The sequence below is a fragment of the Lathyrus oleraceus genome, chromosome 7 (genome assembly GCF_024323335.1).
Source record: "Lathyrus oleraceus cultivar Zhongwan6 chromosome 7, CAAS_Psat_ZW6_1.0, whole genome shotgun sequence".
In the NCBI taxonomy this organism is placed as follows: Eukaryota; Viridiplantae; Streptophyta; class Magnoliopsida; order Fabales; family Fabaceae; genus Lathyrus; species Lathyrus oleraceus.
Genome location: NC_066585.1, coordinates 247179960 through 247252048, shown reverse-complemented (window position 1 = coordinate 247252048; position 72089 = coordinate 247179960). Strand labels below are relative to the sequence as shown.

Genomic DNA, 72089 nt, shown 5'->3' with positions numbered 1-72089 from the left:
TAATGGTTTTTTTGGTAGCATGTTGTCTTTATAGATAGATACCAGTGTAAGTTGAGTATACGCCTATTAGGGGGTGAATTAGGTTCTTTGAAAACTTTTTTCGGTTTTATGAAAACTTTTTCTTCTTTTTTTCTGGTTTGGTTATGCAATGAACGGTAAAGTGAAGAAAGTAGAGAACACATAGAGATATCTCGGTTCCCCTCATAGATCGAGAGTACTCCAGTCCACTTTCAACGTGAAAGAGATTTTACTATTGTAGGACTTTTACAAGACACTTCCTAGTCTTTCTATATAGACACTAACAATCACACCAAGAATAATCCTCTTGAATTTTTCACTAAGTTCAAAAAGAGAATAATCCTCCCTTTTAATGAACCTCTTGTTTCCAACAATCCTGGACAACAAGGAAAATAACAACAGTATAAGTTTTTACAAGTTTTTGATAAATGGAATAATCTATCAATCTATTGATTAATCTTCTCCTTTAAAGTAATCAATCTTCTTTATGACATACAAGTGCTCTAATGATGATAGGGATGAAACTATATGAATGTGTATGAAAATTCTGTGTAAAAAGTTTCACCAGAAAATTTAATTAAGAACACTTGAAAGAATTTGAAAAAATGAAGAAGAAGATTGTTTGAAAATGTTTGTTAAAAGGAGGTGTCTTCAAATTCTGCAGAAATGTGTTATATATAACCCTTAGACACCTCTCTAAATGGTTATGATACATAAAAGGATGCCATGCTTCAAGAACACATGTCAGAAAGAGTTTCCCTGAAAGAATGCAATGTTTTCTGCCACTGGTTCAGTGGTAATCGATTGCCAAATATGGTGTAATCGGTTACACCTGGGCCAACGTTTAAAAATTTGAAGAAAAAAAAGAATTGTGTAATCGATTACCCAAAAGATGTAATCGATTACAAGTTGTAAAATTTATGACACATGGTAGCATGCGTAGCTGGTAATTGATTACCTTAAGACTGGTAACTGATTACCACACAAACAGAATGGCAGAATGCATTTGAAAGTGGAGTGTAAGGCCCAAAGAAAAAGTTTAAGAGGCCTAAACAACCAAGATATGTATGGATGAAAAACTAGAGCACTTGACTGACCATAGAGAGATTGAGAACTTAGTACCTTGATAATTTGATCAAATTAATAGCAATCTTCAAGACTTTGAAATGCTTTTAAAATTGAAGCTTGTGTTTGAGCTTTAATCTTGATCCATTCTTTTTGCAATGCATATTTTCTTGTAGAGCATGTCTTCATCAAAACACTTTAAGAAGCTTGTCTTCACATTCTCCCCCTTTTTGATGATGACAACTCTTTATTGAAAGTTTAATCCAGTATTTCTTTCTCTAACAATTGAAAACTCCCCCTTGATCCATGATTGAGGGAGTTTTAAAGTGATTTGCTAGTTGCATTGTTAGAGATACATACAACATACAGCAACCAAAAATATATCTTCTCCCCATTTCTCATTAGCAAAAAGGATGGGAAAGACGAAAATAATATAACACATATATGTTGTATGATGATAAGGCAAATAATATGAACACATACACAGAAGAAAAAAAAACAACACAATACACATAACTTAATACACAACCAAATTGTTCATACATAATAATTAAAACATAATTCTAAAGAGAAAAATTCAGCATAACAAAAGAAACACGAAACAAAACATAATAATTGTTTTTAAAACACTTTAGTCACTTTCTAACATTCTCATGTCCTCTTCATCTTCTCCTTGATCTTCGTCATTTTCTTCTTCATCACTCATCTCCAGGTTTTAGGATTTTGTAAGGTTTTCCAAAAGTCTTTTGATAGAAGCCATTTCAAATTTTTGCTCACGATATTTTCTCATCATAGTAGTCTCAACTGAGCAGATTTTGTTGTAGAGGACTTCATTTGAGTATCCGCCTTCCGGAGCCGGTGGAGGAGCAATTGAAGAGGTTGAGGATTCATCTTTGTATTTATACATGCCATCCATGTCCAAAATGATACCGATATTCCTAACCGATGTTAAAACGTTGATCTCACATTATTTTGCAGTCATCTTCTTCTTTAGTTCCCTTTTCAGATTAATACCACATCCTTCCAAGATTTTGGTGATTATCCTAGCATAGGGTAATCCACCAGTTAGGGATTGTTGATGCTTCATGTGGTATATGATGGTATATGCCCAATTAACCTGAATCTTGTTTTTGATAGCATACATAAGTTATAATTCCAGATCACTCATTTGAGAGTGATTTGAGTGTTTAGGAATCAAAACATAAGAAATCAAGTAATGAAGCATCCTATCACGTACGGTCAAATTCTTTGAAAACAAAAGTAGCCAGGAAGAAGCTGGATTCTTCTTACCAAGAATAGCTTGCTGAGAGACACGACAGCTATGAAAGGAATAATCCATCTTACTATAACCTTCCCATTCCGGGACTAACCCATGATGAAAAGCTTGACCCTTATACGGAATTCCAAAACAGTTCCCAAAAGCTTCTAAATCCAAGATAATTTCAGTATTCTTAACCTTAGAAGTTAGGCCATCGTTATCACCAGGAATAATAACCAGATTTGCATAAAAATCTTTAACCAAATCCGGGTAAAAATTTCCAAAGTCGAAAACCATAGAGTATACTCCTTGTCGTCTCAAAAGTTTAAGAAATTCAAAACTATGAGAAGGGAAAGAGGAGAGGTTACCATATTTCACCAGCATAAGGGACCGATTCCGGAAATCGAACGTAAGTCTCCTGGTTTTGAGGGATGGTGCATGTTGAGCATCTTCTTGATGTTCTGAGCTACCTTCATCAATTTGGGTTTCTCCCTTATCTTTCCTTGATGGAGCCATGGGAGATGGAAGAGTTAGGGTTTTTAGGAAAGATTTTCGAATTGGGGTTTGGATGGAGTTTGGGTAAGAGAGAGTGGAAATATATAGAGGTTTGTAAGTGGGGTTTTAATGTAGTTTAATGGAGTTTAAGTTTTAGGTTATGGAGATAAATGAGAGAGGAGAAGTTTGAAGGTTTAGGGTAGATGAAGAGTGAAGGGGTTTAGAGCAATAGAATATTGGAAAGTGATAAATGAAAGTTGAGTAAATGAATAAGCACTTATCCAAATGACACATATTTAATTTTAAAAAATCTGAAACGATCAAGTGTAATCGATTACCGTAGGAGGTGTAATCGGTTACTCCATAAATAGAAACAGAAGAGAATCACGTAAACAGGGATGTAATCGATTACACCCAAAATGGTAACCGATTACCTTAAGAGAAAAAACAGTGACTTCACCAAGATCAGCATGCAATGAAATTTAAAATGTCAACAATTACACATGATCTAACATATCCTTGGGCAACTTTATGTGAAGCAAACAAGTTATACAAACATTGTAAGGACACACAAAATTGACTTTTCCTCAAACTCCTGTAAGAAAACACATACATACATTTTAAAAATAAATATATTGGGTAATAATATAGTGTACCTTTGTATTTGAATTGACTAAGTTTTTTGAAGAATCAAATGTCACAATTATCTAAAATCCCAAGTTCCCTTCGAATTTTGTAAAATGGTTCTTGTGCCAATGGTTTTGTGAAAATGTCGGCAAGTTGATTATGAGTATCCACAAATGTGACTTCGACATCTCCTTGAAGCACGTGATCACAAAGAAAATGGTGTCGAATGTCAATATGTTTGGTTCTTAAGTGCATGACCGGATTCTTTGTAATATTTATCGCACTTGTGTTGTCACAACGTAGAGGAATGCATCCAAGATCGAGTCTGTAGTCACGAAATTGTTGCTTAAGCCAAAGTATTTGAGCACAACAGCTACCTGCTGTTATGTATTCCTCTTCGGTGGTGCTAAGGGAAATACATGCTTGTTTATTGAAAGCCCACGATACTAATACATTTCCAAGAATATGACATGTACCACTGGTGATCTTTCTATCAGTTTTACTTCATGCATAATCAGCGTCAGAATAATCAACTAAATTGCAAATACTACCTCTAGGATACCATATGCCGACATTTGTTGCTCCTTTGAGATACTTCATGATCCTTTTAACAGCGGTGAGATGTGATTCCTTTGGATTGGCTTGAAAACGCGCACAAAGACACACACTAAACATTATATCATGACAGTTTATCAGGATAATTAGTGATATCAATAGAAGCACCTGATTCATCTTGATCAACATAAGATTCGGATCCCATTGTAGTAGGCATTACCTTGCAACTATCCATGTCAAATCTTTTCAACAAATCTTTGCAGTGCTTTGATTGGTTGATGAAGATTTCATCCTTTAGTTGCTTAAATTGGAGTCCAAGAAAATATTTCATCTTACCCATCATGGACATCTCGAATTCTTCTTGCATCATTAATGAAAAGTCTTCACACATTTCTTTATTTGTTTAGTCGAATATGATGTCGTCAACGTAGACTTGAACCAATAAAGTGTTGCCTTTTATTTTCTTAATAAACAAGGTCTTGTCAACTTTACCTTTTTCAAATCCCTTTTCACAAAGAAATTTGCTGAGACGATCATACCATGCTCTTGGTGTTTTCTTTAGGCCATAAAGAGCTTTTCTCAACTTGAAAACATGTGAAGGATTCTTGAAGTCTTCAAAGCCTGGGGGTTGTTTGACATAGACTTCTTCATTGATGTAGCCATTCAAGAATGTGCTCTTGACATCCATTTAGAATAACTAAAAATTTAATGAACATGCATAAGCAAGTAATAAACAGATAGCTTCTAACCTTGCAACCGGGGCGAACATTTCTTCAAAATCAATGCCTTTCTCTTTATTATATCCTTGGGCCACCAACCTTGCTTTGTTTCGAACAATTATACAATTCTCTTCAAGATTATTCTTAAGCATCCATCTGGTACCTATGATGTGCTTACCACTTGGCCTAGGGACAAGTTCCCAAACTTGATTCCTTTCGAATTGGTTTAACTCTTATTGCATAGCAACTATCCATTGATCATCTCCTAAGGCTTCATCAAGTTTTGAAGGTTTAATTTGTGAAACAGACACCATATTCAAGCATGCATCTTTGAGATTTAATCTTGTTGCAACGCCTTGACTAATATCACCAATGACTTTATCAATTGGATGATCTCTATGAGTTCTCCATTTTTTAGGTAGATCATTATCATTTGACTTTTGTTAGATTTGTTCTTCATGATGTTCCATTTGATTATCATTTATGTCTTTGAAAGTATCTTCTTTAGGAACATCTACATCATCATCATCACAGTGAATAACATCCTCCTTGGGAGGGTTAGTTTCATCGAAAGAAACATGCATAGATTCTTCGATAGTTAAAGTTCATTTATTATAAATTATATATGCTTTACTAGAGAGAGAATAGCCAATAAAAATACCTTCATCAGACTTTTCATCAAACTTACCAAGGTTGTTTTGTCATTCTTTAAGACAAAGCATTTGCATCCAAATATATGAAAGTAGGAGATTTTTGGTCTCCTTCCTTTGAAGAGTTCATAAGGGGTATTTTTCAAGATAGGTCTAATAATAATTCTATTACTTACATAGCATGTCGTGCTTACCGCATTCGCCCAAAAATACTTTGGAAGATTTAAGTCGCTAAGCATTGTTCTTGCAAGTTCCACAAGTGACTTATTCTTTTTATCCACCACTCCATTTTGTTTAGGAGTCCTTGGTGCCGAGAAATTATGAAATATTCCATGTTCTTCGCAAAACTCTTCGAATGAGGCATTTTGGAATTCTCCATCATGGTCGCTTCTTATGGAGGCAATAGTTAGAGATTTCTCATTGTGGATTTGCTTAGCATACTTCTTGAACTCCTTGAATGGATCACTTTTCTGTACCAAAAAGAATGTCCAAGTATATCTAGAGAAATCATCAACAATAACTAAAGTATATACATTACCTCCAAAGCTTCTTGTTCTTGATGGACCAAATAAGTCTATATGCAATAATTGTAGTGGCCTTGAAATGGACACCACATTCTTTGATATGAAAGTTGATTTGGTTTGTTTTACCTTTTTACATGCATCACATAATCTATCTTTGACAAACTTTATCTTAGGAAATACAATAACAAGATCATGCTTTATTAGTTTATTCAAATGTTCCATATGAATATGAGCGAAACTTTTATGCCAAAGCCATTACTCATTATTGTTTTCCATAAGACATTTTACCTTCAAAGATACATCATCAAGGGAAATCATAAATATATTATTAAATCTCATACCTTTGAGTTTTACCTCATGTGTGACTTCATCTTCAATTAAGCATTCATCCTTGGTGAACTTGATTTTAAAGCCTATGTCACAAAGTTGGCTAATACTTAGAAGATTGTGCTTTAGTCCTTCAACATAAAGGACATCTTCAATGGATGTGAAAGGTGGTGCTCCAACTTTGCCTATGTCAAGAATTATTCCTTTGTTGTTATCACCATAAGTGACATAACCCTTGGCCTTTAATGCTAGATTTGAAAATTTGTTAAGGTCTCCCTCATATGCTTGGAACAACCACTATCAAGATAACAAAGATTTGATGTGGTTTTCAAGCATACCTACAAAATAAATTAAGCTTTTTTAGGTACCCAAATTGCTTTGGGTCCTTCATAATTAGTGTCTTTCTTTACCCACACGTAATTCCCACTTGTTATGCTAAAATCTCTAACATAACACGCATTAGGTGTATGGCCAATTATTCCGCAATAAAAACAAGTAGGTTCAAAATTGCTTTTATATTTAGGAACATAAGATTTCTTTTTAGAAAATATTTTTATTTTAGGATAGTGATGAACATATTTTGGCTTGTTCACTTTCTCTTTGGATGATTGGTCATTAGCTTTAAAAAAGATAGTTTTACTAGAACTTGGTTTGGAAAACTTTGAATAACCAAGTCCACTTTTGTCATTGGAATATCTTTGTTGGCTAAGGACACCTTCCAACCCAACTTGTCATTTCTCATACCTTTCAAGAACCCTTTTTAATTGGACAATTTGAAAAGAAAGTGATTCACAATTTTTACATACAAAATTCTGTTTTTCACTAATCATCTTTTGTTTTTCATCATCGACATCTTTTTCCATTGTCACAACTTTTTCTTCTAGAGATGAAATTAGTTTCTTTTGAGATGATATTGTTTTATACAGAATTTTGTATTCTTTAAGAAGTTCATTTATAGCACCTTGTGCGTCACTATCGTAAAGAGAAAAATCACTACTAACCTCATCTTCTTCATCGTCTGAATCGTGTGAAGCCATTAATGCTAAATTTGCACATTCGTCGCTTTTTGATCCAGATGAAGAATTTATCTCATTATCTTCTCATGCAACATACGCCTTTTTATTCTTGAATTCCTTCTTGCCTTTAAACCCACCTTTCTTGGAGAGTTTCAGACAATCTGCCTTTATATGACCTTGTTTTCCATATTCATAGCATGCGACATCTTGCGTAGATATGGAAGCCTCCCTTTTCCTGAAATGTTTATTTCTTTTTGCATAAAAGGATTTGTCATTTTTACCAAAAACCTTACCAAGCCTTTTAACAAGAAGCATGAAATTTTCATCTTCCTCCGGTGCGCCATCATCTTTATCTTCCTTTGAGTCTACCTTTAAAGCAATTCCTTTGGATTTCTTCTCTTTACTTTCATGCTTTTCAAGTCTTCCAAGTTCAAGTTCATGTTCTTGGAGTTTTCCGAATAATGATGCGGACGTCATAGTAGAAATACTTTTCTTCTCCGATATGGTCGTTACTTTTGGTTTCCATTCTCTAGTCAATGATCTTAGCACTTTAAGATTGAGACCATCATTTGTAAAGGTATTTTCGAGAGCAGTTAAATGATTCGTCAAGTGAACAAATCTTTTTGGCAATGCAACAATGGATTCTCCGGGATGCATTCTGAACATTTCATATTCTTGACTTAATATGTTTAATTTGGATCTTTTAACTTCAGCGGTTCCTTCGTGAGTCTCCACCAAAGTGTCCCATATTTCTTTTGTCGATTTACATTGAGATATGCGGAAGAATTCATCCATACTCAATGCACTTTGAAGAATATTGATAGCTTTCTTTTTATTAAGTATTCTTTTCTTATCGTCTTCATCATAGGAACTTTTAACCTTCGGAGTGCCAACACTATTGATCATACTAGTAGGATCATGCGGACCATTGTTAACGGTTTCCCATATACCATCTCCTTGTGCTTCTAAATGTGCTTTCATACGAATTTTCCAGAAGTCAAAATATTCTCTAAAAAATAGAGGTGGTTTGTTGCTACTACCGCCATCTTTGAAAATCAGGTTTACGCTTGCGGAATCCATCTTCTGGGTCTGAGGAGCAAGTTACCAATAACCCACTCTGAGGCCAAATGTAAGTTAAGTATGCGCCTAAGAGGGGGTGAAATAGGTTCTTTGAAAACTTTTTCCGATTTTATGAAAACTTGTTCTTTCTTTTCTGGTTTGGTTACGCAATGAACGGTAAAGTGCAAAAAGTAAAGAACACAGAGAGATATCCTGGTTCCCTTCACAGATCGAGAGCACTATAGCAGTGGCGGAGCCAGATAAAAGAATTTGGGATGGCCGCTAACATAAAATAAAGATTATAAATAAAATGTAAATAGTATTTTAAATAAAACATTAAAGTTAAAATAAATACAAAGTTAATTACTAAAAATTTAAATTATATGACTTAAAACTACCTTAAAGTAATGCTTTACGCGTTCCGAGTGACTTGAAATTGTCAATAATTGACTCCGAACTAATACTTGCACTAATCTCCCTTTCAATATATATTGTCATGTTATCTCCAAGAAACCCATCATCCATCTTGTTTCTCAACTTAGTCTTAATAATTTTCATTGCTGAAAAAGACCTCTCAGTTGTGGCCGTAGAAACGGGAAGAGTCATGATAAGACGAAGTAGTCTATCAATCAAGAAGTAAGTTTCAGTCTGTCTAGATGCAACCAAACATGAACATAGTTCTTGAATAGTTGATAAATTATTCAAGTTTGATGCTTGACGAGCAACAAATAGAAAATGTTGGAGTTGAAATTGCAAATTATTCTTCTCTTGATCACTAAAATCCATAGGATAATATTTTTCAAATAAAGAACAAATAGTATCAATGCTAAAAGCTTTATATCCATCCTTAGGAGATAAAGAACAAGAAAGAGTTAACAAATCCATTGTCTGCTCACTGAATCTGCTATTCAACTCTTGTAATTATTTGTCAATGATAGTGAAAAAGATTTCAACTTTAAAGTAATGTTGAATTGTGACTTGATTCTCTTCAAGACGGGAGCGTCCAAATCTTGTTGTTGAATGAACATCATTAAGATCAGGAATCTCAATACCATGCTTTTCACAAAAAGATACCACTTTAGTAAACAATATATCCCAACCATTTTCTCTCAAACCTTGAATAAGATGTTTTGTTGAACGAACCAAGTTCATAGCATTAACTACATCTTGATTTTTTTTTGTAAGGCTTGACAAAGCATATCTGTTATTCCCATGATTTCTTTCATCAAGTGCAAAATAAATATAAAATCAAATGCCTTCAAGTAATTATAACAACTATCTGCATCCCCACGTGTAGCATAACTCCCTCTATCTTTTGCAATTTTTTTTAAAACTAAACAAGTTGCTTCATACATGTTTATCAAGCTAGAAATTGAATCGTAATGTGATCCCCAACGAGTATCTCCAGCTCGTTTCAATGTACCAACTTGATTTGCACCTTTACCAGTTACAATCTCATCAATCTCTAACAAATAAGTAATTTCTTCTAAATGCGCAGCTTGTAACTCATCATAACGCTTTGTAGAAGAACAAACAACATTCACAATAAAGATCAGCTTCTCAAAAAATTTATGAACAGGTTTGACTTCTCTTGATGATGTAACTAATGCAAGTTGCAATCGATAAGCAAAACAATGAACATAGTATGCATAAGGACAATCCTTCATAAAGAGGGCTTGTAAACCATTCCATTTTCCTCTCATATTGCTAGCACCATCATACCCTTGGCCACGAATGTTAGAAACATCAAGGTTATGTCGAGAAAGTATATCACATATTGCTTCCTTAAGAGTTAAAGATGTGGTGTCTTTAACATGTGCCACATCAAAAAATCTCTCTTGTATTAAACCAACTTTATCAACAAGTCTTAATACAAGAGCCATTTGTTCCTTTTTTGACTCATCACGAGCTTCATCAACAACGATACAAAATTTGGAATCACCAATTTCCTCACGAATACTCTTTTTCACCCTACTAGAAAGAATTTGCAAGAGCTCTTTTTGAATTTGATGTGAAGTATACTTGCAATTTTGTGGAGCATTTTCCAACACAACTTTTGCAACTTCATCATCGTAGGATGCTAAAAGTTTCATTAACTCAAGAAAGTTACCTTGATTTCTTGATTTTCTACTTTCATCGTGACCCCTAAAAGCACAAGCTTGTAGTGTTAACCAACGAACAGTGTCAATTGAAGTCTTGAGTCGTAACCGATCATTCATTCTTTAACTTTAACTTTGCACTTGAATAACATTTCTAATATGACCCATCTTGATTCAACAAGTCTTGACAAGCTTTCATTGCATTGTTGTGTGGTGAGCAAGGATCCTTCCATATGTGTTTAAGAAAGGAACAATGTTTTCCATTCTTAACTTTCTTCCAATTTCTAAAACCCATAGAAATAAAGACAAGTGATCCGGGATGTCCACTTAGTTTTTTGATAAAAAGGTAACATCGTAAGCAATATGCGGCATCTTCAGATGGTGAATATTCTAACCATGATGGAAATATGCTAAACCAAGTATGTTGAAACCTTCTCGGATGATCCTCGTTACCGGACAAAGGATAGTTTTCTAAATGAATTTGATATGGACCCGATTTTAGATAAGCTCTTCGTATTGCGTCCACTTGATTTGGTGGATATTGTCAAATCGGAGGACGCTTTCCAGGATCGCGTTCCAAAGAATTTTCAAAACCATGATGCTCTTCAATTGTTGGATTCTCAAGAATTGTTTCAGATTCGGATGTCGGGATTATAATTCTTCATCTCTCTCTTCTCTTTCAACTTCACATGCTTTCCTTTTGAAAAAAGAATCAATTTTCCTATTATTCATCTTTACTCTTCCTATAATATCATATCAGATCCAAAAATCAATTTAGAGAACATAAAAATTAAAAGAGAAAAAAATTAATAAACTTAATTAATCAACTTTAATCCGTTTTCAAATACCGGTAACTTCACTATTAGAAATTAGCAGCAACAATGATTAAATAAACCTTATTACAGTGTATAACTATATTTGTAAATTACAGTGTTATGAAATGGCTTAATAAACCTCATATAGATTATTTTAACACATCAAGAAAGAAGAACCCTAAAAATCTCAAAAACACAAATCAAGCAATCACTTTAATTTGTTACTTTTTATAAAAGAAGAATGAATAAAGTTTTTTACCTGTTAGATGCCGATCACTTTAATCTGTTCTGATTCAGGTGCCGGTAGCAAATCCATATGAGAAAGAAAGCAAAGGTATGAGCTTTTTACGTTATCTGTATTTTAACCTAACTTTGAATGAAAAAGAAAAAATAAAAATTAATTTTAATTTAATATATATGAATTAAAAAAAAAAGTTGAGGGGTGGTCGTGGCCTTCCCACGTCCCCCCTCAGTTCCGTCACTGCACTATAGTCTCCTTTCAACATGAAAGAGATTTTACTATTGTTAGGATTTTTACAAGACTTTTCCGAGTCTTTATATATAACACTAACAATCACACCAAGAACAATCCTCTTAGATTTTTCACTAAGTTCAAAAAGAGAACAATCCTCCCTTTTAATGAACCTCTTGTTTCCAACAATTTTGGACAACAAGGAAAATAACAACAGTATGAGTTTTTACAAGTTTTTGACAAATGGAATAATTTATCAATCTATTGATTGATCTTCTCGTTTAAAGTAATCAATATTCTTTATGACATACAAGTGCTCTAATGATGATATGGATGAAACTATATGAATGCGTATGAAAATTCTGTGTAAAAAGTTTCACCAGAAAATTTAATCAATAACACTTGAAAGAATTTGAAAAAATAAAGAAGAAGATTGTTTGAAAATGTTTGTGAAAATGAGGTGTCTTCAAATTCTGCATAAATGTGTTATATATAACCCTTAGACACCTCTCTAAATGGTTATGATACATGAAAGGATGTCATGCTTCAAGAACACATTTCAGAAAGAGTTTCCATGAAAGAATGCAATATTTTCTGCCACTGATTCAGTGATAATCGATTACCCAATATGGTATAATCTGTTACACCTAAGCCAACGTTTAAAAATTTGAAAAAAAAAAGAACTGTGTAATCGATTATCCAAAAGATGTAATCGATTACATGCTGTAAAATTTGTCACACGGGCTAGCACGCTGTCATACGGTGAACTGACTTTAGGGTGTTTTGCTTTTTATCGCAATGTCGCGGATAGCAAGAGTCGCCACCGACTTTTCTTTTATCCAATAAGGAAAGGTGGAAAAGAACAGGAAAGACCTCAATAGATTTTGGGTTCGGGAGGTACATTATACAAAGGGAAGGTGTTAGCACCCTTTGTATCCATGGTTATCCATGGGCTCTTAATTACTGGATCACTTATATTTTTATCTGAAAAGTGTCGGTGAATTGCTTAAAAAATGTTTGAAAGAGAGTTTAACTTTGTAATGATTCTCGTATGAATGTATACAAAGTATTTATCTCATTTAATTTTGAAAATGGTTTAGAAAAATATAACTCGGTAATGATTCTAGTATGAATGTATACCAAGTGGTGATTTTCTAGGACTTGTAAAGTGTAAAGTGTGAGGGGTGAAAAATGTTTTAGGTTATGATCCAGTAATTGAGAGTTATACCTTCCTGAGGTCGTTATGAACGTTTCCTATCCTTATGAGGGTAAAACTATCCTTACTATTGAGAAGTAAGTAATTTTACCCTTTGGATGTTAAAGGGTCATCGTAGGGTCATCGATAGGTCATTGAAGGCAACAGTTGTAAGGATACCTTAGCATTCGAAGGGACGATCATCATTTAACCGTAGGCTACACCGAAGGGTCATCGAGGGACAAAATCGTAATTTCGAAGGCAACATCCGAGGGACCATGATTTATTTTATGATGATTTAACCGAAGGGTCTTTGCTAAGTGTATCCCTACATTCGCGGGACATGACCGTTATACCGTAATATCATAAGGCAAAAGAGGGGTCCAAGATCACATATTTAAAGGCCACATTTTAAAGTTAATTAGGTGATTATGATGAATCTCCACATTAAAATCAATACATTAAAAATAATACATTAAAATTAATACATTAAAATTAATTATTAAAATTAACACATTAAAATTAATTAAGCAATTTAGGGTGAGCCTCCACAAGGGTATCCCACAAATAAAGTGGAAGACCTAACGGCGGTCTTTTTTTCTGGGACATATGAACCTTTGCAAAATTCAACAAACGGGTTAGCATACCAAATCAGGGTGCAATCGAGGATTACACCGCAAAAGAAATCACAACAGTAATAGGATCAAATAAACAATGCCTGGTTATGATAAAACATGAATGAAAAGTCAGAACAGAAAAGCTGGCTACTGTCGAATTCGCGCCTGCCTCGCCTAGCGAAGGCTTAGCGAATACTCGCTGCATGCTCGCTTAGCGATGTGCTAGCGAGCGGCTGCGGATTCCGGTTTTAATAACGATATGATGGCAGCAAGCTTCACACTTTATAGCATTCATTACAGAGATTATGTGGTTAGACATTCAACGGTTCATGCATACTTAAATTCATATGTAAAACTTAAGATAGTTTCATAAATTCAATCATGATACCATGTGCAAATTAAGAACATAGGGTAGTAATAGCAATGCCAACCTGTTTGTAATCGAATTGTAACCTTGAATTGGTTGATCGGATCGAATTGAGCGGAAGTGACCTTGCCGCCGCCGGCTTTTCCCTCAGGGCTTCCTTTAGGGTTTTCCGTCTGTGAGCGCTAGGGTTTGCTTGCTAGAGTTCTCCCCTCTCCTTTTTCGTTCCCTTTTCATTACTGAAGTGCTGGTATTTATAATGCCCTTTTTCATGACCTAATGGGCTCAGAACGAAGCCCGAAATTTTTTGTTGTCTGTCAGCTTCGCTAGGCGAGCTGGTAGCGAACGTTTGCTTCGCTAGGCGAGCGTGTAGCGAACGTTCGCTAGGCGAGCGTGTAGCGAACGTAACGTTTGCTAGGCGAGCGTGTAGCGAACAGGCCAGTTTGGGCCATTTTCTGGATTGGGCCATTCGTGAGCTGGGCCTTCGTTCCTTTGGGATCAGTGTCATAAAAATGAGTCAGAGTGCCCTGACAAATATCTTGAAATATTAATGGGCAAATTTTGGGGTATGACAGCTGCCCCTGTTCAATATTCTTGAACCGAGAGAGTAGAATGGTATGTGCCGTTCATGGTCTGGAGGTGAAAGATTATTGAACACTAGAATGCCCCAAAAATTTGTGCTTGTCAATCAGGAGCTAGTCTTGATGGAGATGGGCTTAGAGATGCCATCCAGGAAGTTTGATGACGAGCTTCCGATTGCGTCGTACGTTAGACGATGTCTGAAGACATGGATGTCATACCGGGTCATACGCTAGACCGTATAGTGGATCCTCCATCATGCTGTTGACTTCGCTGGGGAGTCAGAGTATGCTATATACTGCTGGGGATAAGGGATCAGAATGGATCATACGCTAGATCATATCTGAGTACCAGAGTGAGTTGTTCGTTAGGCGGATGACTTTGATGGGGATGAAAGATCAGAATGGATCGTACGCTAGATCGTCTCTGAGTTGCAGAATGAGTCGTCCGTTAGGCTGAATCTGCTGAAGAGGGAGTAGTCGTATACCAGACTACCATTCAGAAATGTACCTGTCCGAAGGTAGCATCTGAGTAACAGAACGAGCCGTCCGTTAGGTTGAATCTGCTTAAAAGGGAGTAGTCGCATACTAGACTACCATTCAGAAATGTACCTGTCCGAAGGTAGCATCTGAGGGGATGAAGGTCTAACTTGGTCGTACATTAAACCATATCTGAGCAGAATGAACCGTCCATTAGGCTGTGTCTACTTTAAAGGGAGTAGTCGTGTACTAGACTACCATTCAGAAATGTACCTGTCCGAAGGTAGCATCTGAGGAGATGAAGGTTTAACTTGGTGGTACATTAAACCATATCTGAGCCGAACGAGCCGTCCGTTAGGCTGAATCTGCTGAAAAGGGAGTAGTCGTATACTAGACTACCATTCAGAAATGTACCTGTCCGAAGGTAGCATCTGAGTAAGGGAGTAGCCGTATACTAGACTACCATTCAGAAATGTACCTGTCCGAAGGTAGCATCTGAGTAAGGGAGTAGCCGTATACTAGACTACCATTCAGAAATGTACCTGTCCGAAGGTAGCATCTGAGTAAGGGAGTAGCCGTATACTAGACTACCATTCAGAAATGTACCTGTCCGAAGGTAACATCTGAGTAAGGGAGTAGCCGTATACTAAACTACCATTCAGAAATGTACCTGTCCGAAGGTAGCATCTGAGTAAGGGAGTAGCCGTATACTAGACTACCATTCAGAAATGTACCTGTCCGAAGGTAGCATCTGAGTAAGGGAGTAGCCGTATACTAGACTACCATTCAGAAATGTACCTGTCCGAAGGTAGCATCTGAGTAAGGGATGAAGGTTTAACTTGGTCGTACATTAAACCATACTTGAGTTGTTGAAGATCAGAATGGATCGTACGTTAGATCGTATCTGAGCTGAAGATCCAAATGGGTCGTACGTTAGACCGTATTGGAGTTGCAGAATGAGCCGTACGTTAGGCCGTATCTGAGGATTTGAGTATCCAAATGGGTCGTACGTTAGACCGTATTGGAGTTGCAGAATGAACCGTACGTTAGGTTGTATCTGAAGAAGAAAGCAGTCGTACGCTAGACTACACCCCGGAATATACCGTACGCTAGGCAGTATCTGGGGATTTGAAGGTCCAAATGGGTCGTACGTTAGACCGTGTTGGAGTTGGTTGAAAGTCAGAATGGATCGTACGTTAGACCGTATCTGAGCTAAAAGAGTCATATGTTGGGCTGAATCAGAATGAACCGTACGTTAGGCTGTATCTGATAATATTTGTTGTATTTGCAGCGAATATCTGAGGTGGGCTTAGAGATGCCACCATTGGGAGGACGTCAGAATGAATGTTGACATGGGGTATATCTGAAAGCCGTATTTGTAATTGAGAAGGATGTCCGTCTGAATGGATCTTTATTTTGACTGTATCAGGAGGATAATTAACCTGAAACATGAAGTTAGTTTCATGCAATGTCATGATGCATGAGATGCAAATGTTGTATGCATGCGTGTGCTGTGAAACGATGTGACGAGTGAATTATGCGTCTGGAATAAATGCGAGCGTTGTGTGCATGTATATGAAATGATGTAATGTATATGATGCGGAATGAAAATTGTATATAGGTATGTGATGTGAAATGATGTAATGAATGCATTAGGCGTCTGAAACATTCTTCCAGGGGACACTACTGGGGAGATAAATCTCAGTCTGCTGGTCGGAGACATTGGTATTGATGACCCTGTCTCGGCTGGGGGATACTTGATTTCTGTCTGATGGTGGAAACACTCAACAGAGCCTGGCTGGGGATGGAAGAGATGACCTTTCGGTATGGTGGTGCCGACCTCTTCTGGGGAATAATTGGCGTTGCCGGGGAATCGAATTAGCAACGGATTCATTGGAAAGCATGGTTAGACCTTCTCCTTGGTCCTGAAGTCTTGTAGTAATCGCTATTTCTATTTTAGGCATGTATTTTTGTAAACATTGATCATATTCAAATGCATATATCAATTCAAATTAAATCAATGGACGTTTATGCAATCAAAACAGAAAAAGTGAAAACAAAAGCATCTTTTTTGGGGATAAAATTGTATTGATTTTTGAAAGAGGGCCTATAAACAGGCAATTTGTGTACAAGGAGACAGAAATCCTAGTAAGAGGAAATTGTCAAGACAACAAAGAGAAAGCCATGCAGAGAAAGTCCTATTTATTTTAATTCCACTACTGTCATCATGTCTTCAAGCATCTCATCTCCTGCTGTCGGATAGAGGTGATTGGCTTGTTCAGTCCCTTGGAACTTGGTTGAAGCTGACAGAGAACGGGACATAGTCATACGCTTTAATCCCTAATTTTTGCCTGGACCGCCTTTTCAGGTTTTCAGTCCACCGGGATACCCTTTTTTTGCCCAAGCCGCCTTTTCAGGTTTTCGACTTGCCGGGTGTACATTTTTATAGGTTTATCCCTAATTTTTGCCCGAACCCTTTTGGTTCGCCGGGATGCCCTTACTTTTGCCTAGGTACGTCGCCCTAGCGGGTCTCTGTTATGCGTAGTATTTTTTAACTACGTCCGCGTTCACAGGATGCGGGAAGTCTTCGCCATCCATTGTAGCAAGTATCATGGCTCCACCGGAGAATACCTTCTTAACCACAAATGGCCCTTCGTATGTGGGAGTCCACTTGCCTCTGGGATCCCCTTGTGGTAGAATGATACGCTTGATCACTAAGTCGCCAATTTGATACACCTGTCTCTTGACTCTTTTGTTAAACGCCTGGGTCATGCGTTTCTGATATATCTGCCCGTGACAAACAGCCGCAAGTCTCTTCTCATCAATCAAATTTATCTGATCGAGCCGAGTCTGAATCCATTCATCCTCGCCTAAACCCGCCTCTTTCATGATCCTTAGGGAGGGAATCTGAACTTCCACTGGTAAAACGGCTTCCATTCCGTAGACTAAAGAGAAAGGAGTTGCCCCTGTCGAAGTGCGTACTGAAGTGCGATAACCGTGAAGAGCAAACGGTAACATCTCATGCCAGTCTTTGTACGTTACTGTCATCTTTTGTATGATCTTCTTGATGTTCTTATTAGCAGCCTCTACGGCGCCATTCATCTTTGGTCGGTACGGAGAGGAGTTATGGTGCTTAATTTTGAACTGCGTGCAGAGTTCAGTAATCATCTTGTTGTTCAAATTAGTACCATTATCAGTGATAATTCTTTCAGGGATGCCATATCGACAAATAAGACTATTCTTGATGAACCGTGCCACCACATTCTTGGTGACAGAAGCGAATGAGGCTGCCTCTACCCACTTTGTGAAGTAATCAATAGCGACGAGAATGAAGCGATGTCCATTAGAAGCCGCAGGTTTAATCTCTCCGATCATATCGATGCCCCACATTGCAAAGGGCCAAGGAGCTGTCAACACGTTCAATGGAGCAGGAGGCACATGTACTTTGTCCGCATAGATCTGACACTTGTGACAGGTTCTGGAGTGATGGTGGCAATCCGCTTCCATGGTAGACCAATAATACCCTGATCTCAGAATCTTCTTGGCCATTGTATGTCCATTAGAATGAGTCCCAAAAATACCGTCCTGCATGTCTTCCATAATCCTTTCTGCTTCCTTTTTATCCACACAGCGAAGCAGAGTCGAATCATGATTACGTTTGTATAATACTCCGTTACTCAGAAAGAATTTAGCGGAGAACTTCCTCAGGAATTTTCTGTCATTGATGGATGCCCCTTCAGGGTATTCCTGAGCTTCTAAATATCTTCTTACGTCGTGGAACCAAGGTTTCTCCGGTACCTTCTCAGTGTTAAGTTCATAACAGTATGCTGGTTCATCTAACCGTCTAATGGTGATCCTGGGAGCTTCATTGTCCCATCTGACTCTGAACATAGATGACATGGTAGCTAATGCGTCTGCCAACTGGTTCTCTTCTCGTGGGATATGTTCGAATGTTATCTCTTCAAAGTATGGGATTAATGTCATCACCAGTTCTCGGTAAGGGATGAGATTCGGATGCTTAGTGTCCCATTCTCCTTTGATCTGACTGATTACTAATGCTGAGTCTCCGTACACACTCAAAAATCTGACCCGCCGGTCTATAGCAGCCTTGAGTCCCAAAATACATGCTTCATACTCAGCCATATTATTGGTACAATGAAAACATAGTCTAGCAGTGAAAGGCGTATGGTAACCCTCGGGAGAAATGATTACCACACCAACACCATTGCCCAATGCATTAGAAGACCCATCAAAAACCATAGTCCATCGGGATCCCCATTCGGGTCCTTCATCCGGTCTAGGTTTTTCATAATCAGTGACAAGCATGACATCCTCATCTGGAAACTCAAAATTCATAGATTGGTAATCGTCCACCGCTTGATGAGCCAGATGATCAGCTAGCACGCTTCCTTTGATTGCTTTCTGGGTAGTATACTGGATATCGTACTCTGTTAAGATCATCTGCCATCTCGCTATTCTTCCGGAGAGGGCAAGTTTCTCGAATATGTATTTGATGGGATCCATCTTAGAAATCAACAAAGTGGTATGATTCAACATATACTGTCTTAGTCGGCGAGCAGCCCAGGCCAAAGCACAGCAAGTTCTCTCGAGCAGTGAGTATCTTGTTTCACAGTCGGTAAACTTTTTGCTAAGGTAGTATATGGCATGCTCTTTTCGACCAGACTCGTCATGTTGCCCCAACACACACCCCATTGAATTTTCTAACACGGTCAAATACATGATTAGAGGTCTTCCTTCAACGGGCGGTACCAGAATTGGAGGTTCTTGGAGATATTTCTTGATTTTGTCAAAAGCTTCTTGACATTCCTCATTCCATATCATCTCTTGATTTTTCCTCAGTAGCTTGAAGATGGGTTTGCAAGTAGCGGTCAAGTGGGAGATAAATCGAGCAATGTAGTTCAAGCGTCCCAAGAAACCTCTGACTTCTTTCTCCGTACGGGGAACTGGCATTTCTTGAATAGCTCTCACTTTAGCCGGGTCAACCTCAATTCCTTTACCGCTGACAATAAAGCCCAAGAGTTTACCGGATCTTACTCCAAAAGTGCATTTGTTTGGATTCAATCTCAACTTGTACTTCTTCAACCTCTCGAACAGTTTGTATAAATGATCGAGATGTTCTTCTTCAGTATGAGATCTAGCTATCATGTCATCCACATATACTTCTATCTCATGATGAATCATATCATGGAACAAAACCACCATAGCACGCTGGTACGTTGCCCCTGCATTCTTTAAACCAAATGGCATTACTTTATAACAGAACGTGCCCCATTGCGTCACAAACGTAGTTTTCTCCATGTCCTCAGGCGCCATCTTAATCTGGTTGTAACCTGAGAATCCATCCATGAATGAGAACACTTCGTGTTGAGCGGTGTTATCTACCAGAACATCAATGTGCGGGAGTGGAAAGTCATCTTTGGGACTCGCTTTATTCAAATCTCTGTAATCTACGCACATTCGCACCTTACCATCCTTCTTTGGCACTGGCACCACATTAGCAACCCATTGAGGATAAGAAGTAACGGCTAGGAAACCGGCATTGAATTGTTTCATAACCTCGGCTTTGATTTTCTCAGACATTTCGGGACGCATGCGGCGAACCTTTTGCTTGACAGGACGGCAGTTTTCCTTCGTAGGCAGCCGATGCACCACTATATCAGTATCCAACCCGGGCATGTCTTCATAAGACCAGGCGAAAACCTCTACATAGTCGTGCAACATCTGAATCAATCTTTCTTTTACACTGTTTTCCAAATCTGCTCCTATTTTGACTTCTTTTCTGTCTACCTCAGTACCCAGATTTACAATTTCGAGGGACTCTTCATGCGGCTGTATAGTCCTTTCCTCTTGCAGTAATAGTCTGGCAAGCTCTCCAGGGACTTCACAATCTTCCTCACTTCCATCTTCGGCTTGGTAGATTGGATTTTCAAAGTCATAATGAACAGTAGCGGAATTATTATCAATAGGATCCAGAGTGGATACGGATCTGCAATTTGTTACGTGAGTGTGTGTAAGAAAGCATAACTTGTTTGAAAGACGACAGGAAAAATAAAGAGCGCAATATTCGAATGCGAAAAAGTCCATTGATTTATTGAATATGAATATGCTTATGAAATGACAAAACCCTTAACAAATTAGCTATTGTGCCCCGGGCGTAGACACAATGCTTTAAGAAGTTCACTTGAAAAATTAAAGATTTGCAATACTAAATGGACAATAACAATTACTCCTGGCTAAAGGAGATCGGGATAGTGTCTTCAGCCTTCCAATTATTGAGTCCGTCGCCAATTGTTGGGTAGATCCAGCTATCCAGGTCGCAATCACTGTCAGCATCTTCTACAGCATTGATTTGATCTTTGACCATCTTTTCAGAGCTAAATCCCAGACCAGATTTATCAGACTTGTAGGGTATGCTGATCAGTTGACCCCAGCCAGTACAGCCACCATCTTCAACCACAGCTTGAGCGTCCTTCAGGGAAACCATGGCAGGAGGAGCTCGAATAACCTCGGGCACAAGGGGAGTTGGCTTAAGGACAGGACTAGGCGGAGGAACCACTTCAAATGACTGAGTCGGAGTCTCGAAGAATTCACCATCCATCTCAACGTATCTGAAGGTATGCACACTACTGACAATGTATTCTTCTTCCCCACACACAGTGACGATCTTACCCTCTATTGGATACCTCAGCTTTTGATGGAGAGACGAAGCTACAGCACCTGCCTCATGAATCCAAGGGCGTCCCAGTAAGCAGGAATAAGCGGGGCGAATGTTCATTACGTGAAAAGTAGTGTCGAAAACCTGAGGTCCTATCTTGATAGGGAGAACCACTTCACCATGGACAACACTCTTTGCACCATCGTAAGCACGCACCACAATGTCACTAGGCTTCAATTCAATGCTCTTGCAGTCAAGTTTATCGAGCACGGCTTTCGGTAACACATTCAAAGAGGATCCATTATCGATCAACACATGAGACAGGGTGATCCCTTTACACTCAATGGAGATATGCAGGGCTTTATTGTGGTTCTTTCCCGCCGGCGTCAAGTCAGCATTGGAAAAACCTAGGCCACCGTCGACAGTCAGATTAGCAACATAGTTTTCGAACTGATCGACGGAGGTCTCCTGAGGTACATGGGCAGTCTTCAGGAATTTTATCAAGGCATTGGCATGAGATTCGGAAGATAACAACAAGGACAACATTGAGATTTTGGAAGGAGTATGCCCCAACTGTTCTACCACATCGAAATCACTCTTGCGGATGATTTTCAGCATTTCTTCCATTTCTCGTTTGGCAACATCTTCAGTAGTAGCTTTGATTGGTATCTCTGACTGAGAAGGGTTGACTGGTTCCTTTCCTCGGTTTTCGGGAACCGGAGGTGAGATTTCTGGAGAGAAGATCCTTCCGCTTCGAGTAACTTTACTAGTCCCAACAATATCATTAGGATTAGCAGAATTGCCAACTTGCTTTACACCATGGATGTAAACATCACCTCCATAATTCCACGGAATGGCTTTGCTCGAGGAATATGGTACTGGGCCAGGTGTAGTAATGATCAGGGGGGCTACCTTGGGCTCAGCAATGATCTTCACAGGTACTCTGGGAGCAGTAATCTTTACTGGACCTTTGGACCTTGCAATCACAGATACTTCTTCAATAGGGTTTTCCGCCTTAGAAACCCTTTCAAAGAGGATTGTACGATCGTCCATCAGTCGTTGGATACCATTCTTCAATTTCAAACAGTCTTCGGGTCGGAGTATGCAGAGATTGCAATCTTCAGTACAACCTGGAAATAAACCAGCTTGTAATAAATTCCTCTTTATGATCGGGAGAGGAGATGTTAAGTCCGCTACAGTAGTGATGAGAGGATTGTCATCGAGAGCATTAACAGCCTTGTCATGATTAGGCATAGGAGCAGTGATGACATTAGGAGTCTCCGGAGGCTCGAACTCAATTTCCCCAGCGTCGATCATGTCCTGAATTTTATTCTTTAACAGCCAACAATCGTTTGTATCGTGCCCGGGGCTATCGGAGTGATATGCACACCTGGCATTGGGATTATAACGAGGCGAAGCAGTGTTGACATTTGCTGGAGGACCTCTGAGAGTGATTAAGTTTACCTTTAGCATACTTTGCAGTGCTTGTGCTAAAGTCATATTGAGCTTGGTAAACTGCCTTCTTGGTCTGTCTTGTCTTTGCTGGAAGTTTTGAGCCGGCGGGGCTGCGATCGTCACTGCTCCAATGGCATGGTCACCATTTTTCTTATTATGATTCTTCTGACCATACACAGCATTCGATTCATTCTTCCCATGGTAGGACTTTTTGCTGCTTGTAGAAGTAGCTGCCTGTAACTTCCCACTCCGAATGCCGCTCTCCACCCGTTCACCCGTCAGTATAAGTTCAGTGAAACCTGATGAAGAACTCCCCAGTAGGTGGCTGTAGAATGGGCCAGTCAGGGTACCCATGAACAGGTCTACTAATTCTCGGTCAGTCATAGGGGGTTTGACCCTGCCGGCCAAATCTCTCCATTTCTGAGCATACTCTTTGAAGCTTTCTTTAGATCCCATGGCCATACTCTGCAACTGCAGCCGAGTAGGCGCTAGCTCAGAATTGTACTGGTACTGCTTATAGAAGGCTGTTGCTAAATCAGTCCAGGTGCGGATGTCAGAGCTCTCGAGCTGATAATACCATTCCAACTGAGCGCCAGACAGACTTTCTTGGAAGAAATGGATCCATAGTTTCTTATCAGTGGTATGCGGCTGGATCTTTCTCACATAAGCCCTTAGATGCATCTGAGGACAAGACGCACCATCGTACTTAGTGAAAGTGGGGATTTTGAATTTGCGAGGAATGGTCACATCGGAGACCAGACCCAAACTTTCGAAATCCAGACCAGGCGCCTTCTGACCCTCCATGGCTAGCATGCGTTCTTCCAGCAATTTGTACTTATCATCTCTTGGAGAGTACTGTTCATTTTCATAGTTCTCATCGTCATCCTCAGGGTTGGAGAAATCAGCATTCTCTTCCTCTGAGTCATTCTCCGCCCCCTCTTCTGGACCATTCGGGATTCCAAATTTGATTCCCGTAGCCTGTCCTTTACGCCTTCTTCCCGGGTTAATGAAACTCACAGCTTTCTTGTCTTTCTTCTTTTCAACCAAAAGAGCCTTCAGTTCCTCCTGCCCCTTGGATAAGCTTAGCATCATCTCCTTGAACTGAGCATTCTGAGTCTGGAGATCTTTGATAGTTTGTTCGAGATCCATTTTTCTGTTTAAGAGGCAGACCGTGAGAATATGGTCCTTTAGAACACCTGTTATGCAATGTTATGTTATGCGATGCAATGTATGAAATGTTTTCAAGGACTTTTGGAATTTAACTTTGCGTAAATCACCAACAAGGGAGAAATGTTTATTGCTAATTTTTTTTTTTGACCAATATTCATTACAAAAAGAAAAATAATAAAAATACAATGAAAGCTCAAGTCTCCCAGGGGCGACTTCTTTTTGGGCGAAGATATGCATTGAGTCTTCGTTCCTCATTGAGCTGACTGGTAAGTTCTAACACTTTCTTCCTTTCTGCGACGAACTGAGTCTCGAAAGTATCCCTTTCTTCTCTCAACTGGATCCAGGATCTCTTTAGTTCCTCAACGTTGGTAGGCATATCTGGATAAGGAATGATCTGAGGAGCATCTCCTTCAGCTTCAGGTTCGACAATCTGAGGTCCGATTGCAAGATATGGCATGACAAGTTCACGAGCTCTGGCGCGTACCCATCTGAGATAAGGTTCCATAGGAATAGAGTTTTTCTGTCCTAAAGTGCTTCTTTTCACCATGCCCCAAGCTCGTACAAACCTTTGACGGAGACCTTGAGAATCGTTGTCATAGTCGAACACAATGCCTTCGATGATCATTTCATGTGGACCATCTCTTCGAGCATGCCCGAACTGACGTAGGGCTAAGGCAGGATTATAAGTAATACCTCCCCTTATCCCCAGGAGTGGTACATTAGGGAATTCTCCACAACGGTCGATGATGATAACATTTTCTCTGAGGTTAGAACACCAACGGATGTCTGAATGGGAGAGTGCCATTATCCTTTGAGACCACTTCAGATTTTGATCATTCTTTAAAACTGATTGAGGAAGGTGCGAAATAAACCACCTAGACAATAGAGGTATGCAGCACATGAGAGTCCCTTGCCTCTTCATGGTACGAGTGTGGAGGGAATGCAAAATGTCTCCCAGCAAGGTAGGTACAGGGTTATGAGTGAGAAATATCTTAATAGCATTCATGTCTATGAATTGGTCTGGATTAGGGAATAACACCAAGCCATAGATTAGCAATGCCAGGATGTCTTCGAAAGCACGGACATTCATAACTTTTAAGAATTCTCGGGCCTTATTTGTCAGGAATTTGGCAAGTAAACCCTTAACTCCACTCCTTGTTACCCAATTAGCTTCAATGTCGGACTTCGTCATGTGTAAAGCTGCGGCAACTTCTTCAGACTTCGGAACCTTTTCTAAACCACTGAAAGGTATTTGATCAAGGATAGGTATCCCAAGCAGCTGGGAAAATTCTTCTAATGTGGGTACCAACTGATAATCTGGGAAAGTGAAGCAATGATGTTTAGGATCGAAGAACTGGAATAGGACTCTCATCATATCTTCCTTGAAACCAGTGGTAACTAAGTTGAGAAGATGACCATGTTTCTTGTTGAACTGAGCATGATCGGGGAGTTCTGACACCAAATCCTTGAGTTGAGGAGAGATTGCTACAAGATTGACCCGGATAGTCTTCCTGGAAGCCATAGCCTGTTTAACAGAGCAAAGCTAAATTCCTAAGTCCTTGAAATGGTTAGTATAATGCCATGATGTTATGATGTTATGATGTTATGTTGTTATGCAAGCAAAGACATGTCACACAACAATCAATCCTAGGTTTTAAGGCTTGCATGAGTTCCATAGGTAAGTACCCTCCCCACTGAAGTTTGGTTGGTTCAACCTGTCCTAGAATAGTAACCGGGTTCTAGAAGGATCTCAGATCATCCACCTTTCTTTCAGTCCACTTCAGTGCAACGCCAAGTGGTTGACCGAAGCTTCCCTAAAGTCCAATCTCAAAGAGTGTAGTATCGAGTATCAACCAACCCCAGTCGGAACCGAAGTCAGTTATCTCACTACTTTCTAATGGCCAGGATGAGTCAATTAGGGTTCTAAAGGTCTGGTTAATGCTTTAATGACACCACGCGGAAGCCAAATTTTTCCTCAAGTAACATGAGGAACATCAGGACAACCAAAGTGTCACATTAACCGTAGCCACCATTTTAACCATTCCAGTATACGCCGGATAGTCGCGATGATCTATTGCTACTTACCTAAGGTACACTAGATCCGGGTGTAGGATCTTTCACTCAAGAATACCCAAGCAATCCCTTAAAAGTAAATCAGACAATTTTAAATAAGTGATCTTGTTTTTTAAGGTAACCTCTCTTTTTAAAGTGTCCCCAGCAGAGTCGCCAGTTCTGTCATACGGTGAACTGACTTTTGGGTGTTTTGCTTTTTATCGCAATGTCGCGGATAGCAAGAGTCGCCACCGACTTTTCTTTTATCCAATAAGGAAAGGTGGAAAAGAACAGGAAAGACCTCAATAGATTTTGGGTTCGGGAGGTACATTATACAAAGGGAAGGTGTTAGCACCCTTTGTATCCATGGTTATCCATGGGCTCTTAATTACTGGATCACTTATATTTTTGTCTGAAAAGTGTCGGTGAATTGCTTAAAAAATGTTTGAAAGAGAGTTTAACTTTGTAATGATTCTCGTATGAATGTATACAAAGTATTTATCTCATTTAATTTTGAAAATGGTTTAGAAAAATATAACTCGGTAATGATTCTAGTATGAATGTATACCAAGTGATGATTTTCTAGGACTTGTAAAGTGTAAAGTGTGAGGGGTGAAAAATGTTTTAGGTTATGATCCAGTAATTGAGAGTTATACCTTCCTGAGGTCGTTATGAACGTTTCCTATCCTTATGAGGGTAAAACTATCCTTACTATTGAGAAGTAAGTAATTTTACCCTTTGGATGTTAAAGGGTCATCGTAGGGTCATCGATAGGTCATTGAAGGCAACAGTTGTAAGGATACCTTAGCATTCGAAGGGACGATCATCATTTAACCGTAGGCTACACCGAAGGGTCATCGAGGGACAAAATCGTAATTTCGAAGGCAACATCCGAGGGACCATGATTTATTTTATGATGATTTAACCGAAGGGTCTTTGCTAAGTGTATCCCTACATTCGCGGGACATGACCGTTATACCGTAATATCATAAGGCAAAAGAGGGGTCCAAGATCACATATTTAAAGGCCACATTTTAAAGTTAATTAGGTGATTATGATGAATCTCCACATTAAAATCAATACATTAAAAATAATACATTAAAATTAATACATTAAAATTAATTATTAAAATTAACACATTAAAATTAATTAAGCAATTTAGGGTGAGCCTCCACAAGGGTATCCCACAAATAAAGTGGAAGACCTAACGGCGGTCTTTTTTTCTGGGACATATGAACCTTTGCAAAATTCAACAAACGGGTTAGCATACCAAATCAGGGTGCAATCGAGGATTACACCGCAAAAGAAATCACAACAGTAATAGGATCAAATAAACAATGCCTGGTTATGATAAAACATGAATGAAAAGTCAGAACAGAAAAGCTGGCTATTGTCGGATTCGCGCCTGCCTCGCCTAGCGAAGGCTTAGCGAATACTCGCTGCATGCTCGCTTAGCGATGTGCTAGCGAGCGGCTGCGGATTCCGGTTTTAATAACGATATGATGGCAGCAAGCTTCACACTTTATAGCATTCATTACAGAGATTATGTGGTTAGACATTCAACGGTTCATGCATACTTAAATTCATATGTAAAACTTAAGATAGTTTCATAAATTCAATCATGATACCATGTGCAAATTAAGAACATAGGGTAGTAATAGCAATGCCAACCTGTTTGTAATCGAATTGTAACCTTGAATTGGCTGATCGGATCGAATTGAGCGGAAGTGACCTTGCCGCCGCCGGCTTTTCCCTCAGGGCTTCCTTTAGGGTTTTCCGTCTGTGAGCGCTAGGGTTTGCTTGCTAGAGTTCTCCCCTCTCCTTTTTCGTTCCCTTTTCATTACTGAAGTGCTGGTATTTATAATGCCCTTTTTCATGACCTAATGGGCTCAGAACGAAGCCCGAAATTTTTTGTTGTCTGTCAGCTTCGCTAGGCGAGCTGGTAGCGAACGTTTGCTTCGCTAGGCGAGCGTGTAGCGAACGTTCGCTAGGCGAGCGTGTAGCGAACGTAACGTTCGCTAGGCGAGCGTGTAGCGAACAGGCCAGTTTGGGCCATTTTCTGGATTGGGCCATTCGTGAGCTGGGCCTTCGTTCCTTTGGGATCAGTGTCATAAAAATGAGTCAGAGTGTCCTGACAAATATCTTGAAATATTAATGGGCAAATTTTGGGGTATGACACACGCATAGTTGATAATCGATTACCTTAAGACTAGTAACTGATTACCACTCAAACAGAATGGCAGAATGCATTTGAAAGTGGAGTGTAAGGCCCAAAGGAAAAGTTTAAGAGGCCTAAACAACCAAGATATGTATGGATGAAAAACTAGAGCACTTGACTGGCCATAGAGAGATTGAGAACTTAATACCTTGATAATTTGATCAAATCAATAGCAATCTTCAAGACTTTGAAATACTTTTAAAAGTGAAGCTTGTGCTTGAGCTTGAGTCTTGAGCCATTCTTTTTGCAATTCATATTTGCTTGTAGAGCATGTCTTCATCAAAACACTTTGAGAAGCTTGTCTTCACAACTAGATTATGTGGCATTGTAATGCAAGCTTTTGACCTTGTTGTTTAAATTCCAAACTTAAATACTTATGTTACTTAAACTAAGTAATCATAGTTAAACATTGATTAATTATGTGTTTATCAACTATCAACTATATTGACCATGATTTCTCCTTCTAATGTGTATATTAAGCATACACATTTACTTATGGATTTATCAATACAATGAAAATATTGAGAGTAAATCATATTCTTTGTTCTTATCTTTTGTTGTGGAATTGAAAAGTTCAACAATATCAAGACATTTTCGTCGTGAAGTCTGATAATATCAAATTTATCAAAAACATTGATGTGTGGGACAAAGAACAATGGCAACTAAACTAAATGGCCTCAAGAAAAAAAACTAATCTTCCAATCAGCGTAAGCAAATCCACAACAAGTAAGAATAAGATAAAAGACAAGTACAAAAATAACTTGTTTATCTAATTCGATCAATTGATCTACTCTAGAGGAGAGAGTAGCTCTCTGACTCATTATACTTCCAAGAACTATTATAAGAGATTACAAATGAGTTACAATAAAATAGTTGCCAAAGTTTTCGTGAACAAACCATATTTTTTACCTAAGGATATCTCAACCTCTCCAACTCTCTATATATGAACCATACAAACTTAAGGTGTTTATAAGTGTTTCTCAATCCCCTTAGATACCTTCAATGATTTCCCAAATTTCAAGAACACACACCAAAGAATTTATATCCTTGTCTCTCTAACTAGGATTGTCATGTCTTCTATGTGTCTTCATCCCTTAACTAACAAAAGTGATAGAGATACATATTTATAACTATAGAAATCCTACATATCCAAAATGGGCTCAAAACACATCTCATCACCGAACATATCCGCAATCAACCCAACCTGGACCTCTACCACAATATGCCTATGGATGACCGTCAAAGCTCTTTCACCTCTGTCGTTGTAGGTTAGAATCCGACCACCGATATCATCCGGAATTTGGACACCGATCGTCGTCCTTTTATGCTTCTTTTTTACGGTTCTGATTTCTAACAGTGTTGAAACATGTTTTCTAGGTTTTGTATCGAAACATATTTTGTTAGAAATTATAACCACGAAATGCATCACAGATGAACGACGGTCTAAGTCCATTCGATGGCAAAGAACAGAGCTTTGACGGGTGGATGTCCTCGAACAGACAGCAATGTAGCTCTAGTGGGTGGAAGTCCTTGGTGTAACACCCTTCTACCCAAACGACATATTTAAAGAATTTATCAGAGTACAACATGTAGAAGAGTTTACATTTCATTCAACTTAACGCTCATCACTTTACAACATAAAAATATTTCATTTATTTTAATAAAACTTCGCAGCGGACAACAACACAATTAACGATTTATAAAAATGTTTCAACAAAACATATCAATAATTTAGTCTTCATACACAACTTAAATAATAATATAATCTCTATTGAATCCCATAACCCCGGTGTCACATGACCAGAGCATTGACTCGACTCTGTAGAATAACTCTACACTTATTCTTCACCTCAACAAAAGCTACTCCTCATTATCTGCACATTGCTCATCATAGATGAACATAAACACATGCAGAAGGGGTGAGAATTACATTATTAAACAATAATATAACGACAGAATATAATATGAATAATTTGCACATATGTCAACACGGATCATCACAATCATCATTATAATCAACAAACTCATGAATATCAACAAAACAACACATCAATTGCAATGCACACACCCATGCATGACTCAACACGACTCGGTATACCCATTTTGTGACCACTACAGGATCACTACTCCCAGATTCACCACCATAGAATCCGAGTTCCCCATAAGGAACCAAGCCTCTCAACAAGCCCGGAGTCAACAACATCATTGGAACTCAGTCCGTTCATCACTAGGCATCGGCCTTTCATGAATGCATGCACATCAAACATGCATCATAATCAACATAGCAACAACAACATCATATAGTCATGTTATCATCATCATTAATAGCATGACATACAACTCAACAAAACAACAACAACATTACAACGATATCACATCTGGGAGTTTAAAACGCGAAAGCTGTCCGTCAAACTGATATGGCGAACGCCGTTAGGCTAATGGTGAACGCCATTAGCGTTAAACGCTCCTATTCTGGAAAAACTGTCTGTCAAACTGATATGGCGAACGCCGTTAGGCTAATGGTGAACGCCATTAGCGTTAAACGCTCTTATTCTGAAAACTGTCTGTCAAACTGATATGGCGAACGCCGTTAGGCTAATGGTGAACGCCATTTAGCGTTAAACGCTCTTATTCTGAAAACTGTCTGTCAAACTGATATGGCGAACGCCGTTAGGCTAATGGTGAACGCCATTTAGCGTTAAACGCTCTTATTCTGGAAAAAGGCCCAAATGGCGAGCGCCAAAGGCATAATGGCGAACGTCATTTGGCTGTTATGTGCATAAACAAGATTTTTAAGCGCAGAAACAGTGGACGCGCGGCTTCTAAGCCTACAACCCAATATCAACATTTAACAATCATACATACACAACATACTTCGATTACAATGTATATAACGCCACCATACTCACAGATCGGACAATTTCCCTCAAAACCACAACTTTCCCAATCTCCCTAAATTCCCCAAATTTATCAACAACCCAATCCTATATCATGTAATTGCTCGCATATTATCGTTTAATAAGGTTCAGACCCCTTACCTCTTTGGATTGAAGGAAGCTCTGAGCAATCTTTGGTCTTTTCCTCTTCCTTCTCTTTCTCTTCAGCGCTTCTCCCTTTTCTGACTCTGAGGCAAAATACGTGAAAATGAAAACCTTCAGTTATCTCCTTTGGCCTCTTTTACCCAATTCCACTTTTACCCTTCCACTCTTCATATTCCAATTATATTATTTATTTAATTATTATTAAAATAAATAATATCTATAATAATAATAATAATAATAATAATAATCCAATAATTCAACTTTATTTAATTAAATTAATAAAATACTATTAACTCAATTAAATAATTCTCTTATTTTAATCGGGGTGTTACAACTCTCCCCCACTTTAGAAGTTTTCGTCCTCGAAAACATACCTCAAGCAAATAGAGCCGGATACGACTCCTTCATCTGATCTTCACGCTCCCAAGTCAAGCTCTCACCAGCTGGACCTCCCCAAACAACTTTCACTAGAGCAATTTTCTTACCTCTCAGGGTCTTCTCTTCTCGGTCATCTATCCGAATTGGCAACACCTCAACGGTCAAATTATCCCTCACCTGGATATCATCCAACTGAACAACATGCGACGGATCCGCAATATACTTTCTTAACTGAGATACATGAAACACGTCATGCAGATTAGAAAGCGACGGCGGTAAAGCTATCCGATACGCCACTTCCCCAACCCTCTTCAAAATCTGATACGGACCCACAAACCTCGGAGTAAGCTTTTTAGACTTTAAAGCTCTACCCACACCTGTCGTCGGAGTAACTCTCAAGAACACATGATCTCCCTCTTGGAACTCAAGTGCTTTTCTCCTCTTATCATGATAACTCTTCTGACGACTCTGAGAAATCTTCATCTTCTCCTGAATCATCTTAACCTTTTCAGTCGTCTGCTGCACAATCTCAGGTCCGAGTACAACACTCTCACCTGACTCATACCAACACAATGGAGTTCTACACCTCCTACCATACAATGCTTCATATGGAGCCATACCGATACTAGCATGAAAACTATTATTATAAGTAAACTCCACCAACGGCAAATAACTATCCCAAGAACCACTCTGCTCCAACACACAAGCTCTCAACAAATCCTCCAAGGATTGGATAGTTCTTTCAGTCTGACCATCAGTCTGAGGATGATAAGCTGAACTCAACCTCAACTTAGTCCCCAACGCTTTCTGCAAACTTTCCCAAAATCTAGAAGTAAATCTGGGATCTCTATCAGACACAATACTGGATGGAATACCATGCAGCCTCACTATCTCCTCAATATACAACTCTGCCAACTTCTCTAAAGAGTGATTAATCTTCATCGGCAAGAAATGCGCCGACTTAGTCAATCGATCCACAATCACCCAAATGGAATCATTACCTTTCACCGTCCTCGGCAATCCCGTCACAAAATCCATGGAAATGCTATCCCACTTCCATTCAGGAATCTTCAAAGGTTGCATCATACCTGTCGGTTTCTGATGTTCAATCTTTGACTTCTGACAAGTCAAACAGGCATACACAAACTTAGCAACATCTCTTTTCATACCCGCCCACCAAAACAACTTCTTCAAATCTTGATACATTTTAGTTGCACCTGGATGGATACTCAATCCACTCCTATGGCCCTCTTAAAGAATACTCTTTTTCAATTCAGACACCTCGGGAACACAAACTCTACCTTTAAATCGCAGGATGCCATTCTCATCAATCTCAAAATTACCACCATTACCCTGGTTAACCATAGTAATATGATCAACTAGAGCGACATCAACTTGCTGACCATTTCGAATATCTTCCAGAATTCCACTAGTCAACTTCAGCATACCCAACTTTACACTATCAGCGGAAACTTCACAACCCAGACTCATATCACGGAACTGTTCAATTAACTCAAGCTCCCGAACCATCATCATAGACATATGTAGAGACTTTCTACTCAGCGCATCTGCAACTACATTAGCCTTACCGGGATGATAACTCAATTCGAAGTCAAAATCCTTCAGTAATTCTAGTCACCTTCTCTGCCTCATATTTAACTCTTTCTGATCAAACAGATACTTCAGACCCTTGTGATCACTGAACACTTCGAATCTGGAACCATACAGATAATGCCTCCACATTTTCAACACAAATACAACAGCTGCAAGTTCTAGATCATGCGTAGGATAATTCCTCTCATGAACTTTCAACTGTCTAGAAGCATAAGCTACAACTTTACCATTCTGCATCAAAACACCACCAAGACCCATCAAAGAAGCATCACAATAAACAACGAAGGACTCACCAGGATTAGGCAAGATCAACACTGGAGCACTGGTCAACCGCCTCTTCAACTCAACAAAACTCGCTTCACAAGCTGCATCCCACACATACACTTGACCCTTCTTAGTCAACTGCGTCAACGGCAATGCCAACTTAGAGAAGCCCTCAATAAATCTGCGATAATAACCAGCTAACCCCAGAAAACTGCGTATCTCAGTAGCAGACTTCGGAGTCTCCCACTGTAATACAGCATCAACTTTAGCAGGATCAACAGAGATCCCACCACTCGAAATCACATGGCCAAGGAAACTCACTTCCTTCAACCAGAACTCACATTTAGATAACTTTGCATATAATTTCTTTTCTCTTAACACCTGCAAAACAATTCTCAGATGTCCTGCATGCTCTTCTTCCGTCTTAGAATATATCAATATATCATCTATGAACACCACAACAAAATCATCAAGGTACGGATGGAATATACGATTCATATATTCCATAAACACACCTGGAGCATTAGATACACCGAACGGCATCACAGTGTATTCATAATGACCATACCTCGTACGGAAAGCAGTCTTCGCAATATCATCTGACTTCACTCGGATCTGATGATAACCCGATCGCAAATCAATCTTACTGAAAACATGAGCTCCAACCAACTGGTCCATCAAATCATCAATCCTCGGCAATGGATACCGATTCTTGATAGTCACCTTATTCAACTGCCGATAATCGACACACAACCTCATCGTACCTTCTTTCTTCTTCACTAACAATACTGGTGCACCCCAAGGAGAAACACTTGGACGCACAAACTTCTTCTCAAGCAATTCTTCAAGTTGCTTCTTCAGTTCAACTAATTCAGTTGCCGACATTCTATAAGGAGACATCGACACTGGACTCGTACCTGGTACTAAGTCAATGGCAAATTCGACTTCACGTTCTGGAGGTAAATCACTTACATCCTCCGGAAACACATCCCGAAATTCACAGACAACAGGCAAATCTACACTCACCACTTTCTTATCCGCTTGCAGAGACGCAAATAAAGCGAATATCTGAGCTTCATCTTTCACAAAATCCCCCACCTGCCTAGCAGATAGAAATCTTGCCTCATCATTCTCACCAACTTCAGAAAACCGCACCGTCTTCCTATAGCAGTTGATAAACACGCCATAGAATTCTAGCCAATTCGTTCCCAGAATAATATCAATTTGGTGCAAGGGTAAGCACACCAAATCAACCACGAACTCTCTCTCGAAGATCGTCAGATGACAACCTCGACAAACAACAGAAGTCTTCACAGAACCATTAGCAGGAGTATCTATCACCATACTTCCGCCTAGGGACGACATAATCACACCAATCCTGGTCGCACACTCATACGAAATGAACGAATGAGTAGCACCAGTGTCAACAATAGCAAGCAATTCAACATTATTAATCAAGCAAGTACCTTTAATCAGATTATCTCCTTTAGGAGCTTCAGCCCCACTCAGAGCAAACACCCTACCAGTAGTATGAGCTGCAGTAGCCGCCTTCTTCGGTTTCGAGCACTGCGAACTGATATGGCCTTTCTCGCCACAATTAAAACATGTCGGACCAGCATCCTTACATTCAGTAACTCTATGACCAGCCTGACCGCATCGGAAACATCTCAGCACTTTCTTGGTACAGCTATCAGCACGGTGGCCTGGCTCGCCACACTTGAAACATTTACCAGCTATGGGAGATCCTCCCCCACTTGGCTTCTTCTCATCTACTACTTTCTGCTTACCTTTACCATTCGGAGATGCATAAGGACTACCACGATCCTTATTCTTCTTCTCACTAAGACTCTTGTAATGAGCAGTCCTAGCCTTGCTATCTTCATCAAATATCCTGCACTTATTAACCAGTGTAGGAAACCTACGAATCTCCTGGTAACCAATGCCTTGTTTGATCTCGGGACGCAACCCGTTCTCAAACTTGACACACTTGGATTCCTCAGCATCAGCATCATTATAATGAGGACAATACTGCACCAGCTCCTCAAACTTCGAAGCGTAATCAGCAACAGACATGTTACCCTGCTTCAGTTCTAGAAATTCCATCTCCTTCTTACATCGCACATCAGCAGGAAAATATTTCTCCAGAAAGACCGTCTTGAACCTTTCCCAAGTCATCTCAGCACCTGGTACTTCAATTCTCTGGCGAGTGTTATCCCACCAGTTTTCAGCCTCTTCAGATAACATATGCGTACCAAACTGCACCTTCTGTGCTTCAGTACACGTCATCACCCGGAAAATCTTCTCAATTTCCTTCAGCCAAATCTGAGCACCATCTGGATCGTAGCGCCCTTTGAATGTAGGAGGGTTATTCTTCAGAAACCTTCCCAAATTCTTAAACTCATCGACCGGCGGATTCTGCTGCGCCTGCATAGCCTGCGCCATAGCAGCCAAAGCCTCAGCAATCGCACGGTCATTTTCTCCAGCCATACTCCGCACAACAACACCACCACCGCTAAATATCGACAGTGTCATTTACACTAATCGACCAACAGGGAAAACATCACATTATGACTCGACTGGACTGACTATGCTCTGATACCACTAATGTAACACCCTTCTACCCAAACGACATATTTAAAGAATTTATCAGAGTACAACATGTAGAAGAGTTTACATTTCATTCAACTTAACGCTCATCACTTTACAACATAAAAATATTTCATTTATTTTAATAAAACTTCGCAGCGGACAACAACACAATTAACGATTTATAAAAATGTTTCAACAAAACATATCAATAATTTAGTCTTCATACACAACTTAAATAATAATATAATCTCTATTGAATCCCATAACCCCGGTGTCACATGACCAGAGCATTGACTCGACTCTGTAGAATAACTCTACACTTATTCTTCACCTCAACAAAAGCTACTCCTCATTATCTGCACATTGCTCATCATAGATGAACATAAACACATGCAGAAGGGGTGAGAATTACATTATTAAACAATAATATAACGACAGAATATAATATGAATAATTTGCACATATGTCAACACGGATCATCACAATCATCATTATAATCAACAAACTCATGAATATCAACAAAACAACACATCAATTGCAATGCACACACCCATGCATGACTCAACACGACTCGGTATACCCATTTTGTGACCACTACAGGATCACTACTCCCAGATTCACCACCATAGAATCCGAGTTCCCCATAAGGAACCAAGCCTCTCAACAAGCCCGGAGTCAACAACATCATTGGAACTCAGTCCGTTCATCACTAGGCATCGGCCTTTCATGAATGCATGCACATCAAACATGCATCATAATCAACATAGCAACAACAACATCATATAGTCATGTTATCATCATCATTAATAGCATGACATACAACTCAACAAAACAACAACAACATTACAACGATATCACATCTGGGAGTTTAAAACGCGAAAGCTGTCCGTCAAACTGATATGGCGAACGCCGTTAGGCTAATGGTGAACGCCATTAGCGTTAAACGCTCCTATTCTGGAAAAACTGTCTGTCAAACTGATATGGCGAACGCCGTTAGGCTAATGGTGAACGCCATTAGCGTTAAACGCTCTTATTCTGAAAACTGTCTGTCAAACTGATATGGCGAACGCCGTTAGGCTAATGGTGAACGCCATTTAGCGTTAAACGCTCTTATTCTGAAAACTGTCTGTCAAACTGATATGGCGAACGCCGTTAGGCTAATGGTGAACGCCATTTAGCGTTAAACGCTCTTATTCTGGAAAAAGGCCCAAATGGCGAGCGCCAAAGGCATAATGGCGAACGTCATTTGGCTGTTATGTGCATAAACAAGATTTTTAAGCGCAGAAACAGTGGACGTGCGGCTTCTAAGCCTACAACCCAATATCAACATTTAACAATCATACATACACAACATACTTCGATTACAATGTATATAACGCCACCATACTCACAGATCGGACAATTTCCCTCAAAACCACAACTTTCCCAATCTCCCTAAATTCCCCAAATTTATCAACAACCCAATCCTATATCATGTAATTGCTCGCATATTATCGTTTAATAAGGTTCAGACCCCTTACCTCTTTGGATTGAAGGAAGCTCTGAGCAATCTTTGGTCTTTTCCTCTTCCTTCTCTTTCTCTTCAGCGCTTCTCCCTTTTCTGACTCTGAGGCAAAATACGTGAAAATGAAAACCTTCAGTTATCTCCTTTGGCCTCTTTTACCCAATTCCACTTTTACCCTTCCACTCTTCATATTCCAATTATATTATTTATTTAATTATTATTAAAATAAATAATATCTATAATAATAATAATAATAATAATAATCCAATAATTCAACTTTATTTAATTAAATTAATAAAATACTATTAACTCAATTAAATAATTCTCTTATTTTAATCGGGGTGTTACACTTGGACTGGCGGCTGGCAGATTCTGATTAGCATTGATAGAGATTCGGTTGTCGTTCGTTGGCATGGTGGCGACAGCGGTCTAGGCGAGTCTCGAACTGATTTGGTCTGCATATTCGTTGGATAATGGCTTATGATTTAGACTTGTTTTGGATATGTAGGTTTTAGTGGTTATAAACATGCATCTATATTACTTAGTTAAGAAAAGAAGACAGGGAGAATAGGTGGCAGTCTTAGTAAGAGAGACAATGGTAGAAATTTCTTTGAGTGTATTCTTTAGGAGTTCTTTTGAGGTATCTAAGAAAATTGGAAAACACTTCTAAGCATCTTGGATTTGTGTGAGTCATATAGAGAGAGAGATTGAGCAACACTTTGGAAGAAAATATGATTAGTTCTCGAGAGATTTTGAGGCTACTTTCGTGTAACTTATTTATAATCTATTGTAACAATTCTTGAAAGTATAGTGAATCGGGAAGTTGCTCTCTCCTCCATAATAGATTAGTTTGATTGAGATGGATAAACAAGTTCTTTGTGTACTCGCCTTTTATTTTTCTCTTGTTTATTATGGATTTACGTACATTGTGCAATAGATTAGTTTTTGTTTGAGACCATTTAGTTTAGTTGTCATGGTTTCACGCATCAATATTTTTAGGTTTTGTTTGGGAGTTTAGAAGGGAAGAGAGGTGGAGGTTTTGAAAAAATGGAAGGAATGAGTGAAATAATATAGGAATTTAGGTGGAGAGGATTTTGAAGAATTTACTTATATTCAAAAATTAAAACCTCCTAATTTGGAGAACTAAAAAATTATATTGAAGGAGGAGTTTAGAGAATTTTGAATGATTTAAATAAATTATTGAAATATAATCTATGTTGTTATAGTATTCTGAAAATTTGAAAATATATTTATGATAAGCACTCTTTTATCACCGAATAGATCCGCAATCAACCCAACCTGGACCTCTACCACAATATGGCTATGGATGACCGTCAAAGCTCTTTCATCCATGTCGTTGTAGGTTAGAATCCGACCACCGATATCGTCCGGAATTTGGACACCGATCGTCGTCCTTTTATGCTTATTTTTTACGGTTCTGATTTCTAATAGTGTTGAAACATGTTTTCTAGGTTTTGTCTCGAAACATATTTTGTTAGAAATTATAACCACGAAATGCATCACAGATGGACGGTGGTCTAAGTCCATTCGGTGGCGGAGAACAGAGCTTTGACGGGTGAATGTCCTCGAACAGACAGCAATGTAGCTCTAGTGGGTGGAAGTCCTTAGACTGGCGGCTGGAAGATTCTGATTAGCATTGATAGAGATTCGGTTGTCGTTCGTTGGTGTGGTGGCGACAGCGGTCTGGGCGAGTCTCGAATTGAGTTGGTCTGCATATTCGTTGGATGATGGCTCATGTTTTAGACTTGTTTTGGATATGTAGGTTTCAGTGGTTATAAACATGCATCTTTATCACTTAGTTAAGAAAAGAAGACAGGGAGAATAGGTGGCAGTCTTAGTAAGAGAGACAATGGTAGAAATTTCTTTGAGTGTATTCTTTAGGAGTTCTTTTGAGGTATCTAAGAAAATTAGAAAACACTTCTAAGCATCTTGGATTTGTGTGAGTCATATATAGAGAGATTGAGCAACACTTTGGAAGAAAATAGGATTAGTTCTCGAGAGCTTTTGAGGCTACTTTCGTGTAACTTATTTATAATCTATTGTAATAATTCTTGAAAGTATAGTGAATCGGGAAATTGCTCTCTCCTCCATAATAGATTAGTTTGATTGAGCTGGATAAACAAGTTCTTTGTATACTCGTCTTTTATTTTTCTCTTGTTTATTATGGATTTACGTATATTGTGCAACAAATTAGTTTTTGTTTGAGATCATTTAGTTTAGTTGTCATGGTTTCACGCATCAATATTTTTAGGTTTTGTTTGAGAGTTTGGAAGGGAAGAGAGGTGGACGTTTTGAAAAAATGGAAGGAATGAGTGAAAAAATAGATGAATTTAGTTGGAGAGAATTTTGAAGAATTTACTTATATTCAAAAACTAAAACCTCCTAATTTGGAGAACTAAAAAATTATATTGAAGGAAGAGTTTAGAGAATTTTGAAGGATTTAAATAAATTATTCAAATATAATCTATGTTGTTATAGTATTCTGAAAATTTGAAAATATATTTATGATAAATACTCTTTTATCATTCTATATAAAATCATTTTTTTTCAAAAGAAAATGTTAAAAGATTTTTCAATATTTTTAAAAGAAAAAAAAAATCAGTGTCTATTCTTCCCCTTGTTAGATCTTGTGTTGGGACCTGCTGTAAACATAAAAAAGAAGAAGATAAAAATGACATTATGAAAATTACTCAAAATAAATTTTAAAATGTATGTTTACACTAAATTTTAGGTTCGATTCGCATCCACCAATTTAAGCAAATTGGATTCAAATGGGTAATCCGGCGAATCTCTATTAGGTTCAGTTGATAGATAATCCACTAATATATATTATTTTTGTATATATTTTTAATTTTGCATAATACTTCTATTTATAGAAAATATTTATAACTAATATATGTAAGAAATGTTTTTGCCATTTATTTGTTAAAGTAATTAAGCGTTTTAAACAATTGATCCCCTTGTTATTGTGACAAATTAAATAATTAATAAAAAAATTAAAATTAGAGTTTTTGGATTTAAACACATTTCTTTACAATCAAGGCTCAATATACATATTACATCTTAATGTGTGTGTCTTAATTTTATAAACATTTAAATTATTTCTAATCAAAATAATGTGGGATTATATTTTAACCAATTCATGATTACTTTGTTTTTCTAAGATTCTTGTTTCTTATTTTTCCAATTTATTGTGTTGATTCTGTTCTAACAATTACCATTGCCCAAATAAAAGTCTATATTAGCCTTGGTGGAAACTTTAACATATGAAATAATGAGACGTAGAGAATCATTCTGAACTGGAGGGCTATGACTCAGAAAATGGAACGTGGATTTACATGTATAATAAGGAGTTCCATCAGAAAATAACAGCTAATAGTTAAACAAATGAAGACTGCGAAAAGCAGCAAAGTCCAGGCTATTCAAGAATAAAACCATGCACTTAATGAATAAAATAATGATATTCTGAGCAATTATGCTTCTTGAACATGTTTAAGATGCAGGCACTTACATTAGCATTTGAGTCGTGTGCTTTCCGATTCCCAGGACCTGGACGCAGCATCTTAGCAATCTGTGAAGCTGATGTTCTCGTATTATTCTTGTTTTTCCTTGGGGCGCCTAAGATTTGAGTTGTAATACAAGAATGGTGCGCGATTATTGTTGAGAATGTATCGAGTGTGAGTAGTATGGACAATAGTCTCACATTGATTGTAAATGTGAAAACTTAAACATTTATAAGTGAGAGAACTCACTCACCTCTCACCTTAAACTTTTGGGTGAATATAAGGGACCGGATTACTTGTATCAAAAATTACCGGCGTCAGGATGGTGAATATGAAACATTACGATGAAGAGGATCATCATGACTAGAATGTTTGGGATACATTAAGTACTAAAAACAACAAACAATAGGTATGCAAGCTCGCTCATGCTTAATTGCATGATAAATACCAATAGGAAAGTATTTCTTGAACATTTTCTTTTTGATTAACGCGTATTATTGACACGGGCATGAAACAAGTAGAAACTTCACCAAAGATTCATGCAAAAACATTTTGAAACATAACTACACGACAAAACAAAAACAAGATAGACAACAATGACAATGACATTGACAAAAGCCTTTCCCACTTGCAGAGTAACATTTCAAACATTTATCCTATAATCATGACTTATTCATGTTCTACGAAACCTATTATAAATCACATATGCTCAAGGTTTTAAAAAACAGATTGTTAACACGAAAATAGCCACGACAAAATAGTTAAATGATTTACAAGTGTTTCTCCTAACTGCTTTTGCCAATTTAGTGGAGGTTTTTTTTCCAGATAAATGTTCAAGATCAATTACAGTGTATGATCAATTGATTGAAACTCTAGATCCTCAATGGAATTTGAAGAAGTTTTGAAGGCTGTTTTTCTATTACTAGAGAGTGCTGATTTTGCTTCTTACATGTTAACTTTGGAATATCAAAGGAGAGAAATTCATTAAAGAAAGTATATTCATTATAAAAACCTAATTACAATATACAAGTGTAATTAATATATATAGTAAACTAGGGAACTAACTAACTCCTAACTTAACTCCTAATTCAGTTACAACTATGATTAGTTAAGATTAAATAGAGTTATTATTTACATCACTATTTTCATCATGTAATAGCCCCCACAAGTTGGACTATGAATGTCTAATAGACCAAGCTTGAAAATCAATGAATTGAAGGAGGAAGCAGGCAATGGCTTGGTAAGGAACTGGCAGGAGGTGAATGAGGCCAGTTTGTATTTTTTCACGAATGACATGAAGTCAATTTCAATATGTTTTGTCCTCTCATGAAAAATGGGGTTGTGAGCAAGATAGATTGCACTCTTGTTATCACAGTAGACTGAGCTAGGTTGATTAAGAGAAATATGAAGATCCTTAAACAAATACTGTAACCATTGTAGTTCACAAGTTAAGCTAGCCAAAGCTTTATATTCCACTTCTGAACTAGACCTGGATACTGTGGACTGCTTTTTGGATTTCCAGGACAGCAGAGATGTGCCAAGGAAGACATAGTAACCAGTCACTGATCTGCGAGTAGCAGGGCAACTTGCCCAATCCGAGTCTGCAAAACCAGAAAGTTTGAGTGTGGAGGAGGAAGAATAAAACAATCCCTTAGCGGGAGCACTTTTGAGGTATTTGAGCACTCTAATTGCTGCAGAGTGATGAACTTGTAATGGCTTAGATATAAATTGACTAAGTTGCTGAACAATGAAAGCATTATCAGGCCTGGTTGTAGTCAAATATAACAGTTGGCCAATAAGTCTTCTATAGGTTGTTTCATCTTCATAGGGGGGTGAGTCACTGTCATGTAGTTTCAAGGAGTAATCAAAGGGAGTTGGACTAGGCTTTGTAGCCAATAAACCACTGTCCTCAAGCAATTCCAATGCATACTTCCTTTGATTGAGAAAGATACCTTGAGTGGATCGTGCAACTTCCAATCCAAGGAAGTATTTAAGCTTGCCAAGATCCTTGATTTTGAATGTGGAATCAAGAAATCGTTTGACATGATGTATTTCTTGTAAATCATCACCTGTCAAGACAATATCGTCAACATAGACTAGAAGAGCAGTGAAATGAGAATTATGTAGTTTTGTGAATAAAGAATGGTCAGCATATGAATGTGAATATCCAAGGGAGATAAGAGCAGTGGATAATTTTGAAAACCACTGTCGGCTAGCCTGTTTCAGTCCATATAAGGATTTATGTAATTTGCAGACTGTATTAGAAGAAGAATTAGGGGGCAAGAACCCAGGAGGCAGATCCATATACACTTCCTCATGCAGATCACCATGAAGGAATACGTTGTTAACATCAAGTTGTTCTAAATGTCAATCCTTAATAGCAGCCAGAGATAGAAGGGTGCGAATTGTTGTGAGCTTAGCAACTGGTGAGAAGGTATCAAAATAATCCACACCTTCTAGTTGAGTGTATCCCTTTGCCACCAGACAGGCCTTGTATCGTTCAATGGATCCATCAGCATGATGCTTGATCTTGTAGACCCATTTGCAACCAATTGGTTGCTTACCTACAGGCAAATCAACAACAGACCAAGTGTTTGTGGATACAAGAGCATCTAACTCAGATTTCATAGCAAGATTCCAACAGTCAAACTTACAGGCTTGTTTATAGGTTTTGGGTTCTGTAAGGGAACTAATGGATAGGCAAAACTGTTTGTGACATGGACTACATTTGTCATAGGATAGGACAGAAGAATGAGGGTAAGGAGAGTTACCTGGATTAGATGCTGGCAGCATTGAGGATAGCAAATTGCAGTGATATTCAGAGAGATAAGCTGGTGGTTTTGTGAGTCTGTTAGATTTTCTGGTTGGTACAGGAGGGGAAGTAGGAGAGATTATTTCATGTGGTGAAGGAGGTAATTGGTGAGGAGAGGGAGAAGAGGTAATGTCATGTGTTGGAGGAGGTAAATTATGAAGAGCTGGAGGAGAGGTAGGTTCATTTGGTGAAGTTAAGGATGGTGGAATATCTGTGAGAATGTCAAATGTGTCAATGGTATTTGTATTAGGGTTGATACTGACAGAATTATTTTCAGGTGGAGGTGAAGCAAAAGGAAAGATAGTTTCATGGAAAGTTACATTCCTTGAAACATAAAATTCATGGGTGAGAGGATCATAAAGGAGGTAGCCTTTGGTGCCTTCCCTATATCCAAGAAAGATGGATTTTCTTGCCCGTGGTGTAAATTTTGTTCTATTGTTGTGTAAGGTCGAGGAGTATGCAAGACATCCAAAAACTTTTAAATGATTAAGGCTGGGAGGAGTAGAATGAAGCATTTGATAAGGGGTGAGGTTGTTCAAAAGAGGGGTGGGAAGTCTGTTGATAATGTGAATAGCTTGTTGTATCGAGAGGTGTCGAAGGTTATGAGGGAGGTGAAAGTGAAAAGAAAGAGCATGTGCAACATTCAAAATGTGTTGGTGCTTTCTTTCCACGATGCCATTTTGTTGAGGTGTTTCAACACATGACCTATGATGGATGATACCTCTAGAAAGGTAAAAACTAGTCATGAGAAACTCAGGCCCATTGTCACTACGAATACATTTGAGTTTCTTATTGAATTGAGTTTCTATGAAAGAAATGAAATTAATTAAGTGAGTTCGGGTTTCACATTTATTTTTCATGAAAATTGTCCAAGTAAACCTGCTATAATCATCTACAAGTGTTAGAAAATACTTATGACCACATATGGAAGGGGTGGAAAGAGGTCTCCATATATCAGCATGAATTAAATAAAAAATGGCAACAAATTTAGTATTACTATGAGCAAAGGGTAAATTTCTTTGTTTAGCCAAATGACAAGTATGACAAGGTTTATGATTGTCATTGAAAGTGACAAAAGGAAAGTGAGATGAAATACATTTGTGTATATGAGAACTTAAATGTCCTAGTCTAAAATGCCAAATGGTGGCAGGATCAGGTTTGGAAGAATATGAATGAGTAGAGATGGAGCTGTTGACAGAATCAGGTGTGGGAGAGAGATCCAGAAATGAGGTAGTGTCAAGCACATACAATTTGCCAATCCTCCTAGCTGTAAATCCAGTCATCTTGGGATGGTGTAGCTGCACAATTTTACAACAATTAGGGAAGAGTTTGACATCATATAAGGTGGAATCAAATAGAGTAGTAACAGAGATAATATGACATGAAATGAAGGAAAATAGTAAACATTATGAAGAACAAGGGAGTCATATAACAAAACTGAACCAGCTATTGTGGTAGTAACAGTGTCACCATTAGGCATGGTCATAGATTTGGGTGCAATGTGATATGTGGAAAAATAACTGTCAAAGATATGAGTGATGTGATCAGTGGCACCAGTGTCAATAATCCACCATTGACTATTATTATCTCCTTGGGGTTTGGAGAGATTGTTACCAGATGAAGGAGAGGGAGAGGTATGAGAGACAGAATTTGTAGCAAAAAGAGAATTAACTGAAGAGGGTGAATGAGACTGCAAGTTGGATTGTTGGAGAAGTTGTAAAATCTGAGTATATTGCTCTTGAATCGTGGACAAAGAGGCACTTGATCCATTTGTTGATGTGGAAGCAGATGATGATGAGGAAATTGGAGCAGAACCAGCATCTTGAACAGAGTTCACCACAGAAGCATTTCCAGCAGGTGATGAGAGATGTTGCTTACGATGTTGAAAACCAGGAGGATACCCGTGCTTGATGAAACAAGTCTCAACAGTGAGTGCAGATCCGGTTGCCACGGTCATCGGAGGAATATCCACGGCCACGACCACGACCGGAGTTGTGAGAAGAACGACAAGGCGTTTGAGAGGAGTAATTCGCTGACGATTGATTCTCAAATGAAGAATTAGTGGTTGAATGAAGATTGAACAGGCGTTCTTGTTGAAGAATCAGATTGAACGCATTGTCTAGGGTTGGAAGTGGAGACATCAGCATAATCTGCGAACGAACATGAGAGTATTGATCACCAAGACCTTTCAAGAACTTGATTACCTTGTCTTGCTCCTTGAATTTGCACAGATCTGCAGCAGCACCACAAGAACACGGTATAGCACAAGTACAATCACGAATTGGGCGAAAAGTTTCGATTTCTTCCCAAAGTGTCATTAATTTGGTGAAATACGAAGAGATATCAAGAGTTCCTTGTTGAATACGAGCTACTTCCTCTTGAATATCAGCAATGCAAAAAATATCACCCTGAGAGAACCGATTCTCTAAACTTTTCCATACAAGAGAAGCACGATCACACCAGAGGAGAGATTTCGCAATATCTTCAGAGATGGAACGTTGAAGCCATGAGAGGACGAGGTTGTTACATCGAAGCCAGGGTTCATAGAGAGGGTCAGAGATAGGAGGAGGAGAAAGAGTGCCATCAACAAATTTTACCTTGTTCTTGGAGATAAGAGCCACCTTCATCGATCTGCACCAGATTTGATAATTCTTGTTATCAAGCACAGGTTGAACGAGAATAAGAGATGGATTCTCATTCGGGTGCATATAATATGGATTAGAGGGATTGGTAGCAAAATCAGAGTAAGAAATCATCATTGTTGAGGTGATTCAGCAAGAAAGGAAATTGAATAACGAAAAAAAAGGAAGAAGATGAATCGCGGAAAAAAAAGGTTTCAAACTGATACCATGTTAACTTTGGAATATCAGAGGAGAGAAATTCATTAAAGAAAATATATTCATTATAAAAACCTAATTACAATATACAAGTGTAATTAATATATATAGTAAACTAGGGAACTAACTAACTCCTAACTTAGCTCCTAATTCAGTTACAACTATGATTAGCTAAGATTAAATAGGGTTATTATTTACATCACTATTTTCATCATGTAATATTGCATGTTTGTATGTAAGCAATGGAAAGACTTGCATGTCTAGTGTAGAAGAAATAAGAAAAGTTGGAGTAGAAGGAGAACATTATAAGTGTGAGGGAGGAACAAGAATCTTGGAAAAACAAGGTGAACATAAATTGGATTTTGTGTCTCATATCCTTTTCGTGAGAATTTAAGAGTCAATCTCTTAAAGTCTATGAAACACTATGAAACGAACCATTTTATTCTCATATACTTTTACTCATTAGAATGTATATTATCAAGTAATTGAAACGAAATCACTTTATTCTCATATACTTTTACTCATTGGAATGTATATTATCAAGTAATTTATTTTCATCATTGAACTCAAGATTTAATGTTAATCAAGTGAAATTTTCATTATGATGATTAATTATACATGAAGTTTAAGAATAAAATTTCCATCATGATGATTAATTATACATGAAGTTTAAGAATAAAATTTCCATCATGATGATTAATTATACATGGACTTCAAGTGTGAAATTTACATTATGATGATTAATTATATATGGATTTATTCTAGTCTCTAATAATATTTTTTACTCGTTGGAATGTATATTATCAAGTAATTTATTTTCATCATTGAACTCAAGATTTAATGTTAATCAAGTGAAATTTCCATTGTGATGATTAATTATACATGAACTTCAAGTGTGAAATTTACATTATGATGATTAATTATATATATGGATTTATTCTAGTCTCTAATAATATCTTTTACTCATTGGAATGTATATTATCAAGTAATTTATTTTTATCATTGAACTCAAGATTTAATATTAATCAAGTGAAATTTCCATTATGATGATTAATTATACATGAACTTTAAGAATAAAATTTCCATCATGATGATTAATTATACATGGACTTCAAGTGTGAAATTTTCATTATGATGATTAATTATATATGGACTTACAAATGGATATAATTTTGAATATTCAATCTTTCTAATTGTCAGCTCCATCCATTCAGTTATTCTATTCAATCCAAACGTATATACTTTCATGTTTTTGTAACCAATTAAACAAGTTTCAAGTAGATCAGAATATCAATTTGTTTTCCTTTGAAGAAAAAATATATCAATTTGTACTTCGGACAGAAATAACTGAAATTTTTCTGCTGGCGAAGATTGTTTTAGGTGTAATTATAAGACCATGACCATAACCAATAAGATTGCAGAAGTATTATTTTACGGTGTATAATAGAAACCACTGTACTGAAACGGCAACTTTCCTCATCAGTAATTTATTTCAACGTAACAATGACAACCGAAAAGATTTGTGAACATCATTTATGAACTCATTTCTAATATACCACCAAGCAACATTACTCATTCGTAAAATCAAACTTAGTACTACAAAGTGATCATACAAAACTTCCATACATTTTAAAACTCACTTAACACAATAGCTGCTAGTTACTAAAACTTTGAGAAAAGCCATAATTCGTTCACATTCTAGTTACTAGACTGGCGCAACTCAGGACGGACAAAGTCTGCATCTGCTGGCACTGAAATGTCTAATGTGGGTCTTAGCTCAGCGCAAACTTGAATGGCCCCGTGCACTGGGTCTGACACGAAGTTGCTGATCAGGTCCTGGTTGATGGGAGCTCCACTGTCCACTGCCACCAAGGCCTGCTGAGTTAGAATGTAATCAAATCTGGGAGCCCATTTCCTTGAACCCAACCTTGCTGTGGTTGAGCAGTTGTCAACCATGAAAGAAACACCGCGAGCATGCATGAATGGATTCAAAGAATCAACAGACTCGATCACACTCTCATTAATGATTTCAGAGTAAGAATGCCCCTTCTTCCTCAAGACCTCAATCTGGAAATTGTTATAAAAAATTCAAAAGAAAAGTCAGTTTTTATTGTGTCAAATCAACCACAAATGAATACAAAGATAAAAGCTTTCCAAAACATGACAATAAAATAAAGACAATTAGTAACATAATAAGAAACAAACCTGGGCCATCATCAATGCCACAAAGACACCAGCAGTAAATGGATATAGAGGGCCTAGATCACCTGCCGGCCTTGTAGATCGAACGCGTTCACCAACCTTCCACATTCGGGTCTGATCAATTTTACCCATGGGAAATGCAGGCAGACCCTCTTTTTCCTGTAAAACACAGGAATAATTTTAAGTTCTCCATATAAAGGTCAACTATATATGGGAAATAAACATGAACTTACATAAAATCGACGACCAGCCAAAACAACACTGCGAATCTCACTACCACTGGCTACATCCTCATAGCACTCATACAAAATTTCCATGCAGGGATAAAAGGAAGCACTGTATGCTTTCTCAAATTCCTTCTTTCCATCTTCAGATAAAGCATTGTATACAGCCAACATGCCCTATCCAACCAAAAAGAACAATGCTTACTTAACAACTCACAAGCCCACATTCACATTGTAAGGGGGAAAAATCAAAAAGACAAGTATTTAGTAGATATAAGTATGAGATCGCAACCTGAGTTGAGATGGTTTTAGATATTACTCCTGTTATGGACTCAACGGTGTTCTTATAAGCCAAATCCTCACTCATTCCATTTTCAGTGTACCTTCTAAACAAGGACTCAACAATTCCATGAACAGCACCCAGTAAAATTCCTGTAAGCCATAAAAGCAAAGTTAGGTAATGCAAAGAGTCTTCAAAGGACAATATCAAGACACTTCAAGAAGCAAATTCTCACCTCTCTCTCCAAAAATGTCACTCTTGTATTCTTGCTCTAATGTAGTGGCAAATGTGAAAGGAGAACCAAGGGCAACAGACCACCCCAAAGCAACATTAGTAGCCCTGCCATCCACATCCTGCATCCAATGATATTATGCTTAGCCTCCCAATAAAATAAACTATTAAATCATCAAATAAAATAATACGGGCAAGGGCACATTGATGAGGGAAGGAATACAGATTAAGATATAGGGAGGTTTACCTGGTGGACTCCAAAACTTGAATTAATTCCAGCACCGTTTATCTCCTTGCCTTGTACATACAGCCTCCTTACAGATGGGCCCATTCCCTTTGGACACACAGCAATTACACTGAAATTTTTGGGAAAATCAAGTCCAATTGACTGTAAGTGCCCAAGAAGAAAACCGTGGGACAGCCCAAGTATGCTGTTTGGCTTCAAGTGGGAGAATATTTTCTCATAATTATCTGCCTGTGTTAAAGAAAAAAATTTAAAGTTAGTGGTAGGGCCTTGAGTGAAAAAAGAGAAGTATCAGAAAACTGCAACACCACAGAAGCATGACATAGCCTGAACACTTTCAAGGCCAAATCAAATTGTTTCCGCAGAAAATCTAAGACGAAATGTAAATTATAAGGCTTCAACAGGATGAAAATATTATTATCCTTATTGCGGAAAAAATGTTCTGCATCCAAAAAACATCCATTCAAACTGACACAACAAAGTACTACAGCATCCTTTGATTTATTCTAACATTATTTATTGTCTATCAATATGTTATATACTGAGTAATAACTGACACATGTGATCATACTTGGGGATGGAAAACAATACAAAATGACTGGAAGCATTCTTGATAATCAACAACAATAGACATTACCGAAAGAATCCAGAGATTTCTGGATGATCGACGTGAATATACTAACCTGTGCAGAATCAGAAATTAACAGCAATACAAGATCACTGCCTGATATAGTTTCCCATATGTCACCTAGAGTTCCTTTCTCCTCACTAAATCCAGCTTCCCGTGCCTCGTTAAAGGAACTAGAACCTTTCCTAAGTCCAACCTATAAAATTAACAGGATTGAGTTATTGTAACAGGATTGAAAATTGAGAAAGAGACCTATCAATCACATTTTCTTAACTAGTAAAATCATCTACAGCTCACAAGCATATATCAATATACCAATACAAGACTGAACCAGAACAAAATGCAGAATCACCTTAACCACAATATCAGACTTTGCTTCAACAAGCGAGTCACGTAGATTCTGTGCCTGGGCAGGTCCCTGATGAATATACCACAAAATTAGCAATTGTATTAAAATTATGGACTGTGCCAGTATCAGAATATTCCTTCTAAAATAATATATTCAAACACAAAAGGTATCTAGTATATCACTTTCTATCTTACAATAAAGTATTCCACAAAAATGGTTATAAAGTAGCTCCCAACTGCAACAAAATTAGGTTGAGATTAACAAAAAAATTACCTGTGAACCCCATCCAATGACACCAATCTGCTTAATCCCCTTGAAAGCATCAGGCAACAAATGAAACAAATCTCTTCCTCCTCTCACGATGTACTGCAACAAATCAACCAAAAAAATCATTCATTTAAAAATAAAAAGTAATAGTCAATTTCTGAGAGTAGAGTGAAAAATTAGAAGAAACCCGAACCTCTTCGTGTCCGGCGAGGTTAACTCTCTCCTTCTTGAAGACAGAAGTCTCAAAATCGAGCGAAACGGGATGTGTGGCGGGAGGAGCCGACACCTTGGTGGCGCCTAGTGCGCTGCCGACGGTGATGGATCTACGAGCCCTGATTGACTGAGGAGAAAGCTTTGAAAATGAGAGATTAGTAGGGGCGAAGCTTGCGGCGACTGGCTTCGCTAGGGTTTTGGAAGAAGCGGAGATCGCGGTGGAGCATGAGGAAGTAACGGCCGCCATTTTTGTAAGTGAAGAGTAGAAGACAGGTTTTTCTTACTTGTGGGTTTTATAGTATAGGTGTTAGAGTGAGTACGCTAACGTGCGCCACGTTGGTACTGCACCCCATGTGTCTCTAGTCTTCGAGTTTTGTTTGTTTACCACATGTTTGTGTAATCATCATTTCTGTTTTTTATGTTGCATAGCATTTTTTTTTATGAGGTTATTTATTGCATATCATAAAAGCTCGCGGCACACGTGGAAATGTTATGACAATTTGGTTTGATAATTTTTTTTTAAAGGGATATGGTTTTGGACCCACGTTTAATTGCGTAAGCTCACAAAAATAAAAAGTTAAAAATTAAAAAACTTTAAAACAATAATAAATTTAAATTTAAATAATAATATATAAAATGAAATCTAATCAACAATGTTATATATCAAAAATAAAAATTATTAAAACTTATATTAGATAAATTAATTTTTTTAATTTTTTTTATAAATAAAACAATTATTTTATTAAAGAGAATATGATTTTAAAATATCTACTCAATTTTTTATAATAAATTTCCTCAATATTTTTCACATATTTGAAAAAAAATGATGAATAAATTTTTATTACTCAATATTTGGATTAATAGTTTTATTTTTCTTGTTTTATATAATTTTTATTATATAAAAAATAAAATATATTAAAATATTATTGATTCGTTATATAATTTGATCAGTTATTACATTTTTTTTGTTACATAAAATATCCACGATACAAGAATAAAATTTTAAAACTTATTAAAATTTTATTGACTCATTATATCTTTGGATCAATACACTCGCTACATATTTGGATAAGTAGTTTCATTTTTCTCCTTTCACGTCATTTCCATATTATGAACAAGTAAAATTAATTAAAATTTTATTGACTCACTACAAAATTCATAATTGAATAAGTAGTTTCGTTTTTCTCATTTCATTTAATTTTCACGATATGAGAAAACAAAATTTATTAAAATGTTATTGATTCACTACCAGGTTTGAATCAGTAGTTTTATGTTTCCATTTAATATAATTTTCACAATATAAGCAAGCAAAATTTATTAAAATTTTATTGACTTAGTACATAATTCATAATTGGATTAGTAGTTTTATTTTCCCCGTACTAACATCAATATCGTACACATATTTTTTTTTTGTACTTATATCTATAATAAAAATTGTATAATAATTTTGGTTTTAGTAAGTATATTTTTTTTGTATTTATTCATTAATTATTTTAATTGTATAAATTTTAATAAGTAATACTTATTTTTCTTGTATTTGGATCAATAATATTTCTTTTAGGTGAGATATAATTTTGGACTTATATTTGTTTGCAGATTGTCATATAAAAATAAGAAGTTGAAAAAAGAAAAAATATAAAAATAATAATATATTTAAGTTTAAATAGTACTATAGATAAAAGACGAAATATAAACAACAATGTCAAAAATAATATAATTAAAAATAAAAAATATTAAAATTTGTATTAAATAAATTGGTTTTTTTTATAAATAACGCAATTATTAAATATTTGGATAAGTGATTTAATTTTTTCAATTTTATATAATTTTTAAGATATAAGAAAAGAAATTATTAAAATTTTATTGACTCCCTACATAATTAGATCAATTATTTTAATTTTTCTATTTTTTATAATTTTCACTCTGAAAAAACAAAATTCATTCTCATTTTATTTACTCGGTACATATTTGAATAAAGTAATTTCAGATTTTTTCGTTTCATATAATTTTTACTATATAAAAAAATAAAATTTATGAAAATTTTATTAACCCAGTAAATATTTTAATTTATAAGTTCATTTTTGTTGTTTCATATAATTTTCACAAAATGAACAAGTAAAATTTATTATAATTTTATTAATTTATATCATTTAATTAAATTAGTGACTTTATTTTTCTCATTTCATATAATTTTTATAAAATGTGAAAACAAAATTTACCTTGAATGGCTTACTTTCAATCTATAAACATCTGTTCACAAATTCTACATACAACTTACCGATAAGAATACCAAACAATGGAAATTTGATGATAAATTGAATAAGAAAGAGTACCTCTAATCCAAATGTGTAATTTAAATGAACATGAATGCAAACAATCCAGTGGATTAGTTAATTCAACATATCTTAAGGTTTGATAACAACACAAAATAGTATCGCCAAGAATGTTTGTATGTAGTCAATAGAGATGCCAATCAACATTAAATAGTTGGAATTGTGTCGTTAGGACAAAAAAAATGTGTTAGGTATACAAGTCCACATTAATTTGCGGTTAAACTATAAAATTATTAATTTAATAACAAAATTTTATCTGTTGCATCCGTGATAAAGTTAAAACTATATTTGAACCAGGGTAAGTAAGCATTTATAGTTTAAAGATTCAATTGAAATTAAATTGAGATCGAACAGGTAGTAGTTTATTAATAAATTTGTAATATATATATAGTATCACATACATATAATAATAAAATAAAATTGTAATCATTTTATAATATTAAAAACTAAAAAAATTCAATTAATATTCAATAGTTATTAATTAAATAACTGATCCTTTTGTCAAAGAAAACATACAGCTATTGGTACTATTTGTTATAAATTTTGTCCAATCTAACCATAACCACAGCCAGAAGTTTGGTAAGGACTTAGAATAAACTCAAGTCCACTTGAGACAAGTCTCTATAGAAAGCTAACACCAAGTTCAACAAAATATATGTTTCAATAGGCTATGAATAGGATTGATTTGTGAATAATTTAATTGTTGGGGAACAGTTAGAATCAAATTGAATGCTAGCAAACTTAATTGTACATGTGAAGAGAGAGAGGAATTTATGTTCTAAATGTGTGAAAGAAAATCAAATGATTAAAAAATATAAAGCAGTCAGACTCAGTCTCACATTTTAAGGTACAGTCTGATGAGCATGAGTTTCGTTCGTATCCACAGGTCTCATTCTTTAAAATTATTTAAAACATTGATGTTTCCCTCTCTCCAACACTTAATCATGTCAGAAATCTTGGTTGTCATTATTGTCTATGGTTCTTCTGGTGAGGTGAGTGGCATGACATTTGCAACACTGAAAATTAAAACAAGCTCTCTAAGGGACTCCTCCAAAATACTATCTGAGAAACAAACAAAGATGGTGACTCAACCAAATATTATACGACTTGTATAATTTGCGACAAAAGTGGTAATAGTATAGTTGAGTCCAGCTTCATACTCTAAATAAGTGATTCTCTATTTCGTAACAAATATGGGAGTTACTACCAAATACACAACTTAGGTTTGAGGTTCCTGTGGACCTTTTCAGGCTTGGAGTTAACACATGTAGTTGATTTTTGCAAGGCAAATGAAGTGAATGAACCATTGTTCACATTTCGTAACAAATTATTTCAATCAGTTGAATTTCTTCAGCAAAGTAAAAACTCAACAAAATATATATGATTGAACTAATAGCCCAAACATAGTGAGAGAAGTGAGGCTACCGTGTTGTCAAAAGTTTAAGTATGCTTAAATGTTTTAGCATTTATTAAGAAACAGATTTTCCGGATCACTTGACAAAGTCAAGGTTTATTAAGAAAAGGTGAAGTTTGAAAATAAGAAGTTTTTAAAATTGAGAGAAACTTTTGAAAATTGAAAAAGTGGGGAGGGGAGGAAGAGACTATCCTAAAGCATAAAGTAAATGACATGAAATAAAATGTCTCATTATAAGGTGGCTCAAGAGAAAGTCTTTGTGTGTGCAAGTGTATTAACCACAAGATGGAGCAAGCATTTGACATTGGTCAAAATAAGCATTTTATCCCCTTTGGATTGAGCCACAAGATAAAAGCATACGAGCAAATGAATATCAAAAGATCCAGATGAACCACAAAGCCATTGAGACATCCAAGTCTTGAATTGAAAATCAAAGGCTCAAGAGGGATCATAAATTCTTAGATGAATTACAAAGTATCAGATACTCCAAGGGGAAAGCACTAAATCCTTAGGTCCAAAGTCCAAAATACTCCTCAAGCAAGGGATAGTACCACAAAGTCCATAAGATCAGATTAAAGTTTTTTAGGGTTTCAGCAGTTTTATCATGTTTTTATTCTTTTGAAGTAAGAAGGCAATGAAAGCAAAAAATTAAAAGGCAAGAATGTAAATGACATGAATATAAATGACATAAATGTAAGGTTAGGTGTTAGGTGTAACAAGTTAGTGATCAGGAGGCAAGCAATGTATGTGATAATCATGTTAGAGTGTTTATACAAAAATCAAAGTCTCAAGGCATGAAACACAGTTGTTCAAAACTCAAAGAAGAAAGATGAGAACAAATGGAAAAATAAAAACAGACTCTAGTGTTTGACTTAGGATCCACTATCAAACAAGACAAGGGACCCAAACATATGGCACAACCTAGGGATCATTTATCACTAACTCAAAGTGCCAAAAATATGATCAAATGATCATCTATCAACATATTGAATTGGAGAAGATTATGAGAAGTCAAGAAAAATAAAAATAAATAGATCTCAAAAGTTGGATCTCAAAATGTTTGAAAATGGTTGAAAATAAAATTGAAACTAAAAAGAAAAAAAGAAAAATGAGAGAAAATGACAAATAAACGCTAAAAATGATTTTTAAACTTTGAGAAAAGTGTATATGGTGCAATATAATTTTAGAGATTTTATGGGGAAAATGAAGTCAAAAAGGTCAAAGAAACTATTTAAAATTAATTTTGAAAGTTAATGAAAACAGAAAATAAGATAATAAAACAAATAAAAGAAAAAATGTGTGCCAACGACTAGAAATTTGAAAAAAAAGGTGTTGTCGGGTTGTTATTGGTTGGAATTCAAACTTTGGAACCAACACGCGCGAAGAACAACTTCGTCTTCAACCTTCAGCTCGATTTGGCAAATCCTTAAACTCGTGTTTTTAGCAACACCCAAGTATAGAGTTAGCTTCGTAACACATCATCGTTCATGTCTCTTTGCATCAGAGTCATTGATTGGCTCTGAGCAAAAAGAATTTGCTCAAGAACACGAAGAACCCTAGTTCTTAAAAGTAAAAATTAAATGATGAATACACAATACAAACTCAAGGTAGTTTAGAGCTTTTGATCAATGAATCACGACGAACACACTCGTAACTTGTTTATTCGAAAATGTAACTCGTATTTACCTTTCCTGTTGAAGCTTCAGAGGTCAACAATGTTGGATTTGGGAGTCTGGTTCCAAGGGGTTTCAAGCCAAAGCAATGCTTCAGTTAGCTTCAAAAGGTGTTGATGAGTGATTATGAGCAAACATTCGAAGCTAAAAGGGCTTGAATCAAGGAAATGGCTAACTGGTTTTTTAATGTATTGGGCTCAAATGATTTCAGAGTTTTCGTGGCTATCAAAGCTTTTAAATAAAGGCCAAAGTTTTCTCTATTTATAGGGAATGAAATGAGATTATAGTACGTATGAAATGGAGGCAAATGTGTGTGAATTAGGTCAAAATTTTGAGGATTTTCCAAGTGTGTGAAATGCAACATGAAATGCGTGAGTTGATGATGAAATCAAGTTACTTTGCACTTGTTCATACTCGTTTTGCTTTACCAAAGAGATTGCACATGTGAAAGTGGTCCCAAATTGAGAATGACATGAAAATCGTGACCTGAAACTTATGCAAGAAGCAGAGTCCATGATGCCATGTTTGAGCTTGGGCCAATTGAAATCCACTTATGCGTTTTGAGATATTCTTTGTGTCAAATTATCTCCTCACGGTGAAGAATCATATGCAAAAAGAATCAAATCAAAAGGATGCTTGAGTTGAAAATGGCATGGATGGAAAGTTGGGGTCATGACCTAAAATTCTAGGTCATGCAGTAGGTCAACCAGGTCTTGGGCCTGCTTTTGTGCATACATGGGCATCTTTGCCAATTCCCAAATTTATGGGCTTAGAGGCAAAATTGATGTTGGACCATTGAAGCAAAGTTGTAGAAGAGTTCAAATGTGACATTTGGCTCGAAGTAGATTCCAAAAATGTTGAGAAATGATAGAGTTATGGTGTTTGGACCAAGTGACATGCTATACTTGATTTTATGTCAATCAAACATGTACCAACTTGTGATTTTTTTGTCATTTCTTGCATCCAAATGCTCAATGATGAACACTTGAGTACGAAATGAAGGAAATTTTATTGTCCCTTGAATAATCTTGATGGATGCTTGAAAATTGGATGGAGATGGCATGGAAAGAAACACATGAACCATACTTGAATCACCTTTGAAATCATGCACCAAATTTGAATTTCTCTTGATCAAATGATGTTGAATGAAGCTTAACATGAATATGACCTAAGATTATAGGGCACGCCTTGAAGTAGAAGCTCTTGTGAACCACTTGTTGACCATGGGAATCAAAACCCTAATTTAGAAAACAAGCTTGATCCTTTGATTGTAAATCACATGTTTGTGATCTTGGTTGAAATACAAATGATATGATAGGTGGAATCTTATGGGTAAAATTAGGGTATGACAGCTAACAACGTCCCATCGAGACTACTCACTTGCCCCTTTAGCAACCGAGCTAAAAACACACACATAAAGCCCTCGCTAGTCACTATACAATGTAAGAATAAGGGTTTGGGGCAACTGTTTTGGATCATTTGCAAGGCCAAAAGCAAAAGATCCAAGAAGCACACTATGAATTAAAGGTGCATACAACAAGTAAACATTCACTAGGCAATAAGCAAACAATCCACACTTCAGAACATAAATCATCGTTTAATCCAAACAAACTGCTAGCCACAACACGCTACATCACACATGATTGATTTCAACCAATTCATTTTTCCATCCATATATCAATTCAAGTGCTGTTTATCTATTAATTTAATTAGTTGTAAATCTACCTTTAAGTTATTTATAACTCAAGAATTATTCTAAAATCAATTTACATTTCATTGTTTTAAATTTTCTGTTATTTTACTTTCAAGTCTTTTTAAATACAATCAACAATTTGATTTTAAAATATTTATGAAACCAGTCCTATTCTTAAAATTCAAATTCAACTCAAACATATTTTCAAAACCACTCCACTTAAGTGAGTCGGCCTATTACTAAATTAGTAGAATCGTACTATTGATTAAACAATTATTTGTTTCAAAATTGTTTGACTTTTTTTAAAATAAAAAGTACATGGACATACATGATTATTAACGTTGAATATATTAAAATTCTCTTACAAAATTAAAAATAAAATAAAATAGACATGTTTAATTGACTACTAAATCAGTAATAAAATAAAATAAAAATAAAATGTTAAATTAAATATATTTTTAAATATATTTTTTTTCTTCATAAAGAATAAATCAAACACATATAAAATGAAGTAAAATAGACGTCATGATAATATGGTTTTTGGGCAAATCTTGATCTTAAAAGTTCAAGAGCATCAAACTCTTCCCAATAACTTGGTTCATGTAAATCAATTTAAATATTCACATATGAATTGTCCAATAAATAAAGAGTCCATAAACTATATAATACTCTTTGTGGATCTTTCACATGACCTATGCATTCGATTATTAAACTTAGTCAAGTTGCCTCGTGGATGTTTCCATTTTCAATTGAATTAAACTTTTCTTAACAACTAATTTAATTTTCAACATTTTGTCTGGATTAGAATTTAAACCTCACAACTTCTCACTTTAAAAATGATAATTAAATATTATTTTCTTATTACTTCAACATTTCTAGCATTTGCATTCTGCATATGCAGTTCATCCTCCGAGCAAAACTGTTTCTTCAATTTTCACTAAACTCTTTATTTTCTGAAACATGGCAGAGGCTTTGGTCGGAATCGTGTTTACCAACCTCCTGTCTATGGTTCAAAATGAATTTTCAACCATTTCTGGAATCAAGTCAAAGGCTCAAAAGCTATCAACCACTTTAGATCTCATCAAGGTTGTTCTTGAAGACGCTGAGACCAAACAAGTCACAAACCATTCTATAAGAGTATGGCTACAACAGCTCAAAGATGCCGTGTACATGCTGGACGATATTCTTGACGAATGTTCAATCGAGTCCTCTCGGCTTATAGGACTCTCATCTTTCAAGCCAAAGAACATCATGTTTCGCCATGACATTGGCAACAGGTTGAGGGAGATTACAAATAGATTCAATCAAATTGTTGAGAATAAGAACAAGTTTCTTCTACGAGAGGATGTCACGGTTCAGGAAAACACGATTGAAGTAGCTGAATGGCGACAAACGAGTTCTATTATTGCTGAACCAATAGTGTTTGGACGAGAAGATGATAAAGAGAAGATTGTCGAGTTTCTTCTCGCCCAAGGAAGGGACTCTGAATTTCTATCTGTCTATCCAATTGTTGGCTTAGGTGGTGTTGGAAAAACAACTCTTTCTCAATTGGTCTACAATGATGATAGGGTGAGTACCACTTTTTATACAAAAATTTGGGTTTGTGTTTCTGAGACTTTCTCAGTCAAGAAAATTATGTGTTCCATTATAGAATCTCTCACGAGAGAAAAGTGTGATGCCTTGAATTTAGATGTAATACAAAGAAAGGTGCTAGAAGGGTTGCAAGGTAAAAAGTACTTGTTAGTTTTAGATGATGTGTGGAACAAAAATCAGCAGTCGGAATTGGGATTAAGTCAAGAGAAATGGAACAAGTTGAAATCTGTGTTATCTTGCGGATCTAAAGGTAGTTCGATTTTAGTTTCCACTCGCGATACTATTGTTGCATCGATCGTGGGAACATGCCAAACTCATCTTTTGTCCGGTCTCTCTGATAATGAATGTTGGTTGTTGTTCAAACAATATGCATTTGGACATGACAGAGAAGGGTGTGTTGAGCTTGTGGCAATAGGAAAAGAGATAGTAAAAAAGTGTGGAGGATTGCCTCTTGCTGCACAAGCATTGGGAGGTCTAATGTACTCGAGGAGCGAAGAAAAGGAATGGCTTGAAATTAAAGATAGTGAGATTTGGACTTTGTCGGAGGAGAATTATATTTTGCCATCTTTGAGGTTGAGTTACTTTCATTTAACGCCAACGTTAAAGCAATGTTTTGCTTTCTGTGCTATGTTTCCCAAAGATACAAAAATTATGAAGGATGAGTTGATTCATCTGTGGATGGCTAATGGATTTATTTCATCTAGAAAAAACTTGGAGGTCGAAGATGTTGGCAGCATGATTTGGAAAGAATTGTGTCACAAATCATTCTTTCAAGAAATCACGACCATTGAGTATTCGGGAGAAACTTATTTCAAGATGCATGACCTTGTTCACGATCTTGCTCAGTCAATAATGGGACAAGAATGTATGGCTTTAAAGGATGCAAAAATTACTAATTTGCCAAAAAGGACACATCACATTAGTTTTCACTCAGCTAAACTTTTATCATTTGAGGAGGGGGCCTTCAAAAAAGTTGAATCCTTGCGAACATTGTTTCAGTTGGATTGTTATAACGGAATAAAACACGATCACTTTCCAACTAACTCTTCTCTCAGGGTTGTTCGTGTCGCTTCTTTTCAGATATCATCACTAGCGAGTTTAATTCATTTGAGGTATTTAGAGCTTTATTTTCTTGACATAAAAACCATCCCTGACTCGATTTACACCTTACAGAAGTTGGAAATTTTAAAACTGAAATATCTAAGAAAACTAGTTTTTCTTCCCAAAGGTATGTCTTGCCTAAAAAATCTTAGACATCTCGTCATTGAAAATTGTGATTCACTGTCTAAGTTGTTTCCTTACGTTGGAAAATTATCTTGTCTAAGAACATTAACCGTATACATTGTTAGTTTAGAAAGAGGGCATTCGTTGACAGAGTTACGCGATCTAAACCTTAGAAGAAAGTTGATAATCAAAGGCTTAAAAGATGTTGGTAGTTTATCTGAAGCTCAAGAGGCCAATTTGATGGGTAAAAGAGACCTGCATGAATTATGCTTATCATGGAGGTTTAACGATGAGTTCACCGATACTCCGAGAATTAGTGCTGAGCAATTACTTGAAGTTCTTCAACCTCACAAAAATCTCAAGAGCTTGAAAATATATTGGTATCATGGATTATGCTTCCCAAGGTGGATTAGAATTCTCAGTAATTTAGTTACTCTTGAACTTTGGGGTTGCAAGAACTTTGTGCGGCTTTCGCCACTTGGTGAACTACCATCTCTGAAAAAACTTCAATTACGTCAAATGTATAATGTGAAATACATGGATGATAATGAATATCATGATAGTATGGTTGTGACGGTTTTCGCTTCTCTAGAAATACTCTTCTTAGATAGGTTACCAAATTTAGAGCAGCTGTTAAAAGTTGAAAGAGGAGATATGTTTCCTAGTCTTTCTGAGTTGCAAATTGCTTATTGTCCTAAACTTAAACTGCCATATCTTCTTCCATCTCTTCAAAACCTCTGTGTAATGGGATGTGACAATGAGTTACTGAAGTCAGTCTCTAGATTCTATGCTCTTACCAGCCTTACAATTCATACAGGTGAAGGAGTAACATCCTTTCCAAAAGGGATGCTGAAAAACCTTACATGTCTTCAAACTCTGATAATAGAGAAATTTTCAAAATTAAAGGAGTTACCAAATGAACCACATAACTTAGCTATAAAGTATCTGTGTATCTCTTTCTGTGATGAGCTTGAGTATTTGCCAGAGCAAATTTGGAAAGGTCTGCAATCCCTTCGAAGCATGAGGATTGGTTCTTGTATTGGATTGAGATGCTTACCGGAAGGTATTCGACACCTCACATCTCTTGAGGTTTTGTGTATTGATTATTGTCCCAAATTAAAGGAGCGATGCAAGGAGGGAACAGGGGAGGACTGGGACAAAATAGCACATATTCCAAAACTAGAGTTTGCTTAGAATGGACAAGCAGAGATAAAAGTTCATAGTTTTATAGATAATATATTAGAGCTTGCTAGTTATTTTCTAAAATAGTCTTTGCTTTTGATTCTGTATTGTACAGTGATCTTTGACAGCAAGAACAATACTCAAATGTGCTAATGATATGATGAGCTTGTTAATGCTTTTTGATCTCAATGTTATTATTATTCATATGAAATATTGAAAAAAGTCATACAACACACACTCAATTATATTCACATTGTAACAAACTCCGAATGTCACGGTTATAGTTTTGTATGGCTCCTATAATATATATATATATATATATATATATATATATATATATATATATATATATATATTCCCTTCCAGAACCAGAATTGATGTATATTGATGGGGAAGAATCTTGAATCGGTGTTGTTGGATCTCCAATACGGCAGTTTGGAGTGGACTTATAAGATTGACACTCAAATTCCCAAGTCTATTGAGAATTCAAGATGGGCGGGGAAAAAAGTGGAGATCGAAAAGTGTATCTTGAATGTCGCATGTGAAGGTTTTTATGCGTTGCGTAGTTTAGAATGGATTGGCATTGACTTAGACCTTGACTTTTTTGATCTTTGGCCGACCTAGAACCGTTGCCTCTAATGCTTGTCAGACAATTATTAGCTAGAGAAGTCTTAGAAGTTGTGGTCGGCCTCTAAGATTGGTGTTCACCTTTGGTCAGAAGTGAAAACGTCTTGTATTAGTTGCAAAAGTAGTAGAAAATATATGCATTAAATGTCTTCCAATCATTGAATTGTTTCGTTGTTCTTTCTTAAGGCGTGGCCTGAGGTGACAAGTTAGAGCATTTTGCAACCTATCGCTTTCGTTGAGGAAACTTCTCATAATCTTTGATAATCTCTTTCTATTTGTGAGATTATTTCTCTTTTCCTTCCAAAAAGTATTTACTATAGCGATTTTGCAATTCATTGCTCAAAGCTCCTATTTCCCCCTAATAACTTGCTTTCTCGCTAGCTTATGCTTTTTTAGGTACTTTTCTTACCTTAAGATTTTAATATGTTCAGTATTTTCTTTATCTTAGTCAATATGAACACTAGCCTCATTAGTTTGCCTAACGATTCTGAGAGCAATGAATCTCTTGTCTTGAGAGCGAGAGTATCTTCTAGTTCGAACTCCTCCCCTTTATCAATGATCACCTGGACCATGATATTATATTTATAACTGATGATTCAAAATTGGAGAGATTCTATCGAGGCTCTTCGGAGGAGGGAGATTCCTTTAGGGATTCTTCTTTCAATGCTATTTTCTCTTATGACGAAGTTGAAGGTGATCATGCAACTACTTCCAATCCCCATTCTTCTCACGCTACAAGGACTTCGCTTTTCCTGATTTGCTAACTTCATAAATGCAGGTGGTTATTCTGGGGAGGGAGTGTGCTAGAGATTACATCAAGTCTTGTTGGAAAACCTATAAGCAGAACCGCAACAATGTCTACATCAAAGATTGTTTGGAGTGTAGAGCCCGACCAGACGGAGTTTAGTGGCTTAAACCCTCCAAAATCTTTAACGTCAATGAGATATCCCTAATAGGGGTTTCGTTAGTGGATCGGTCGATGTGAGTATATACAACTAGGTGGATGCAAAGATAGTGGGGACCTATCTGTTTTAAGTACTCGGGAAATTGCAGATGTGTTCAACATTGTGGTCGGTCGTACTTCTGATTGGTCGGTCCTTCTGGTAGGTCTAGAGAAAATAATGTGTAACCCCTTTGAATGGTGTTTTGTCCCCTTTTATGATTGTCTATTCACCAAGGTGAACTTGCAGTTGCCTTTGTCTGAATTTGAGGTGGTGGTGTTGAAGTACCTAAAGATTTCCCTCTATCAACTTCAGTTGGGCTCCTGGGATTTCTTGAAGATGTTCCAATTTTTGGACGAGTATAGGTCTCAGAAACCTTTTCCTCTGATATTTTTCAACTTGTTCCACATTGTACATACATCCTAGAATGACATCCTATATCAGGGGATAATTGAGCTTCGTTAGCACCTTCTTTTGTTCGACTCTTTCACTAAGGACTAAGGCGAGTTTCTAAGGTGTTTTGTGCTGATTAGGCCACGTACTCAGGAGGATCATTTTTCCTTCATCTCTAGCCTTTCCAAATCGTCTTGCTCTTGCAAGGGCAGGTTTTTGAAATACTGGTCCCGACCTCACTTCCACTTTGAGCCTCATTCTCATGACATCAAATTGGGTTCCCTCTCTGCTGAAGAAGTTATGATGAAGAGGGATATGAAGTCTCTATAATAGGGACTTGGCTATGAAGAATGGTTTGTCCCTAGAAAAATATTGTAAGGAAAAAGTACATTGATACTCGTGCCATTATGAGTGGGGTCGATTGTGCAGCGAGGAAAAAGATCTTTGGTGAGGGTGGAATTCTCTTCTTTTTTTCTACATGTGTGTTTGTAATTTGGAGATAAAATGGATAGTTTTCAAAAGCTCCACACCATTGCCTCTGCTCAGGGCATCAAACCTGGTCCCATTGTCCGGGTTGCCACGCCTCCTACTAGAACTCCTGGTGTTAACCAGGTTACCCCTGTCGTTGCCAGTTTGATAGTGGAGGATCGTCCATAGCCTTATACTTCTCCGGCAAAGAGAGACCCGGATCCTAACCAAAGTTACATGTTGGAGGAAAATACCCCTAAAAGAGCTCGTCTTTCTAGGGGTGTTGCTTCAGGATCAACTACTATTCTTCTTAGACTACCCGGCATCCTTCCTTCTCGGATTCCCTGCACCCCGAGGAAACTATTGGTGCCATTTTTGAGGAGGACCTAACCTACGCCCAAAGTCTTCCTGAAGCGGACAAGATGGAGATTTTTCATGAGGTTGTCTACTACACTTACTGTGTGACTTCCCTATTTTTCCTAGCTGGTGTTGGTCGGGGCAACGTCTTGGCCATGGGTAATTCTTCCAAGAAAAGGGTACCTGGAAGGGGGGATGTGAAGATATGGAGCGGAAGTGCTCTAAGTTTTAGGAGGACACAACTGCTCTCTAAGAAAATGTTTGTGGTGTGGAGGATTTTCAAGAGGTGGCGAAGGTACACGACTCTTCTTCTACCTTGATTGTATGAATTGCTAAGTTGGAGTCTTCCTTAGAAGCATATAGGAAGCATCGCTAGGAGACAACCGTTATTGTTACGGAGGCGAAGATCCATACTAAGAAGGCTCAAAAAGCTCTTCAACAGGAGAAAGAGTCTCGTATTGAAGACTAAAGGGTTTATGATGGCCAGGTGGATGGCCTGAAAGAGAGAGTTATGAAGTCTCTTTAGCAAACTTTGAAGAATGTCTACAGAGCTTTTATCTAAGCAGTGGCTCAAGCTATAGAATCTTTCCTAGGAATTCTTATTAATATCTTGGAACTCGATACTCTCAAGGTTACTTAGGATGAAGTTTTGGTGAACAACCGGTGGCGTGGCGCCTTAGAGAGAGGATGAGTGATTTCCTTTTTTTTCTTCTTTTGTAATGTTAGTTGCGCTTTCATGCCTTTACAAGAATATATATATATATATATATATATATATATATATATATATATATATATATATATATATATATATATATATATATATATATATATATATATATATATATATATAACTTTTTTAGCTTGATATATTTTATTTTTTCTTTGTGGTTGTCCGACCTATCATATGTGTTAGTGGTATCCACTGTTTAATTTGATTGGAGGATCATTGTTGCATTAGGATTTGTTAATCATTCTTATACTTTTGAATTTATTCGTCCCATGTGCTACGTTAGTGTGTAGTGTGCTCGTCGAACTCTAAAGTCCCGAATGGATTTTCGTTTTCACTAGATTCAGCCAAGAAGTGTTAGGTTTGTTCTTCAGCATCACTAGGAACTATCCTCTGTCAAAGGTAAGGTTCTTGTTGCATCCCCCAGGGTTGACCTAGTTCGCGGTCGGCGTCTCCGGGCTTCACCGTCTACACTCTTGAAGTGGCTAGTTCCTAAGAGGGGGTGAGCCAACTACGCTTGAAGTATGTTCACTAAGTGTTGAATTTGCTTTAGAATAGTGGATTATGCTACTGCGCAGATGGTTATAAGACCATTTTTGGTTTCAATGTCTCATAGTTAGTACTTTAATTATCAAAACTTCACAAAACTTTACAGAATATTTAGCTCGTCGAGAAAGTCACATCGAAAGTAGGTTCTACTTCTATTTTACTTGCTCTTCGGCTTACTGCGTAACCGAGGGATGTCGATCGATCGAATTCACTTTACTAGAATATGTATCTTTTGGTGCCAAGGAAGAGGCCATCTTTTTCAGATGCCTATTAATTGCATTTGTCTCGCGAGGGTTTGATGTGCATGCCTTTTGCTCGACCAATTCTATGTGGCCGCTCTGGGCAGTCTCTTATTGGCAGTCGCCTAATTCGTTCGTCCCTTTTATCTATTTACTTTGGGTTTTGACTTTGGTCTCCAAAATCCTATGAAATTGATTAATAATGTGTTCGGAAGGGACATACAGAATTACCCTTTTGGATCCGATTGGATTTGACTTACTCTGAAATCATTGTTAAATAGGGGATTCAATTTTTTGAGAGCTTCTCCACTAAGTCCTCTCCATTTAGTGTGGATTGAGTCTGGTTTTCTTCTTTGTTGTACTATCTCCAAGTGAATTGGCGAATCCATGCGTTTAGTTTGCTATGATCGTCAAACAAAGACGTCTTAGATGGTGTTTTCACTCGACATTATCCGAAACTCGGGGCACCTTCCTCCCGCTTGCGCTTTCTGATTGAGGTTGCAAGCTCCGTTATTCTATGAGGGCAAGTTATCGAATTATCAAATACTAATGGATCTTTGTCATTGTATCTACTCATATTCGATTATGGTAGATTTGATTGCACGACGGTGCCAGATCGGAACTAGTTACTGGAGATCCACCATCTGTGAGGTATCTCACTGGCGTTTTGGCAGCGATGGAGAATGAGAAAACCACTGGTAATTATGCATTTGAGATTCTACTTTCCTTCTTGCTTCGAGAGCATCTTAATGCTATCTAATCCTCGTCTCGCGATTCAGTATCACTTGTTTTATGGAAGAAGTGCTCCAACGATGGATCACTGCTGAATTTGGTGGTGTTATATACATCGACGGTGACAGTGGAATAGAATCGGAATACCTAACAAATTGCATCATTGCACTGTTTTTTAATGGTGTTTTTAGTAAACAATCACGAATTTAGTTCACTTAAGAGATTAACTCGAAAAATATCAAAGATAATTTGTGCAAAAGAAGAATGTGATGAAAAGTGTGTGTGACTTGGATTTAAATGCTTGAATTATGATAATCTGGGTGCAAGCAGTATGCTTTGGATAAAGACAATAAATGATGAATATAAAAGATGACATCAAAGAAAAATGCTTCAAATACAAAAGACTTAAATAAATTTTTAAAGATTGGACGTAGACTCTCACATTTCTCACAAATTATTTCTCTCTATGAATTGGATACTTTAGTTCTATATAGAATGAGTGAAAAGTTGTGACTCCAATCCTAAACACTAAGACTAACTTATATACTAATACAATAGTAATCGTCTAAAACTAATAGACCCTAAGGATCTGACACGTATCCCACTACTTAGGCTTCATTGCTCAAACTTTTTTCCACGCGTCTTCAAAGATAAAACTGTTGAAAACCAGCCATCATAGTGATAATTGCGTTGGTAACTGTTTTATACCTCATAACCACCTTTGTCGAGAGCCCCTGGTCAATCCCGATAATTCCAAGACATCTTCACCTTATATAGTCTTTGGAATTAAGAATATTCTAAGTCTCATCTGATTGGTGTGTCGACTTCGACACTAGTTGAAGAGCTGCTATGTGATCCTTTTTCGGATTCTGAACATGTTTTAAAGAGAGAGTGATCCTAATCTTATGAATTTGTTCCTGAAACTCGCCAAAACCATTCTTGACCTTAACTAAACTTAACATGAGTTAGTCGAACCACTTAGTCGATAAGGTTAATATGTCAAAGCTTTTGGTTGAAACTCTTGACACTTAGCATTTGTCAACGTAGTTATTACCATTATTTGTTGAATTTTCACCAGCTAGAATTTCCAGGCTAACAACCTAGTGCGATTAGTGACGGTAATTGTTATAACCATCGCTACCTTTGCATTCGACACTCCATTAATCTTATCGCAATCTAGGAATCCTGATACCATATGATCTTCGCTTATCGTTATGATATTAATTGCTCTATGGATGAAGTACTCCGATAGTAGGTCTATCGCGATCTGGAAATCTTAATACCATGTGATCTTTGATTATCGTGCTGAAGTACTCTGTATCGAGGAAGTACTATGGTAGCAAATTTATGTTGGATATATATACACTACTAGAAAAAACAAACCTTTCATAACATCATATTGCAATGTTCTTCATGTTAACTGTGGTAATAACTCTTTTTTGGCGCTTTTTTTATTTACTAAAAAACATTTGACTATGATCATAGTTAACAACCATGGTGAAATCTACCTGGAGTGTAAAGGTTTGAATCCTAACACAGTTTTTTTTCATTACAAAATGGGCTTGTCCTTGTATATTATCACGATTCATATTACCAACCATGGTGTACGGTCTTATCATTTCATCATAGTTTTTATTATCAACCGTGGGGAAAGATTTTACATATTTATATATAAGCAAAATTATCTCTTGCCTCGGTACATAACAATTGTCTCTCTCAAAACAAAACCCTAATATCTCTTTCACTCATATCTATCATATATCATAATCTCCATTAACGTTTCGAAAATATTTCTTCAGAAACATACAAAATGGAAACCCCAAACTCATGCAGCAGACTCGTCTTCTTCGGGGGGTTATCTTTGTTGCATCAAATCTTAGGAAATGACTACATTACAGGTTCGTCTTTACAATAGTTTATGTTTCAAAGTTTGTTTAAAAGTTAACTTAATATGAGTGAATGTATAATCTAAGAAGTGAACTATGTTGTTTATGTATCATTGTTTACGTTTCAATAGCTTGTTTCATAATGTTTGTAAGATAATATGACATGTATAACTTAAGATGAGTGAACTTTGTGTTGGTTTTGACTTATAGGTGGGGAAGGTGAATGAAAAGAATTAATGAGGATGAAGCTAAAGTGAGCGCTACAAACTTGTGTGAAAGACCCAGAATGACATCCATTTAAATTTAACACAAGTTTACAACTCTCACTTCAGCTTCATCCTCCTTTTATTGTGGATTCCATTTTGGGACATAATGTACGTTTCTGAAACATTTTATGAGGTGATATGTTGTTGTTGTTAGTAATAAAAGTTGTATGTTGTATGTGTAAGACCCCAATTTTGACCCTAAGATCCCTCATGGCATCATAACATTGCATTTGCATTGCCTCAAGGATCTTTAGCATCTTGGTTCCCTTTGCCTTTGGGTGGGACTCCTTGTGATTGGTTTGAGATCACCAAGCATGCTTGAATTATACATCATTGTTTCTCTTACTTTTGTTTACTAACCAAAAGCACAAAAATGTGTCACTAACATCTTTTGTTTGAAGCTTGAGTATCATCCAAAATACTTTGTGGGTTCTATTTAGATGATCAGTCAACACGAGGGAATGGCTTGAGATACTTCCAACAGGTTCAAATGGGGTCTATTCGTCAGTCAAAACGTTAATCTTGAAGGAGCAAAAGTTTGTTCATGAGTTGTCATGCTCGCTAGGCGAGCAGAATGGGTCACCTAGCGAGTCCCAAGAAAAGCCACCAGAATCACCTACGCTCAGAGGAATTTCTTGAACTGTCATGCTCGCTAGGCGAAGCCCACGTGTTAAAAAAAATAAAATAAAAAACGAAAAAACGAAAAAAAAGGAAATAAATAAAATATAACAGAAATTTTTTGGACTTGGGCCTCTCTCATTTGAGCCCACAGGTCCACAAAAATCAGGTTATAAATTCAGAGATTCAGTGAAACAAAAGAGAAATTCTATTCCTATTACCCTGGCAGGGAAAAAGATAGTGAGAGAAGAGCTAACAGAGTTCAGAGCAACCTCCAGAGACTAAAGGGAACTCATCTGCAAAGAACCAATTCCCTCTCATATAAACCCTCAGATTGCTTTGCAAACCCAACTGGGCAATTCAATTTCATTCGATCTCTCCAGTCAGGTTTTCCTTATTCCCATTACTTTATGCTTTTAATTTGAATGCTCTGAATGTATGAGGTATTATGGATGAATTTGATACCCTTTTGAGGCATGTGTTTGAGAAGAGGTTTAGGCCTCCTACCCTTGGTTGCTTTTTGTGTGCTTTTTGTGAATTTTAATGGTATGATTCATGTGGTTACATTTTGATTTGGGAGCAACTATTGATTACCCTATCTTGTTTCTCTAACCTGTTTGTTGAGTTTTTTGTGAGGGCTCACATGACTCTTGCAGAGATGGCTTGGTGTTCCACTTTATTTGTGGGATACCACCTGGAGGTTTATTCCGATTACCTGTACTAACTCACTTTCTTTGATGGTGCTAGCTTGAGAGATCTCTGGGTTTCTTATCTCTTTAATTGTTGTTACTTCGGATCTTTATCCGTACGGTAGATCTCTCGATCCCTTTACTTTTCCCGCATGTTACCGATTTCTTAGGTTTCGTATAGCCTCTCGTGGCATGTCATTTAAGGTAGCGCGGTTCCTTCATCTAGGACTGCCTTTTTGCACGAGCATCCCTAAACACCCCAAACTCATTGATTTTTCTTCTCCTAAGAACACGTTATCTCCTTCTACTATAGGTGAGTAAGTCTCCAAAGGTCGAGCATCCGGTAGATTGCGTAGTAACGTCGTTCACCCAAAATACAACCCTTAACCCGTAGTTAGTCGAACTACATTTTGCTCTGATTTTCATCCCAGATGAGATACGTAGGCATAAGACGCGATGTCTTAGCGAGCACACTCCTCTTTAACCCATAGGTAGCCGAGCTACGAAGACTCTGATTCTCAGATTCATATGAGATACGTATGCAGTGGATGCGACATCCGTGCGAGTCATTTTCTTTTGACCCTTCTTTTAGTAAGTAGTACATTAGATAAACATACACGTTTTTCTCATCCCTTCAGTCATGTTTGCACAAATAAATTTTTCACAAAACAACAACCTTTGCAACAAATATGAAAAGGGCTCCCTAGGAGTACCTAGGATGCTTTGGGTGCCTAATACCTTCCCATTGCATAACCAACCCCCTTACCCAGATCTCTG

The 72089-nt window shown here is 37.0% G+C and overlaps 3 protein-coding genes across 3 annotated transcripts; 1 reads left to right on the top strand and 2 right to left on the bottom strand.

Moving 5' to 3' along the window:
• Window positions 1–42549: 42549 nt before the first annotated feature.
• On the bottom strand, window positions 42550–43722 carry LOC127103241 (uncharacterized mitochondrial protein AtMg00810-like). The gene has a single exon (XM_051040507.1). The coding sequence runs from the start codon at window positions 43720–43722 to the stop codon at window positions 42550–42552; it is 1173 nt and encodes a 390-aa protein (XP_050896464.1).
• Window positions 43723–48482: 4760 nt separating this feature from the next.
• LOC127106748 (ketol-acid reductoisomerase, chloroplastic) lies at window positions 48483–52118 on the bottom strand. The gene is made up of 10 exons (NM_001427049.1): window positions 51686–52118; window positions 51499–51591; window positions 51229–51294; window positions 50932–51072; window positions 50252–50479; window positions 50009–50126; window positions 49786–49925; window positions 49503–49670; window positions 49273–49428; window positions 48483–49134 (listed from the first exon to the last, which is right to left on the bottom strand). The coding sequence occupies exons 1-10, from the start codon at window positions 51950–51952 to the stop codon at window positions 48766–48768; spliced, it is 1746 nt and encodes a 581-aa protein (NP_001413978.1). The 5' UTR covers window positions 51953–52118; the 3' UTR covers window positions 48483–48765.
• Window positions 52119–59669: 7551 nt separating this feature from the next.
• On the top strand, window positions 59670–63080 carry LOC127107499 (putative disease resistance protein RGA1). The gene has a single exon (XM_051044777.1). The coding sequence runs from the start codon at window positions 59779–59781 to the stop codon at window positions 62827–62829; it is 3051 nt and encodes a 1016-aa protein (XP_050900734.1). The 5' UTR covers window positions 59670–59778; the 3' UTR covers window positions 62830–63080.
• The last annotated feature ends 9009 nt before the right edge of the window (window positions 63081–72089 follow it).

Excerpts from the sequence above, each read along its gene's own strand:
- LOC127103241 (XM_051040507.1), bottom strand. The coding sequence starts at position 43,722 with ATGGATCTGCCTCCTGGGTTCTTGCCCCCTAATTCTTCTTCTAATACA.
- LOC127106748 (NM_001427049.1), bottom strand. The coding sequence starts at position 51,952 with ATGGCGGCCGTTACTTCCTCATGCTCCACCGCGATCTCCGCTTCTTCC. Across the intron at positions 49,926-50,008 it reads TGACATTTTTGGAGAGAGAG|GAATTTTACTGGGTGCTGTT; the intron begins GTGAGAATTTGC and ends TATGGCTTACAG. Across the intron at positions 49,671-49,785 it reads CTAAAACCATCTCAACTCAG|GGCATGTTGGCTGTATACAA; the intron begins GTTGCGATCTCA and ends TTGGTTGGATAG.
- LOC127107499 (XM_051044777.1), top strand. The coding sequence starts at position 59,779 with ATGGCAGAGGCTTTGGTCGGAATCGTGTTTACCAACCTCCTGTCTATG.